At 43.5% G+C, this 72,089-nt stretch overlaps 1 protein-coding gene across 1 annotated transcript; it reads left to right on the top strand.

Annotated features, from left to right (window-relative positions):
- Positions 1 to 24,865: 24,865 nt before the first annotated feature.
- On the top strand, positions 24,866 to 65,026 carry LOC308470117 (uncharacterized protein C14orf132). Its single transcript, XM_080993404.1, has 2 exons — positions 24,866 to 25,330; positions 58,344 to 65,026. The coding sequence occupies exons 1-2, from the start codon at positions 25,304 to 25,306 to the stop codon at positions 58,566 to 58,568; spliced, it is 252 nt and encodes an 83-aa protein (XP_080849530.1). The 5' UTR covers positions 24,866 to 25,303; the 3' UTR covers positions 58,569 to 65,026.
- Positions 65,027 to 72,089: the final 7,063 nt, after the last annotated feature.

The following is a 72,089-nucleotide window of genomic DNA, read 5'->3' as shown; positions in this document are numbered from 1 at the left end:
TGCTGTGTATTTTATTCATTTCTCCTGTTTAACCCTTTTGCTTGTAATATAGTTGTACCTTCTTGTGATTTCAAATGTAAGCCACCCTTGCATTGTACACGGGCACTAGAAGGATGCGGCAGGAATAAATACAGTTCACAGCACCATCTCCCGCTAAGAAATAAATCTATCTCTGGAACAGAGGAAATGCCTTTATAAACTGTGTACAGTCACATGGGGGCAGAAGAGGCTTAGCAAAAATGAACGGCTCCTAGCAACGAAGACTCTAAATATATGCAGCCTTCCCTGCTTGAAGAAAACAGACTTCCCTTTTCAGACTACAAATCTAGAGATACAGAATGCACTGGTGGGCATTATGCATTATGTTCAGTATACCTGTGCATGTAGAGCATCCTTCTGTAGAAAGGCAGTGGCTTCTCTGCACAATCCAGAGTTCTGCTTTTTGCAGGCTGGTTATGCAAACAGAGCCTGGCCTTGCACAGTTTGTACATGTATAGACTTTATTCCCACAATTGGCTGAAAAGGAGCAGGCTGCACTGTGCGTGGTCATCTCAATCCAATTCCTCTCCCCTACACACATGGGTTGAACTCTAGGTATGACATTAATCATGGGAGTATGCTCAGCAGGTCTTGTTTTTATGGTTTAACTAGCAGTGGAAGTTTAACTAGCAGAGCTGGACCATAAAGAAGGTTGATCGCGGAAGAATTGATGCTTTTGAATTATGGTGCTGGAGGAGACTCTTGAGAGTCCCATGGACTGCAAGAAGATCTAACCTATCCATTCTTAAGGAAATCAGCCCTGAGTGCTCGCTGGAAGGACAGATCCTGAAGCTGAGGCTCCAATATTTTGGCCACCTCATGAGAAGAGAAGACTCCCTGGAAAAGACCCTGATGTTGGGAAAGATTGAGGGCACAAGGAGAAGGGGACGACAGAGGACGAGATGGTTGGACAGTGTTCTCAAAGCTACCAGCATGAGTTTGACCAGCATGAGGCAATGGAAGACAGGAGTGCCTGGCGTGCTCTGGTCCATGGGGTCACAAAGAGTCAGACACGACTAAACAACAACAACAAAGCAGTGATTCACAGGGATGAGGATTAACCCTTTCCCTCCCTGCCACTGCGATCCAAATGAAAATTGCCTATCCTTCAAGCTGCTATTAGGGTAGGAGGTCACCATCAACGCTGTTTGTCAGCTAAGAGGGTCTGGAAGCGTGTTTATATCCAAATGTTATTGAAAATACCATGGATCCATTCTCCAGAAAAATCTAATATCTCAGGAAAACTGAGGACAGAATATTCAAGAGCAGGGACTATTTTTCAAAGGAGATAAATAAATGAGGATATAAACTTTTTTTGGATTATGTTTTAAAATGTTGGTTAGAGGGCTGCCTCCATCCCTAGGCAATGTTTAAAAACACAATTATGAAATCAAAGAAGATGGAGGTAGTGGGCAAGTGGTCAGTAAACCTGAAAATGAATTATTTCACTTTGGTTTTCTTTTCGCAACAAAAGTAATCTGTTGTATAGTGAGCAAAATACACTTAAGAAAATGCACACTTGCCAAATTGAATGCATCACCCCAATGAATCATTTAACATCCTGATGTTTATTAATGCATTTAATCCATTTTGTTCGGAACTCTCCTTAAATAAATATGACCAATTGTTCTGTTTTTATTTAATGCATTAGCCTTAGGTCATAAAGCAATCCAATAAATTTAAAAGCCGCAACAACCGCAAACATATACAAGACGATAGTTGACCAATAAAAGGGAAACTCATAGAATGAATGGATCCAAAAGCGTATGAGAAGGTCGCATCTAGAAAGGAAATAAGCCACATTTATGTGGAAGCAGCTAACAATAATAACAACAACATTGTAGCTGGCAGTCATTATTGTTTTCCAAAAACAGTCTCATACAATGCAAGCCTATCACTGTCTGCTCAGACATCAGCCCCATTGAGTTCAATAGGCTTTACTTTACATATAAATGTTTATATGACTGCACATTGGGAGGATTTGTTCATTTCGAGCACTTCCAGGCATTGATTTATAAAAGCTTTTATCACAGCTGCTGAGCAATATGTCTCATATCCAATCATAATTTGCACTTAAGATCAACAGATTTTAAAACAGTCACCGTGCAAGTGGGACCTGTAACAAAAAGGTGCAGCGTGCAGGGACCCCTGTTCATAGCGTGGCGATATCTCCAGTATTTGAAGGTCTGTCTAGTCTATAGGGACCCTGAGAAAGGAGAGTGGGTGTGGTCTTCAGCCCACTATACTTGCCCAAGAATAGTGAGCACCTGGATAGCAGACAGAGCAGGCACACAGGTGACCCCGTCACCTGGTCACAGTCTTTACCACCATGTCAGAGCATAAGACGCCACCTTACCTGTTCAGTGTCTCAGTCACTGCCTCCCATTCCCCCTCCCAGAAGTTTTCCATTCCCGTCCCCCTGAAATCAGTCAGCATCAGGTGGCCACTGAGCTATTTTGGATATGTCCCCCCGCCTCCATAACAGTTTTATTCCCAAAGATTTTTGCAAACCTGGTGGTTCCCTGAAATCTGCTTCTTGTGTAGCGTGCCATTTTATCTATGCAGGTGACAGCAGCCACTTCTGTATGTATGGCATGAAAAGCTGCCCATTGAATGGCCCCTTTGTGTCCATGTGTATGCATGTCCTGTCACAGAATCACGGAGTTGGAAGGGACCTCAATGGTTATTTAGCCCTGCCGTTGATTTGATTGATTTGTTAATTATATCAAATCAAACACAACTCTGTATACAGTGGTACCTTGGGATGTGAACGGAGCCCCGTTCGCATCCTGAAGCAAATGCAACCCACGTCTGCACGTCTGTGTGCGCGCGGGTTGCGTTTCACCACTTCCGCGCATGCGCGTGACGTCATTTTGAGCATCTGTTTCCTGCTTGGCAGGGGGTTGGACTTGATGGCCCTTGTGGTCTCTTCCAACTCTATGATTCTATCTGCGCATGCGCACGCGGCGAAACCCGGAAGTAACGCACTCCGTTACTTCCGGGTTGCCGCGGAGCGCAACCCAAAAATACTTAACTTGAAGCACATTTATCCCGAGGTATGACTGTATAATGTACACTGAATATCCCAATGCAATCCGTATTATGACTCAAAATGATATCAACACAAAGCATATATGTACAGTCGCAAGGAAAAAATATATATGTTCTTGCAAATTACTATACAATATAACTGAGATTGAGAGTTCAATAGTTCAACGGTGTAGTAAATCTTGTCGATAAGACTGTGTACACAAAGGACTCCAGCTGACAACAAGACGTCGAGGTAAGGTCTTTGTTTCGTATGCCTTTTTCAGGTCAGTCCAGATATATTGGTAAACGTCAAGTTCATGCTCATAATTAGGTCAGCTCCCAACTTCCATGGGCTCTCAATTCCTAGTATAATGCAGTTTAAATTATAAACTTAAGGCTGTGTACACACAACATTTTATTCTGGGAGGCCAAGTAGTTGTTTTTTTCTACATAGTCCTCATGCAATCTAGATCTACTGCATAAAAAAAAAAAATGCTCCTGAAAACCAGTGGCATTCATGGTCATGCACCGGGGGCGAAGAGCAAATGGGAGCATGGCTGGCGCGTGTCCCAGGGGCATCGCATGCCACCCGCAGGAGTGTGGCACATGTCCTGGGGGCATGGTGCACCGCCCACAGGGGCGTGGTGCCCAGCACCGGGGGGGGGGGCAGCTGCGATGGCACCCCACCGGGATCATGGTGCCAGGGGTGGTGCGCTCCCCCTGCCCTCCTCTTCCTCCCCCAGTGCTGAAAACTGGATTGATTCCGGAAATAAAAGCTCGCCGCAGATTGATTCTGCATTACCCTGCAGTGTGTCTGTTTGAAAACAGATGTAGGCAGTTCCAGCAATTGTGGGTGATAGTGTAACCATTTCCTTCTTCATTCACCTGGGACATGTGCAGGAAGGAAGAGGTATGGACAGCCTGATCAAGTAATGGCATGTCAAATTACCACAATAATAACCAGGATCTAGATGGATGGCAGGATCTAGAATTCTTTTTGTAAAAACAAGAGGCTGTCCTTGTTGTGTCCAGTTTGACTTTCAGAAGAAAGAGCTGCCCAGGTTGCATTTTCAACAAATATGTTTGCATTTAAAGTGTAGTTTGATTCAAAGATCATCAGCAAGAAAATTTGACCGTTGACTTTCGGTTCAATGACTTTCAGTGGGATGATGAGTCAACAAGCAGATTGTATCGTAAGTGCAAGTTAAGTTAGCTAACGGAGCCTATAGATTTTATTTACATCACCTCCCCACAGAGGTTCTTTTATTTTTAAGAGTACCACAACTATAGTTGGCAAAGGGGCAATTTCACAGGATGACAACCACAAATACAGGATTTGACAGCCACAAATACAGGGTATATAGCGGTCCATGATTTTCCACATAGCGGACAGGCGCACTTCACGGCTGAACACGTGAACCCTGAAAGCAAGATTGGAGCGAAATTTGACAGGCGTCTCATGGTGAAGTAGATTAGTAGATGAAGCTTGCTTGAAGTAGGGGTAGGGGTGGGGCTCCGTTTTTTGAACTTTTCTCCCCAAAGCTAGACTTGGACTACTTCTGTGAAAAGTATTACTTTAGAAAATTTGATTTGTAACAAAGGTTGTCAAAACGATTTGGGTGCCTCTTGTTTTGGAAACCAGTTTCTGAAAGAAGATTGATTTTTAAAGCAAACCTACAATGTCCCCCAACCCAACTAGAAGCTGTCTTTAATTGGGTCAGATGTTTGGTCCACGAAAAACAGCTATCCTGATGTTGTGTGGCCCCCACGATCCCCAAATAAACAGGCAGGGCAACATTGCTTCAGGTCACATCAGAGCACGACTTTATTGATTACAGATGTATACGCTCGGCATAGGTATTGAGTATAACTATCAAACCGCAAGCCCGCCTGCTGGAATATACATATTGGGTCAACCCAAGACAAAAGAGGTACAATGACACACAACAAGAAGGGACCCCTTGTGGGGCTGCCACCTCGAGGAGTGCTATGGTCCTAGCCCCCACCTGGGCATTTGGACAGAAGCAATTCTTTTTTTAAAAAATAATAATAATATTTATTAGTAGTTTCAGAATTATAAGAAGAAGAAAAAATAAAAAACAACACTATAATACATGAAAAGGAAAAAAAACACAAAACACAAAAACCAATACAACAATACAGCAATACAGCAAAAAAAAGAAAAAGAAAAAAGAAAACAACACAAATCCCAGATTACATATCTATAACTTCCATTTGCTTGTTTCATTGACCTCCTCACACCTCCCTTTTCGTATTCTAGTTTAATTAGTTGTTTCAGCAAATTCTTTCCATCTTTCTCAATTTTTGTTAAAAAAATTATCCTAACAATTTAATCTAATAATTAGCTCAACAAATCCTTTCCATCTTTCCCCATATTCTATTATTCAAATTACCGTATTTTATTTAACCTTATCTTACCCTAAAATACCTTAAAGCTTGAATCTTAGTTTTCAAATATACATAACTCCTGGTATCATTTCTGCTGGAGTCATATAGTTACGTTCCAACATTTTCCCTGATATTCATAAATTTTTAGCCAATTCCCTAAATAGAAAGTTTTCTTTATAAATTTTCTTCCAATCTTCATCCAACGTCTCTTCTTCCTGGTCTCGGATCATGTCAGTCCTTACTGTCCGTTGCATCTAGTCCATCAACCTGGAAGCCTTATGTCCGAGGCCCTTAAGTCTCTTCCATGTCCCTTCTGCAGTTCTTCTTCTTGTTGTTTATACTTGCCCTTTTCCTTGTCTTTTGTTGGTCTCTTTCTTAATTTCTTTCTTTTCTCATTGAGGAGTAGGCCTCTGGGGGATTCCAAGCCAAAATTATCTCCATCTCCCTTCATCAAACCCGCCCATTCCCCACAGACCCACTCCCCACAGTCCTCGATATAATCCAAAAAATATTTAAAAGCGTATTCCAAGGTCTCTCCAAAGTTAGGAACCTCCTCAGCTCCAGACTCCCCCTGGCCCACTCCAACTTCAATCTTCAATGACAGCGGCTCATGCTCCTGTAGGGCCTCGGGTCTCTCCATTTGTATTATTTGGGGTGCAACCGCATCCTCCTCCATTATCTTCTGCACTTGCCCAGTCAGTGCAGATTCATGAGTTGGTCCCTGAATAATTTCTGTATCAATGTTCCCTGTTTGTCCACAGTTATTAACCACAACAGTCAAATCCATTTTCTCATTCATCAAGTCCATCTTCTCATGCATCTGTTCCAGCAAGGCACTTGTCTTGCATAAGGCAAGCACCCAATCTTCCTCCCAGCTCATCTTTAATCAAGGTCAGAAAAGACTGTTCCCACGGTCTTAATCTCACAGCTGTTGAGTCCTCAAGTATACTGCAGCAACAATTTAACAAGCTCCCTCTAGAGGAGGCAATTTCTATTTGTATCCCTTTTTTTTTTTTTTTTAGGCAAGTCCAACAATGGAAAATTACTTTCATTTTTCAGGTATTTTCCAGATATTTTGTTTCTTTAGGATGCAAAAGGCAACATTGGAAACAACTTGTTTCTCTTCTTTAGCTATCTGTCAAAATATTCCATTCACAGTCAATGAACCTCTCTAACGATTTCTGTCTCTGACACCCCATTCCCAGGTTAGAGACGGTGGAAACTTATCCTTCTTCACTCCCTCTCCTGCTAGGGTTGAACAAAGTCCCCCCCCCCCCCTTTTCTCCTGCTTCCAAGGGGGTTTCAGTAATTCTGAATGAAGGAAGTTTAGACTTTTTTGACAGCTTTCCAGGCTTTAGCTTACAAAGTTTTTGCTTTAGTCTATATACAAAAAGCGGAAGGCGGACTTCCTGTTTTGAACCTTCCCGCTTCGATGCCAAATTAAGATATTTCTTAATCCAATTTTCCGTTTCTACTCACGGGTACTTGTTTTAAATCCAATTGTCCACAGGAAAAAGTCAGCGCTCTCCGGCAATGGCTGTGCGGCTTCACTCCTTGAAAATAGCAATCAGTTCACAGCACCGCGCCACTCACCCCACTTCACTCCGGCACCCCGAAATGGAGTTCCCAGTGAGTGGGGGGGCGCTCCTGGTGCCCTGCCGAATCCCACGTTCCCAGGCTTCCTCCGCCTGGGATTTCTAGCGGGTCCCCAACTTCGCCACAGCGGGAAGACCCAGTTTCCACGGAGCCCGTTCCTCCGAACGGAGGAACTCCGCCATTCACCGATGGCGCTGACCCGGAAGTCCCTGGACAGAAGCAATTCCTTCCAGGAACACGGGTGGCGCTGTGGGTTAAACCACAGAGCCTAGGACTTGCCAATCAGCAAGTCGGCAGTTTGAATCCCTGCAACGGGGTGAGCTCCCGTTGCTAGGGCCCTGCTTCTGCCAACCTAACAGTTCGAAAGCATGTCAAAGTGCAAGTAGATAAATACTTCTGGCGGTAAGATAAATGGCATTTCCATGCGCTGCTCTGGTTCGCCAGAAGCAGCTTAATCATGCTGGCCACATGACCCAGAAGCTGTACACCGGCTCCCTCGGCCAATAAAGTGAGATGAGCACCCCAACCCCAGAGTTGGTCATGACTGGACCTAATGGCCAGGGGTCCCTTTACCTTTACCTTTAATTCCTTCCAGGTCCCTTTAACGCAGTTTTTCCCAAACTTGGTTCTCCAGCTGTTTTTGGACGACAACTGCCATTATCCCTAGCTAGCAGGACCAGTGGTCAGGGATGATGGGAAATGTAGTCCAAAAACACCTGGAGACCCAAGTTTGGGAAACACTGCTTTAATGGGATACTCCTAAAAACTGGAGGGGCAGGCAGAGGTTACAACCACCCCTCTGCCAAAGACTACAGCTTACCCAATGCCTAAACCACAAAAGTTGTGACAATTGCGATTAGGCAGGCGGAACCCAAGAACCGGGCCAATTAGTCCAATGAACAAAATCCTACCCTGCCCCGAATATGGCGACCAGCAATAGTCCTTAGCAAGGTTAAGCACAGACAAAAGCCAAGAAAAAAAGAAGGAAGGTGGGAGATCTGATGAGGAGGTGGAGGCTGGTGGGTTTTATATACTCAAGGTGGACTGAAGTGAAGTCTGCCAGCCTAGTCTGATCCACTGCTGGGGCTCAGCCACTACTGCAGCTTGCAGATTGGCCAAATTGGGGGCAGGCTATGATTCACTTCTCAGGCTGGTGTAAGGACCATTTTGGGTCATGCTGACCTGGGAAAACTGCCCGAGACATGCTCCCCATCGGATGAAAAGGTGTGGGGAGCCTCTGTCCTGCAATGCCACCTGACCAGGAAAGGTAAGCAGACTTGTTTGACTCCAACACCTATAAGCCTGGGCAGTATAGTTAGTGGTCGGGGATGAGGGGAGCTGGAGTCCAGCAACATCTAGAGGGCAGGAGGTTAGGGAAGAAAGGCCTAATCCAATCTATTGTATATTCTCACTGGCAGAAGCTCTGCAGAGTCTCAAGCAGAGCTATTCCAAATAATCTGCTAACCAATTCTTGTAATTGGAAACAGTGGAAATTGAACTAGAAGCAATCAAGTGTGCTCTGCCACTGAGTTATGGCCTCTTCCAATGACCTTCTAAGTCATTAACTATCTATTAAATAAAATATCAAAAGACCTACATGTCCAGGGTATGTTTTCAGAATGTGTTTTTTATTTCAATTTGTGTGTGTGTGTGTGTGTGAGAGAGAGAGAGAGAGAGAGAGAGAGAGAGAGAGAGAGAGAGAGACAGAGAGAGAGAGAGAGAGAGAGAGAGAGAGAGAGAGAGAGAGAGAGAGAAGTAATTTTAAAATTGTTGGACTACCATCAGCCTCAACCAGCATGCTCAGTGGTCAGAGTAATGTAGTCCAACAATATATGGAGCCCCATATGCTGTAAAATACTGATTGCTGCTGCATGTCCAATGTGTTGTTGTTTAGTCGTTTAGTCATGTCCGACTCTTCGTGACCCCATGGACCAGAGCACGCCAGGCACTTCTGTCTTCCACTGCCTCTTGCAGTTTGGTCAAACTCATGCTGGTAGCTTCAAGAACACTGTCCAACCATCTCATCCTCTGTCGTCCCCTTCTCCTTGTGCCCTCCATCTTTCCCAACATCAGGGTCTTTTCCGGGGAGTCTTCTCTTCTCATGAGGTGGCCAAAGTATTGGAGCCTCAGCTTCAGGATCTGTCCTTCCAGTGAGCACTCAGGGCTGATTTCCTTAAGAATGGAGAGGTTTGATCTTCTTGCAGTCCATGGGACTCTCAAGAGTCTCCTCCAGCACCAGAATTCAAAAGCATCAATTCTTCGGCGATCAGCTTTCTTTATGGTCCAATGTAAATATTGCCAAAACGTGGCTGCTGCATGTTAGGTCCCTTCAACTGTTAACTGCTACCAGCTGTCGGTGTCAAACTGCTGTCCAAATTAAATCTGTGTTAACCATGAACATATGAGTGCAGGTTGTTAAATACTGTCAGAATCTGCTGTCAGGTGTTTTGTTTTCTTGTTCCAATATCGATGGCTACTGCTTGCCATCTATCAAACACTGCAAAACATTGAGCTATATAGTTGTCAATTGACAGTGCTGGATACTACATTTTCAATTGCTGCTAACAATGCGAGCATATCTGCCACCAAAACTGGCAAAGCATCTTGCAAACAACTTTTTTCAGGAAAATGAATTGCAATTCCGCATTAAGTGTACATTAAGAATGGCCACCCAAAAAGGTATTGCTAAGTTGGAAAACATTCAGAAAACCCTATGATGAAAGGTTACAACATTTCAGGATGTTTTCTATGGGGCTGGTGAACGAGGGTGTGTGACAGAGGTGTATAAGCTTATGCATGGTTTGCAGAAAATGGATAACGACACTTTTTCTCACTCTCTCACAATATTAGAACTCAGGGCTATCCAACAGTGGTGTAGTGTGGTGGGTCACAGAGGTGGCTGCCCCAGGCAGAAAATTGTTAGGCGGAGCAAAATTTCAACACCTGGTGCTGCCTCAATATAGCTGCACACTTCCATCGGTGGGCTCCATTGAAAACAGCTTCTCCATACAAACCATGGAGTGACCTTGTTAACCTCCAGTTAACAACATTTTGGGATCTTTCCAGACAACGGAACAACTGTTCTTATCTCTGTAGCCAAGATCTCCTGGGCGACGTGGATGCCGTTAGGCAGTTGAATGTGCATGCATATTCTTTCCGTTTCCCACCCACCCACTCCTTCTATGTGGCCCTGGGCACTGGCAACTCATGCTACACCACTGCTATCCAATGAAGGTGGCTGTTGGAAGATTCAGGGCAGACAAAAGAAAGTACTTCTTCATGCAGCGCACAACTGAACTAGGGAATTTGATCCCGCAGCTGGTAGTGATGACCACCAACTTGCATGGCTTTAAAAACGAATTAGACAAATTCATGGATCTATTGATGGCTGCTGGCCACAATGACTATATTCTGCCTTTCCTGTCAGAGGCAGTATGCCTCTGAATGTCAGTTGCTGGCAATCACAAGTTTTCAGTTCAGATCCTGTTTGTAGGCTGCTCATAGACGTCTAGCTGGCCACTCTGAGAACAGGACACTGGACTCCATGGCTTTTGGCTTGGTCCAACAAGACTCTTCTTATGCAAGACAGCCTCTATATGGTGCCCTGTACATACATTACTAGCTGAGGTGAACATGGCTTGTAGCAGTACTGATGTGGCTCATCCTGCCAAAGGCTCTTGTCATCTGTCAAAGCGAATCCATCATCTCCTATAAAATATAAAGCACCTGTCAAACCAAACATGCCATGAACTAATCAATTCGGAGACATTGTTGTCGTAATGAAACAAATTGCCTATCAAGTCAAGCGCTGGGGAGAATTCAAGGCGCATGCAGCAAGGTCAGAATTCATTGATATGATAGATGTATTTATAAAAGCTTATCTGCATCGTGGCTTTTAACAAGGCTTAAACTTAGCATGTCCCAAAGCTGGAAAAGGTACCTAACGTGGCTCTGGCATTGGAAGAAAAGTTCTTATTTTTCCCAAGTAAGCAACGGATCTTAATACAGAAGTTGGTTATACACGGGTGGATTTCTTTTATTTTTTAATCCACCAAAGTTGTTTGCAGGCTACTGTGCCTCACTCACTCTCCCTGCTGTACACTCCTGATATGGCCAGGAACTGGTGTTCCTGTGATAAGAACATAAGGAAAACCTGTTGGATCAGGCAAACAGTCCTCACACTGGTTCGGGAAGTGGATCATAGCCTGCCTGCAAATTGGCCAATGGCGGTCAGGCTGCAGTACTGGCTTTGCCCCAGGGTGGATCAGACTAGGTTGGCTCTGGGGTATATAAGCCTGGCCATCCTCCACCTCCTCTTTCAGCGGTCAGTCATCGTGCTTGATTGCAATCCAAATTCTCTTTGCACAGGACCGGGAGTCGGCAGTGATTGGATAGGACGGAGATGTCCCTCCTCCCAGCCCTGCCAGCCTGCTCTCCCTTCTTTCAGTTCCCTATCTTATCCAGTTTTTAACAAGAGTTGGACAGGGCAGACCTTGAAATAGGGGGCAGCATTAGGCAGAGTGATTTAAGCCGCAAAATGCTACGTATTTAATCTTGCCTTTTAATTTTACTAGCAGGGAAGAAGTTGGTGTAGAAGGGAATGTGGTCTGCCCATCTCTGGTCTAGACTACTGTGTGCCACACAACTGACAAAACCACCACTCATTAATAAAGCGACCCCAAGCTGTCATTCTGGAGGAAGAAGCGAATGAGGTGGGGAGGCCATTTGCAACACTCTTCCCTCGTAAACTCACCCAGAGTCCCAATAAATCCACTCTTCCAACCTCCTCCTGCTGTTTTATGTTTGCTTGGCAGAACTCATCCAGGAGGCAGGAATGCAATCCTCTTGTTCAACTGTAAATCAGTGGTGCCCTACTCATTGGAGACTCTGTGAACAGGCATCTATCTTCTCGCTGCAAAACTAAACATTGCAGTACAACCGTGTGCCATGTAAGATTGTCGCCTGCTTCTCTGGGTTGCAAAGCATCCTCGGGAGAGAGGGATTTGCATTAAGAAATGGGCAGAAGGGGATCTGGTGTCCATTGCCATTCCTGTTTCTCTCTGAAACATCCTCTGCTAGCTGCTTTTTCCTTCCAGAGGTTTCGTAGCTATGTGTATTTTGCAGTGTGGGTCTGGCATACCATGGGATGAAAAACGGCTTGGCGTTAAGGAGTTTCAGAGAGAAACTTCCTCCTCCCTCCCCATCTCTCTCTCCCTCCTCCACCTCCTCCCTTCCTCATTGAAAATCACTCCAAGGGTGCTTTCCAAGGGAAAAACAGCCAGTGGGCTTACATTACATGAAGCTCTTGCTGCACATGACTTGTCAAAGAGGCAAATGATACTAGGATTTTTTTAATCAGCATCACTGCAATATGCTTCCTTATGTCATCTTTCACTTCAAGGCTAGGAAAGGCATCTCAACCAATCTGCAGGGCACCATAATAACAGCTGATTCTGAGAAAAGAGGGAATCAGCTACCGTTGGGGAGAGAAATGAAACAAAATTGGTCTCGCAAGGTGGTAGATGCACATGAGAAAGTTGTTGTGATAATAATGGCTGGTGTTGGGGTTGTGGAGTGATTCAGATCCCTTCTGCTGCCTTACCTTTTGCCTGTTGCTTATGCTTTCAGTAGTCACCATGATGGCTATCCAAGTTGTAGTTCAGTGGTACAACATCTGCTTTGCACCCAGAAGGTCCCAGCGTCTCCAGGTTGGAAAGTCTGGAAAGTCACTGCCAGTAGATGTTGACAGTACTGAGCAAGGTGGGCCAATGGTCAGACTGTATATGGCATTTATTGACCTGACTAAGGCTTTCGACACTGTAAATCGTAATGCCCTGTGGACTGTCCTTCTGAAAATTGGCTGCCCAGATAAATTTATAAACATCATTCGGCTCCTCCATGATAATATGACAGCAACAAGCGCAGATAACAATGGTTCTCAAAGTGAACTATTCACAGTGGGATCAGGTGTTAAACAGGGTTGTGTTATCGCCCCAACTCTATTCATTATCTTCATTGCCATGATCCTACACTTGAAGGGATCCTACAGTTGAAGGGAAACTCCCCACTGGAGTAGAAATCATATATCAAACAGATGGAAAGCTCTTCAATCTGAGCAGGCTGAAAGCAAAGAGTAAGGTTACCGTAACTTCCATTATAGAGCTTCAGTACGCTGATGACAATGTAGTGTGCGCACACTCAGAGGAAGACCTCCAAACCATCCTAAATATTTTTGTAGAAGCTTATGAAAAGCTTGGCCTATCACTCAACATCCAAAAAACCAAAGTGCTGCACCAACAAGTACAAAAATAACCCCTCTGCAGCACCACAAATCCAACTCAATGGTGTATTGTTGGAAAATGTCGATCACTTCTCCTACCTAGGCAGTTATCTTTCCACAAGGGCCAACACTGATGCCGAAATCCAGCATTGCCTGAGCTCTGTGAGTGCGGCTTTCTCCCGATTGAAGTGCAGAGTGTTTGAGGACCGGGACACTCACAGGGAAACCAAAATGCTTGTTTACAAAGCTATTGTACTACCAACCTTACTATATGCTTGTGAAACATGGACCACTTATAAATGCCATCTCCAACTCCTCGAAAGATTGCATCAACGGTATCTCCAAAAAAATTTACACATCACTTGGGAAGACAGGCAAACTAATATCAGTGTACTGGAAGAAGCAAAGATCACCAGTGTTGAAGCAATGATTCTTCAACATCAACTTTGTTGGACTGGTCATGTTGTGCGGATGCCTGATTATCGTCTTCCAAAGCAACTACGCTATTCCGAACTTAAAAATGGAAAGCGTAATGCTGGTGGTCAACAAAAGAGGTTTAAAGACTGCCTCAAGGCAAATCTTAAAAAAATGTAGTATAAACACTGACAACTGGGGAACACTGGCCTGTGAGTGCTCCAGTTGGAAAATAGCCTTTACCAAAGGTGTCATGGGCTTTGAAGACACTCAAACTCGGGACACAAGGGAGAAACATGCTAAAAGGAAGGCACGCTTGGCAAATCCACACCGTGATCAACTCCCGCCCGGAAACCAATGTCCCCACTGTGGAAGGACATGTGGATCCAGAATTGGCCTCCACAGTCACTTATGTACTAATTGTTAAAACCGTGTTTATGGAAGACAATCTTACTCAGCTACAAGTGATCGCCAAAGAAGAAGACTTCTGTTAGGAGGCCTGTCATTTGCAGAAGGTGGTATCAAGAAAACATCAGGAGCAATGGACCCTGATCCAGGCTCTGGACCGCAATACCTCAAGGACCGCCTCTTTCCATATCAACCTACCTGGACCCTGAAATCATCTTCTGAGGCCCTTCTTCGTGTGCCTCCTCCTTGAGAGGTCTGGAATGTGGCTATGCAAGAACAGGCCTTCTCTGCAGTGGCTCCCCGTCTATGGAATGCTCTCCCCAAGGAAGTTCACCAGGCGCCTTCATTATACACCTTTAGGTATCAGGCAAAAACGTTCCTTTTTAACCAGGCCTTTGGTTGACCTGATCAACATCCTATGCCCTTTTAAAATGTGGCTTTTGGGGGGGAGGTATTATTGGGTTATTGTTTTTATTTTAATTTTATTTATTGTGATTTTTTTGTGAACTGCCCTGAGACCTCCGGGTATAGGGTGGTATATAAATTCAATTAATAAATAATAATCCAGAGTCCTAAAAATGCCAGTGTTCTGGATGGCGGTTTACAGTGCACATCCTTAAGTCTGAATTGCCCACAGACCTAGGACAAGGATTAAATATCCTTTTGATGGTGCTGTATTGGGAAATAGTCCTTGCTGATCTACTGTAATTCACCCAGAGAGTCATCTGTAGATCCCCATTGACCTTCTACTTATCTCTGGTCTAGGTGAGGCTATAAAACTGGGCCACGCTATGCAAAGAGTTTCATTAACTCCAGGGTTCCAATTAAGCTAATTTATTTAGGAACAAATGAGAAAATCGATTCCGAAATGGGGGGAAAATAAAACAAAACACAAGAGTTAACTAGCTAATCTTTATATGTGAGCTAAAAATAGAACAGTGTGCATTTCAAAAGAGCTTACAGGCAGGGTCTGGGTGTCTACGGGCAAAGTCAGGCCTCTTGACCAATCCCAAGAAGAGCCAGGAGACGTGGGCACTGGAATTCCAATGGTCCAATCAAATAGCTCCAAATGGCCATGGTCTTTGGTATGTCCTGCGCATTCCTTTAGACAACAATTTGCTGAGTCATGGCAAGGCCTTGCGCTGATTCAGATTGTGGTGCCTACAGATGCCTGGGAAGGCCTATGCATAGTTTTAGCTCAGAGGCTTGCTATAGGAAAGAGGGAGAGACCACTGGTTCATTACAAAGGCCAGATGTCGAGATGAGTCGGGGCCTTTCTTGTAGGTCAAGGCTGGAGAATCTTTTCCAGCCTGAGTGAAGCATTCCCTTCAAGGGGAACCTCCCAGTGGGGCTCTGTATTCCAGTATGGAGGGGTAACAGATACAAAGCCATCAACGTTTCCCTTTTTTAGAGGGAAATTCCCTTATTCCGAATAGGATGCCTCGCAAGAAAAGGGAAAAGGTAACAGCTATGAACAGATATGCGTCTTACCTCTGTAAAAAAAAGTAAAGGGCCCCTGACCATTAAGTCCAGTTTCAAACGACTCTGGGGTTGCGGCAATCATCTCGCTTTAGACAGTTTGGATTTGATAACACTCTGTGAGGTGATTGAGGCTGAGAGACTTCACAGAAGTGTGACTAACCCAAGGTCACCCAGCAGCTGCATGTGGAGGAGCGGGGAATCGAACCCGGTTCACCAGATTACGAGTCTATTGCTCTTAACCACTACACCACACTGGCTTTTTAGTGACCGAGGGAGCCGGCGTTTGCCCACAGACAGTTTTTCCGGGTCATGTGGCCAACATGACTAAGCCACTTCTGGAAAAACCATAGCAACGCACGGAAATGTCGTTTACCTTCCGGCTGGAGTGGTACCTATTGATCTACTTGCACTTTGACGTGCTTTTGAACTGCTAGGTAGGCAGGAGCAGGGACCGAGGAACGGGAGCTCACCCCGTCACGGAGATTCTTACTTCTGTACAGTAGACTAAATTCCAGCTGTGCAAAAGCCAGAGGTTTGCACAAATACACACACCCTTCCACCCCGGCACTATTGCAGTTCAAGGACACATAACAGCCAGCCAAAAATATTTTGAAGGGGCTGCAGAGCAGGACCAGTGAGAGGTGAGGACTGGGATAGGGAGTGTTGCCTGGTCAGAGCCCAAAGGGCAGACAGGGAACCCGGGGGGAGGGCTGCATTTGGCCCCCAGGCCTGAGGTTCCCAACCTTTGGCCTAGTGGACCCTACTGCACTTTCCTTACCCCACCAAGATTCAGGTGGACCTTGCCTTACAGGAGCTCTGCCATTCTGAAAATACTAATTTCCTTTGTTAGGCTTTTAAGCAGGAATATACATACAGTGGTACCTCAGGTTAAGTACTTAATTCGTTCTGGAGGTCTGTTCTTAACCTGAAACTGTTCTTAACCTGAAGCACCACTTTAGCTAATGGGGCCTCCTGCTGCTGCCGCCGCACCACCAGAGCACGATTTCTGTTCTCATCCTGAAGCAAAGTTCTTAACCCGAGGTACTGGTTCTGTTCTCATCCTGAAGCAAAGTTCTTAACCCGAGGTACCGGTACTATTTCTGGGTTAGCGGAGTCTATAACCTGAAGCGTATGTAACCTGAAGCATATGTAACCTGAGGTACCACTGTATTTCATCTTCCCGGGGTCCTTTTTTGCTGTTTGAGGCAAGATCTCTGCCGTGTTCTCCTTTTTTATTCTTATATGATTTTTCCCCCGGCTTAAATTTTGTGTTTACTGTTCTCTTATCTTGCAATCCCCCTGGAAGGCCCTTTCGATGGAAAAGGTGGGACTGAAAGCAGATGAACAAAAGAGAAGGGGCAAAGAACACCAGCTTCTTCTCTCTGCATTTTCACTCAACAGATCCTGCAACAATGTTCTGGTGCCTTTCCCCCCATTGTTCCCCTAAAATACCTGTGCAGGCACATTTCTGTCACATTATGTGGGTGGGCGGCTGGGAATTCCATCAAATTACCGATTATTTATTCAGTTCCCTAAGTGGTGCTGAAGGATGAATGAAAAATGTAAAGAGTTCCTTAAGTGCATTTTCTTCTGGCAATTCAATCCAATCAGGCTCTGGCATTAAAAATTCAGCATCTCTCGTCTGCTTTCTGTTGTAAGGAAACAACAGGGGGGTGGAGTGGGGGGGCGTTTGGCAGACGTTCTGTACTCTGTCTCCAGGCAGGGCTCCTCAGATCCATTTGGATGGGGCTCACCAAAGACAGCAAACCTCCAGATGCTCCGCTTGGGTGAATCCCATGGGGCTCACTAGTGCAAAGCACAGAACACAATAAAAAGGGGGTGGTGTTCATGTGGGGACAGTGTTTAATTGACAACACCGTACATGCATTCAAAGGTTACCACTCAGGATACAGATTTATTTTGTTTTAAGTGTGATGGGTATTCAGCTAGGTTTTACTCAGAGAATAGGCCCACTGAAATTAATGAACATGGCAAAGTTGGGGCCATTCATTTTGTTAAAAGAATCCTAAGGTCTCAAATATAAATTAAATGTTCATAAATGTACAAGACGAACACATGTGTATAAACCACATGTCTGAAATAGTATAGGAGAGCAATCCTGACTCTCCCAAATTGACCTCAAATATTTCTCTGCAAGGAGAAAGGAAATGGGAAAGCCCCCCCCCCCCATGTCTTTGCTTATAAATCCTGTTTAAAGGACGTATTTGTGTATGAATAGGGTGAGCTTGTGACCTGGATTCAGGAACTAAACTATTAACCATCACAAAAGAAAGGCCAGGCTGCCCAGGTAAAGCAATCAGTGACTATTATCAAGTATCCTGGCAAGCAGGATTTCTGTTGTAGACCACCTCCTTCAGTAATGTATGTATGATGTTTCAGGGGGGTGGTCTTGGGCTACAGGGTGTTGTTGTTGTTTAGTCATTTAGTCGTGTCTGACTCTTCGTGACCCCATGGACCAGAGCACGCCAGGTACTCCTGTCTTCCACTGCCTCCCACAGTTTAGTCAAACTCATGTTGGTAGCTTCAAGAACATTGTCCAACCATCTCGTCCCCTGTCGTCCCCTTCTCCTTGTCAGAAGAAATATCAACAATCTCCGATATGCAGATGACACAACCTTGGTGGCAGAAAGTGAGGAGGAATTAAAGAACCTTTTAATGAGGGTGAAAGAGGAGAGTGCAAAATATGGTCTGAAGCTCAACATCAAAAAAACAAAGATCATGGCCACTGGGCCCATCACATCCTGGCAAATAGAAGGGGAAGAAATGGAGGCAGTGAGAGATTTTACTTTCTTGGGCTCCATGATCACTGCAGATGGTGACAGCAGTCACGAAATTAAAAGACGCCTGCTTCTTGGGAGAAAAGCAATGACAAACCTAGACAGCATCCTTAAAAGCAGAGACATCACCTTGCCAACAAAGGCCCGTATAGTTAAAGCTATGGTTTTCCCAGTAGTGACATATGGAAGTGAGAGCTGGACCATAAAGAAGGCTGATTGCCGAAGAATTGATGCTTTTGAATTATGGTGCTGGAGGAGATTCTTGAGAGTCCCATGGACGGCAAGAAGATCAAACCTATCCATTCTTCAGGAAATCAGCCCTGAGTGCTCACTGGAAGGACAGATCCTGAAGCTGAGGCTCCAATACTTTGGCCACCTCATGACTCCCCGGAAAAGACCCTGATGTTGGAAAGATGGAGGGCACAAGGAGAAGGGGATGACAGAGGACGAGATGGTTGGATGGTGTTCTCGAGGCTACCAGCATGAGTTTGACCAAGCTGCGGGAGGCGGTGGAGGACAGGGGTCCCTGGTGTGCTCTGGTCCATGGGGTCACGAAGAGTCGGACACGACTAAATGACTAAACAACAACATTTTCATCAGAGAAATGTTGGAGGGTCTGCTCACAACTGCCGCTGCCACTCCTTCCTGTCACTCCTGTCACAAAGGAGCCACTACTGAGGCAAGATGGACACAGAAAAGCCTCTCTGTGGAGAAGGACATGCAGATGCCAGCAGTGGCCTGAACAAACCTCGCTGACCCTGCCCACTCGCAGAAGCACTCATTTACTTGCCCAGAGCAGGAATGCTTGCCATTTGCTATGTTATGTCTTGTGTCTGCCCCGCTCTTCAAAAGGAAGAGGCAGTGGGATGTGGAGTTTGTTGGATCAACATCTCAGCTTGCAATTGGCCATGCGATTCACCCGCTGCACCTCTAAACCTTGTCTTGCCTATATATATATATACCACCCAGATCTATACATTTATTAAACACTGGCAGAAATAGAAACCCGAGTTTGAGTTCTTCTGGCAGCAAGGGCCAGGACACACTCTGTATAGCCTACCTTTCCACCAACAAGTATTGACAGGATAATAATAATAATGATAATAATAATAATAATAATAATAATAATAATAATAATAATAATTTTATTATTTGTATGCTGCCCATCTGACTGGGTTGCCCCAGCTACTCTGGGCAGCTCCCAACAGAATATTAAAAACATGATAAAACATCAAACATTAAAAACTTCCCTAAACAGAGCTGCCTTCAGATGTCTTCTAAAAGTCTAACAGTTGTTTATTTCCTTGACAACTGATGCAAGGGCATTCCATGGGGTGGTTGTGACTACTGAGAAGGCCCTCTGCCTTTGCCCTACTGAAATATTAAAGAGTGATACAGACAAAAATGGTCCTAGCTATGATGGGGACTAAGGCACTAGCAGAAGAGACTTGAAAAGAAGTTAGACAAATACATGAAGAATGTGAAGATGTGAGGGAGGAAACTGAGGACTGGTGGATCCCCTGTTTTCTGGGTACACCCCCCCCCCCCCCGCCGCCAGACCTTAACGTCTCTAGTCCAGAGGCAGAATACAATTGTGGGTGGATGGTTCTCTCCATCTTGTGAGATTAAAAACAGGGAACTTTGCTAACTGGGCCATGAGTCCCATCCAGCAAGCTAATCCTTGCATTCCAAATGTTTATATTGTTTAAAAGAGGTCTAAGAAAGGAGAACTTTGAATTGCTTTGGAGACTAGAACACGACATACAGTAAATGCAAACACGCATAAATACGAGCACATTTTTTAAAAAATCCTCTTTGGAAGCCAGATTCAATTGTCAAAATTCGTTAGATCTGCTTTATGAAGCAAAAGCAGAGCTTATGCACACATTCAGTGCAACAAAGGATTTCCTACTATGCCGCAGGAAATCTGACAAACCCAACGATTCACTAATTGACGTATGTTCCAGTGCTCTGAGCGGGGAAGGGGGGACGACAAAACCCTGTCCTCCCCCTTTTGAAGTAAACAGCTTTAAAGCAAATCTTCACGAAGCACTCTAATGACCCATGGTCTATCTTTGAGTGAGTGATGCATAGATGTCTATGAGAAGGTTCAGTTACTCCCCGGTAAGCATGTATAAGATAGCATGTATAAGATAGTGCAGCCTGCATTTGGCTTCCCAGGTGATGTCGAGTTACGTATTGCATAATTTGTCCAAGGAACTAAGTCAACCTTTGTCAACCTGGTGCCCCCTGTTGTCTGGTGGTGATGGGAGTTGTAATCTAAGCTGCCCAGAGGTCACCTGGTTGATGAAGGCTCTTCTAAGGCATGGGGGTATTTTATTTGTTTGTTTATTTATTTAGGATAATTAATTAGAGAATCCCTTATGAAGAAAGTGTTAAGTTGTGGGTGAACATACCAGACGACACAGCAATTCTTCAGACAGCTCTTGTTTATTCACAGGCCAGAACAGAACTGAACTGAAGGGTTCAGCCAGCCTGCTTATATAGAGCTCCACTACAACGCAATGGTAACAACTTTCTGTAACTATCCAATCACTGAATGTCACTTTCAGTTCCTTATTTGCATATGTGGACCTGAATGAAAACTATCTACAGTATCCTCCTGCTGGCCCAGGGTGAGAACTTCAGTACATAACAGAAAGTTTGCAGCACAAGGGGACAAGATTGAAGTTTTATAAAATTATTCACGGCCTGGAAAAAGTGGGTAGAGAAAAAGATTTCTGCACTGCTACAACACCTGAGCCTCTAGTGACAAAACTGTATCTAGGAGCACTACTAAATCATGTACCTGCTCCTTCCGAGATAGGGCACCCAAATCCAGACAGGCAACTGACCTATTTCTCAGGCATGAGAGCCACTCACTCACAGAGCCCTCCCCCTTCCTGGGCTTCAGACTGAATTTTCCCCCTCGTCCAGCTCACTGCAGCAACGAGGCAGTGCACTGGTCCAGGGCCACAAAACTACAAACAATAGGAGTCCCCACATATGGTAACACAAACAACAACATGGCCTGGAACTTTGTGAAAACTTAATAAAAATGTACATATATTGAAGTCTCATGGTTGCAATGCACTTTATGGACAATGAATAAACCTACCAATACTGTGGAGTGCTGGTAAGTGGTAAGGGTTGGTTTTGACATTATTATTATTATTATTATTGGAATGTATATACTGCCCTATACCCGCAGGTCTCAGGGCGGTTTACCGAATAAAATCAAAATATAAAACCACAAAATCCATAATCAAAATAAGAACAACAACCTAATAACACCTCCCCCCAACCCACATTTTAAAAAGGCATAGGATGTCAATCAAATCAACCAAAGCCTTGGTTTATTAGAGTGTGCATGTGCACAGGCACATATATAGATGAGAGATGCTTCATGAGTCATAATGTCCTTTTTGCCCATGGCCCCATACTCCAAGTTACCTTGCTGCTACAAATGCCATAGAGTGAACCCTATATCCACGTTCTCAATGCTGAGTAATAAACAAACCATAAATCTGGAAGAAGTGATGTTGGGGAGAGTCAGCTAAGTTACTTTCATTAGTGCAATTTTTCTCAAAGGGCATTTTACCTATTTTGGACTGCAAGAAGATCAAACCTCTCCATTCTTAAGGAAATCAGCCCTGAGTGCTCACTGGAATGACAGATCCTGAAGCTGAGGCTCCAATACTTTGGCCACCTCATGAGAAGAGAAGACTCCCTGGAAAAGACCCTGATGTTGGGAAAGAGTGAGGGTACAAGGAGAAGAAGAAGAAGAGTTTGGATTTGATATCCCGCCTTTCACTCCCCTTCAGGAGTCTCAAAGCGGCTAACAATCTCCTTTCCCTTCCTCCCCCACAACAAACACTCTGTGAGGTGAGTGGGGCTGAGAGACTTCAAAGAAGTGTGACTGGCCCAAGGTCACCCAGCAGCTGCATGTGGAGGAGCGGAGACGCGAACCCGGTTCCCCAGATTACGTGACTACCGCTCTTAACCACTACACCACACTGGCTCTCAGAAGGGGACGACAGAGGACGAGATGGTTGGACAGTGTTCTCGAAGCTACGAACATGAGTTTGACCAAACTGCGGGAGGCAGAGGAAGACAGGAGTGCCTGGCGTACTCTGGTCCATGGAGTCACGAAGAGTCGGACACGACTAAACGACTAAACAACAACAATTTTACCTATTTATGAAGCGCACAGAATGCTTCTCACCACAGTGTGGTCCACACCTCACAGCTTCCAATCAAACACAATAAAACCAGGACAATTGAAACTGAGGACAACAAAGATTGGCAGGCAGCAGTTAACGTTAACAAGATAGCAGCACAGACTTGGCCTGAGAGAACAGATATGCTTTAACTAGGCAGCAGAAGCAGCAGCAGCTTATCAAAGATGTAGCCATCAATATTTTCCTGGGCAGGGAGGGGGGAAATTCTAAAGTTAGGGTTCTCGTAGTGATTGCATTCCGCCTTGCATCTTCCCGGACAGCAACATTTGCCAGTGGGATGAGAAGGGCTCACTCTGCCAATCACAAGAGTCCAGGTTAGCTGTAATTCAGATGCAAACCTCCGTATCTTCACCGAGGTGTCCATACAAGTAGGTCTGCTTGGTTAATGTAATCGTTGTCAAGTTTGTGTAAGTCCCAATTCCCTGGTGAAAATTCTTCTCATTCTGAGCTGCAATTAGAGATTCTGTGTAGTTGTAATAGAATTCCTCCTGCTGTGAAGCAAACCACAGACAATACGGTTTTCATAAAAAGCCGGTCTTCAGAAGCCCAATGTGTTCAACCATGGAGGCAGAGTGTAGTCAGAATGGCTAGTAGCTGTTGAAATTCCCATCCTCTGTGCACCCACTTTTAATTCTCTTTTAAAGCCATCCAAGTTGGTGGCATATCACTGCCTCCTGCAGGAGTGAGTTCCATAGTTTAACGATGTGCCATGTGAGTAAATATTTTATCTGTCCTGATTCCTCCAGCCTCCAGCTTCATTGGATGCCCATTCTAGAGTTATAGGAGAGGGAGACCCACTGAGCATATACAAGAAATTAAGGTTTCACCCCAACATATACAACTTTACACTTTTCTTTTACGCTGGACTGCATTTGCCAATTTACCACCCATTCACTCTGCCATCCTTTTGGTGCTCTCCAGGGACGTGGGTGGCGCTGTGGGTTAAACCACAGAGCCTAGGACTTGCTGATCAGAAGGTCAGCGGTTCGAATCCCCACAATGGGGTGAGCTTCCATTGCTCAGTCCCTGCTCCTGCCCACCGTGCAGTTCAAAAGCATGTCAAAGTGCAAGTAGATAAATACCTCCGGCGGGAAGGCGTTTCCGTGCGCTGCTCTGGTTCACCAGAAGCGGCTTAGTCATGCTGGCCACATGACCCGGAAGCTGTACGCTGGCTCCCTCAGCCAGTAAAGCGAGGGAGAGTCGGTCCCTCGCAACCCCAGAGTCAGTCACGACTGGACCTAATGGTCAGGGGTCCCTTTACCTTTACCTTTACCTTGTTTTCACCACCCTGAACCATTTAGTACAGGCCCACTCCTGATCCTTGTGGGGTGAGGGGTGGGGACACTCCACTTTCTACATCTACAGAGAACAGTTCCTTTATCCTTACTCTCTGCTCCCTGCTACATAACCAAGTCCTGATACAGGAAGTCCTCTCCTCTTGAATCATAGGATTGTAGAGTTGGAAGGGAGTTGGAGGATCATCTAATCCAGGTATGTCCAACAGGTAGATCTTGATCTACCGGTAGATCACTGGACATCTGTGATAGATCACCGGTTTCCCCAAAGAAGCCTGCACCCCTAAAAAATGAGGTTTTCCTCCTCCCAAATAAAGCTCAACAACTTTGACCTGAACCCCCCAAAAGGGGGTAGATTACTGCCAGTTTTTAACTCTGTGAGTAGATCACAGTGTCTTGGGAGCTGGCCACCCACCCCGATTCCATTGCAGGAATACGGGGATCGAACCTGCAACCTTGTCATCCATCAGCACCACGCTCTAACCAACGGAGCTATTTCTTATTCCATAACTGCGCAGTTTGCTCAGGAGTCATAGAATCATAGAATAGAATCATAGAGTTGGAAGAGACCACAAGGGCCATCGAGTCCAACCCCCTGTCAAGCTTTGGTGAGGCGCCTTGTAAAAAAGAAAGAAAGCCTTTTGAAAATCTAATGAGTGCTTACGAACAACGGAGATGCTGTACGGCTGGGAAAACAGAAGCGACCTGTTGAACGTCTGCCTGCCTCTCATATCATCCGGTCATTTTTTTTAAGGCACAGGAGACCTGCCAAGGGGGAACACACACACTCCATCTGCGTGTGCGTAATGTGTGTGCATTTGGCATAGTAGCTGGGGACTCAGGTGGTTGGCTGGCTTAGCAATTTCCTTTGCACGAGGCAGAAGCGGGAGCAGGAGGCGGAGAGAGGAGAGCCTGTCCCCCTTTGTCTGCTGCTACTGCTGCTGCGGCTGAGCTGCCCGGGAAAGGGGGCGTGGCCAGGCAGCAGCGAAGGCGGCTCCTCGCGCGGACTAGTTGCTTGTGGAGACTCCAGCTGGCGCCGCCGCCGCCACAGCCAGCATCGGGGCGGACCATGTTCCGAGGAAGCTGGGGACAGCCAGGCAGCCGCGTGGGCTCCGCCACCCCAGGGAGCTGGAACTGGTAACGCGCCCCAAGCTGCTGCTGGGGGAGGCCCCTCCCCAGCCCCCCAGAGACGAAGCCACGCCGGGGGGCAGCAGCAACCTCAGCACCAGCTTCACCGCCAGCTCGGCGAGGAGCACCAACAACAACAGCGCCAGCAGCAGCACCAGCAGCACCTCGGGGTCCAGCAGCACCATGGATCTCTCCTTTATGGCCGCGCAGGTAAATGGCGAGAGGCAGCCTCCAGACCCCACCCCGTCGAGGGTCCGCTGAGCCTTCGAACCGCCCCTCTCCGCGCCCCCGAATATTGGGAGGGGGTGGTTTGCAACAGCGGAGCCCTCCCCCCCCCCCCCAAGATGCGTGGGTCATCCATCTCTGACATCCGTAGCCGTCGTGATGAATGAAAGGGGATTTTGCGTAAAGCGCTTAGGATTCCAGCGGAACCGCTTTGAGGTTCTGGGCGACTAAGCGGGATACAAGTCCCGTCGAATGAATACAGTGAAATGAATGGAGGAGGCTTTGGATAGAGGGGCGACCTCGAAGCCGCCCCTCACTAGGAAAGGGTGTCGCGGTTGCACAGGTTTCTGGGTGGATGCTTTGAGATGCACTGACCCCCCCCTTCCTTTTCTATTTTTAGGCGAGGAACAGGAGGAGGGGAGTGGGGAAGCCTCTCTCTCTCCCTCTCCCTCTCGCCCTTTGTTACTTTCCAGTAACAAGAGGTTTTAGGGCTTAGTGACATAACCCCGAGAAGAACTTGGGGATGGAGGGATAAAGAGGTTTGTGCAAGATTTTTGTTTTCCCCTTTATTTTGAATGCAACAAGCCGATTTCCCCCTGAAGGAGATGAAGGGCTGCGTCTGCCTTGCAGCAGCAAATAATAGAATTCTCCAACTGCACTGATTTCTTTCATTTGCTTAAGACGTTTCTGTCCCACTTAATAATTTGCATTTCTAATAATAATAATGTATTACCCGTCCGTCACCCTAAGGTCCCAGGGTGTATGCAAAATTCAGTATGCTTGGAAACCTGTTCTGTGGGATAATTAGATTTGGTGGTGTGTAGCATGAGGAAGTACACTTCCCTGTGGGGATAGAGCAGATGGGTAGGAATAATTTTCACCCCCCCCCCAATACTTCCATGTATATATAATGTAACAGCACTATCCTCTATGTTTACTCAGAGTAAGCCCCACTAAGTTCAATGGGATTTACTCCCCATTATATAGATATAAGACTGGAGCTTTACCTGTGCTTGTCTACTGAGAAATAAGCCCCACTGTGCTGCTCTGTTCCTGATCCATCCATCTTTCCATCCTCTGTGTCTTGACCTACCCATCCAGTACAGCCATGCTGACTATGGCTGATGGGATTTGTAGTCCAAAACATCTGGGAAGTATCAGGTTAGCAAAGTTCGATCTACTGTTAGATTTCTGGCTTGCAGTAGATAACCAAGGATTTCCAACACATGGTTGTTTAACAATAGCAGCAGCAGCAGCAGCAACAAAAAAAACAACAACAATAACACACACACACGAGTTAGCTGCTGATATGAGTGGGGGACAAGGACTTAAGGGAAAATGACGAGTGCAGTTTTATATGCGAATACTGAGAACTGAGTTCCTAGACATGCATACCACAGGTGCTCTGTTCCTTAATTCTAAGGGTGTATCCACCCCTTTCCTAAACCACTATTTTCACAGAATCATAGATATGTATTCTGGACTGGACTGGACTAGGCTCCAGCTGGCAGACTTCAGTATTCTAGGGTAAAAAAACAGTCGATTCTTCAAGCTTGATGTCTGCCCACCCCTGCCTTATGGCAAAAGGTTTAGTAGAGCCTCAATGAAGGATTAAAGTTTAATTTCCTATATGGAAGAGTTGAAAGGAGGAAGCTCCTGCTGATTCTTATCTCCCCAGCTGGTTTCTTGACTGACCTCATATAGTGTCAGTGAAGTCGGTCATAGGATAATCAGTGTTAGGAACTGAGATATAAAAGCTAGGAGCTAAATGGCACCTTAAACCTAGGTTATGGGCACAACAACGGAATGTCTCGGCACACTTTTTTAATAACAAGAATACAAAGCTGAAAATGAATGAAATGCAGCTAAAATATTATGTTCATTTTTCACATGGTTTAGTCCTTCCCCTGCCCACCCCACTAATATTCTTAAGAGGGTCTCTTCTCCAGTCTTCAGAGAGTATCTGGACGTGGGGAGGCAGAAAAAGGTCCTCTTTTCCTTCCACTCTGCAGTTTTAAATCTGAAATCTTAGGCACAGAGCTCAGAAACCGCTCGCGCTAATGAAATTCCTTGTCGCAAAATGCTCCCAGAACATTGGGAGTTTCGAACACTGAGGACAATAGATCTGGTGTAATTCTACTGTTCTCTTGTAAAAAAAGAAAGAAAGAAGAAAAGCAATCTTTGGGCATGGCCAGCCAAGAAATCCTCCTGCACAGTCCTAGTGAAATGAACAAGAGGTGCATGAGAACATGGGTGCCTTTTTGCGTGGTTCCCATAAATTGAAATGGACTGTGTGTAGGTGTATATATTAGACTGCTCATTCTTTGGAAAGGTGGGTTGTGGTGGTGGAACCCCACTCACCAAAGTAGATTTAATCAAATTTCCCACCTCCTGGATAAGTAGGTACCCAGAGTATGTTTTGAAAAGTTTTCTGTCTCTGCCATAAGGGCAGCTGAAGTTAGAAATCTCAGTAATAAACAGCACCTCCAGTTGTCATTGATCATTACTGGCACGCTTTCTCTCCCTTTTTCTCAAACATGGCATCTTAACAGTAGCTTTAGGAGCACAGCCAATATATTCTTGCCTGCTGGTTACTATCTAGCTGTCTGGCCCATTCATACTTACTGCAAAGCTTTGAGCTTATGTCAGGTGATTTCACGTTAAATTGAATTAGGCTGCATTAAGGAGAGATGAAATATTTGTCTGCTGGTAATTCTGACAGGCTTCCCCGCCCCCCGCCTGACATAAATGCCTGCCTCTTCTCTTAGGAAGGGATGAAGACCAGTTGCGAAATGGCTCTCCAGTTACTCAGTTACATTTTGCATGATGTATTTTGGTTTTAGGGAGAGCCAAAAGAACGTGGTTGTTTTACACCATAGCTCAGTAGCTTTGCATTCAGAAGGTCCCAAGTTCTGCCCTTGGCATTTGTAGGTAGGGCTGAGAGAGAACCTTGCCTAAAACCTGACTTAGTAAAGTGGTACCTCGGGTTACAGACACTTCAGGTTACGGACGCTTCAGGTTACAGACTCTGCTAACCCAGAAATAGTACCTCGGGTTAAGAACTTTGCTTCAGGATGAGAACAGAAATTGTGCGGTGGCAGCAGCAGGAGGCCCCATTAGGTAAAGTGGTACCTCAGGTTAAGAACAGTTTCAGGTTAAGAACGGACCTCCAGAATGAATTAAGTTCTTAACCTGAGGTACCACTGTATATAAGACATCTTAGAATCGCAGAATTGTAGAGTTGGAAGGGACCATGAAGATCATCTAATCCAACCTCCTACAGTGCAAGAATAATAATTTTATTATTTTTATACTGCCCATCTGACTGGTTTTGCCCCAGCCACTCTGGGTGGCTACCAACAAAAGCATAATAAAACATCAACTATTAAAAACTTCCCTATACAGGGCTGCCTTCAGATGTCTTCTAAAAGTCAGATAGTTGTTTATTTCCTTGACATCTGATGGAAGGGCATTCCACAGCGCGGGCGCCACTGCCAAGAAGGCCCGCTGCCTGGTTTCCTGTAACCTCACTTCTCACATTGAGGAAACCAGTTTCTATGTATCTTACATTGTATTTAGTTTATGTATTGGATTGCATGTTTATCATACCCTCTCTTTGTTCTTCATGTGCACTGCTCTGATACAAACATGAAATGGTTTCCTACTATAAGAACTGCTTGCAATATTTATGAAAATGTGTGGAATTTTTGCCCGACAGGTGGCCTATATTTATGATTTTAAAAAATCGGTTAAAAAAAAATCTATAGAGGGAAGGATGCAAACTGCAACGTTTGGGGGCAAGAATGAACTTCCCTCAGTCCTGAGTTGCTTGCATTTTGCAGAGCAAGATTCAAACCTTGCTTCCCATTCACAATTCACAAGCCTACTGAATTGATGTAACTGAAGCAGAGGTCAATATAGCTTGCTCTCATAAGGTCTACCATCTCCTTGAATTGCTTTTGCAGGAACACAGGTGGGACCTGCAACAAAAGGTTGCAGCGTGAAGTGTTCCTCCTATAGATTTCTCAATTCCATTACAACCCCTGTCCTGGTATACACATAACACTAACCCATAGTTTGGTTAACAAACTTTGAGTTAACCATGAATTTCCCCACAGTTGATCAAACAAACCATGGCATGCTTCTCTAAAGTTTAGTTTGTTTCCCAGCTATTCTTGTCTTGTGCCTTTGTTGCTTGGTGAGAGAATAGGAAGGGGAGCCACTGGAATAATTTCCTATTTCCAGGGAGCTGTTTTGCTTCCATAATCATAGAACCATAGAATTGTAGTGTTGGAAGTGTGGGAATGTTGAGGAAGGTAGGAGAGGATATATTGATTAAATATTATCCCTCCTCACTCGCGCTAGTGAGCAAGCAGCAGAGAACATTCCCTTGCAGATTGCTGGAAGCAATTTGATGGATTCATTACAATCATTTAAATTAAGCAATCCAGTCTGGATTGTTCCTGGTAAGTTTCCCCTTTATTTCCCTCTTAAAATGATAATAACACGACAGTCTTCTTTAAAAGTAAGAGTAAAGTTTACTTACCTTCAGTTCACAGCAGTAATTTGAAGTCAGGCTTTATCTTGTGGTTACAGTTACATTGTAGAGAAAAGAAGTCTGAGCTAGGCCTTATGGCTTCCATCCTCTGTAAGGATGAGCCATGTGCTGGCTAAGAACCAGGAAAGGAGTCCGAAAGGAGAAAATGGAAGAATGGAAGATGGCTGCATGGCTTGTCCTTTTACAAGGTCTGCTAGGGTCACGCCCATCTACCTGGTCACACACAGAGGGAGGAGGCTCCAGAACAGGTATGTTAGGAAGTCCTCCCTGTCTGGAACTACATTCCACTGTGTGTCCACTCCAGGCAACAGGAAAATGTTGTCTTTGACTGCTTCAGTGAAGATACATCCCACAGGAAGAGACCACAAGGGTCATCTAGTCCAAATCCCTACAATGCAGGAATCTTTTTGCCCAGCGTGGGGCTCAAACACAAGATCCTGAGATTAGGAGTCTCATGCTCTGCTGACGGAGCTATCCCTTCAGCATTCCCTTACTCTAGGCCAAGAGTTTTCCCACTTCATGCCTTTGAGTGTCTCTTTCTACAGGAACTTGTGTGTTGCAGAGAGCCAGGGTGGTATAGTGGTTAGAGTGTCAGACTAGGACCTGGGAGACCAGGGTTCCAGTCCCCACTCGGCCGTGAAGCTCACTGGGTGACCTTGGGCCAGTGACTCTTGCTTTGCCTAGCCTACTTCACAGGATTGGTGTGAGGATAAAAATGGAAGGGGGAAGAAATATGGACACCACCTCGAGTTCTTTCGAGAAAAGGTGGGATATAAATGTAATGGTAAATTTTAAAAAAAGAAAAGAACACATTTTCAGTAGGCATGGAATGGTGGCTAGGTGTATTGAGCCTTATTGTTGACTCTCGGGAGCTAGGAACGATCATTTCTGAACGAGCTTTGCAAGGGAAAGTTGGTAGCTGGAGGCAATTTAAGCTCTCTATCTTTCTCTGTCTTTTTCTGAGGCACAGCATCTGAAGATCTGTGCTCTTCAAATGTTACTGAAGGGGGAACAAGGCAGAATTACTGAGCTCCTGTTAGTGGAGCTCATGCTGATTGCATGGTCCTTTTGTGTTTCTGGATCTTAGAAACAGAGGAGGAGCAAACAATGAATCCCGTCTGTTATCTGCTTGCACATGTAGGCCTTCCAAGTTTCGCTCGTGGCCTGTGTATAAGTATCCATGACAGTAATGAATGTACCATTCCCGTTTGGCAATGTATTCTTTTCTGGAACAAATCCAAGGAAACGAGCTTTAAAAAGAGAAAGAGGTTATATTTTTTCCAGGGGTTGGGGGAAAGAGAACCTGGTGGAGATGCCACATGTTAAAAATGCATGAATACCTGCCTAGATGTGGCACACAGACATCGACTGCTCAGAGATGAAAAACACACAGCTTCTTTGATGCTTGGCAACAAACCTTCATAGTGTGAGTATTTGGGTTTCTCTCATGGGAAGCTGTTGACCTGGTTCCTAAGATATGTTAAGGAAGTTCATGGAAGGTACCTTAAGATGTAGATTTGAATTTGTGCAATGCAGGTTATGTCAGTACAGTGGTACCTCAGGTGAAGTACTTAATTTGTTCCGGAGGTCCGTTATTAACCTGAAACTGTTCTTAACCTGAAGCACCATTTTAGCTAATAGGGCCTCCCGCTGCCGCTGCGCCGCCGGAGCACGATTTTTCTTCTCATCCTGAAGCAAAGTTCTTAACCCAAGGTACTATTTCTGGGTTAGCGGAGTCTGTAACCTGAAGCGTCTGTAACCTGAAGTGTACGTAACCCAAGGTACCACTGTATATGGCTAACAGGAAACAGTAAGTAATTGGTCCCGTCGCTTGGCTCTGGGGTGCCATTTTGCACCGGTTTCACCTGCCTCCCAAAGCCCCAATTTTGCACTTGGTTTCATTTGGGGGACCTCAGGCTTCCGATGGGTAGGGTGGAAGCAAAGTCAATTCAGCAAACCTGATTTGTCAGTGCCATTCCAATGGGCTTCGCCAGATGCCTATCCACATAGCTTGCTCTGTGTTAGAAATGATGGTCTTTGGAACATACTGCATGACTATGTTGTTGTTTCATGCAAGAGATGACCAGACAGTCACCCCCACTAAATTGTTTTAGTTCTTTAATTCTTAACAGGAATGTGTCTGTGGCTTTCAGTTGCATTAATTCTCTCCTATATGTACCGTATTTTTCCATGTATAAGACTATACTTTTTCGTAAATTTTTAAAGTTTAAAATAAGGGGTCGTTTTATAAATGGATAGTGCATGGTGCGTTTTCTTAATTTTGGGTTAAAAAAATAGGGGTCGTCTTATACATGGGGGTGTCTTATACACAGAAAAATACAGTAGCCTGGTGGGGAGGGGAGAGGGGTGCAGCTACAGTCATGCATGCTGGCCCCTTGGAAGGTGGGGTGGAATCTAGAAATAACTGTAATGCAATGTCTTCTATTAGGACCAACTAAATATCACAAGGCAGTGAGAAATCGTTTGCCACCTGCTGCATATGCCTACCTGAACCTCAAGGCTTGGGGCTGCAAGAAGAACTGAAAATATGATTCTTCTTAGAATCCAAGCTGTGATCAAGGCTGCATGGCTCGGGGTAGCTGGTAGGGGTGGCAGATCTGGCCTTTGTGGAGCACAGCCAGTGGGCAGATGCGGGTAGATGCGGGCACAAAGCAGAGGAGGAGGCAATAAACATCCCCATCCCCTTGAGAAAACACCCTGGGAGATTTTCTGGGAATGTTTTTCCCACATTGGTGGTGACAGACGAGTAGTTTGATCCAAATTGCATTAAATGGTGAACCTACGTAATTCGCTCTTTCCGAAACAATGCACAAACCGAAACAGCCCTCCTTTGAAATGTGCACTTCTCTGAATTTTGCCACACATTTCTCCAGCCAAGTAATGTGCACAAAAATGCAGATACTAGGGTAAAGTGTGGGTGAAGGTGTATATATTAGTGAAAATAACATGCAGAAATGCATGATATGAAGGGAAAGCGTATTGCAAAAAGAAAAAGTGCATGTTGGGCAAAATTGCATGTGTATATCAGGAGAAAATTGCACTAAAATGCTGATGAATTCTCATTAAAACTCTCATTAAAACTTTTTTAAAAAATGCAAAGTGAGGTGGAAATGTAGAGAACTGGATTTAAAAATTGACAGATTTGCCAATCCTTGGTCCAGAATCTATAAAACTACCTAATTGCACCACTGTAGGACAGCACAGATTTCTATAACACAGCAGAAGACTCCATTCTGGCTGCCATACAGACATTCAACTAGAGCCAGGGCTTTTTCGGCTGCGGCTCCAACCTGGTGGAACGCTCTGTCACAAGAGACAAGGGCCCTGCAGGACTTGACATCTTTCTGCAGGGCCTGCAAGACAGAGCTATTCCACCAGGCCTTTGGTCAGGGCGCAGCCTGACCCCCTCCTCTGGCAATCTTTACAAAACTTTAGTTTATGGTTGCCATCAATTTTGATTTTAATTAATTTTTATAATGTTTTTATAATGTTGCACTATTTTAGTGTTGTTAGCCGCCCTGAGCCCGGCTTCGGCTGGGGAGGGCGGGATATAAATAAAATTTATTATTATTATTATTATTATTATTATTATTATTATTATTATTTTGAGGTGGGAAGCCTCTGCATAGCCCTAACGTCCCCAGTGGGGCTTTAGAATGCTTTGGCTGAATCATGCCTGTAGGGGCTCCCATAAGACCATTGTGTCCAGTATCTAAAATTGCCTAATTGCTCCATTGGACATTGGCCTGCTTGCTTAAACATCATTATCTATGGCAGTGCAAGCAGGCAGTGTTACGTCTTCTTAATGGACCCCTGCTTTTCTTTTCTTTTGGGGGGGGGGGTAAAAAGCCCTGTCCACCCTGGATAGTGCTGTATTAACTCTTTGGCAGGGAAGTCTGTGCCATTTTGCAGTCTGCCAAATTGAAAAAGCATGCACACATCATTCACATCCCCTGATGTAACTGAAGGGGTGATCATCATTTTGTAGTCTCGACCCCATTGCAAAGAGCTAAACTTTCTAAACAAGCACACCTACTGTGGCATGCTAAGGTTTCTTTTCTCTATATCCAGCAGGGTTCAGTTCTTGACAATTGATTAGTTTCAACGATTGGGTTAAAGGGGGGGGGGGGAATCTCATCCCAATCATAATTTTGCAAGCCAAGCATTTGGTCTAAAGTGGGAATATTATTCTACCTGGCTCTTGTTAGGATGTCATGTGTAACGGTCTCATTTGACAACCCCCATTTAGATCCTTGAAGTGAAATGCGGCGATGTGGAAAATTAGAACAATGTCGCCAGGAAGTTCAGCAGTGACCAAATGTGTTAGCGCAGGCAGCGCTTCCACGTGAAATGCTTCGTGGCACGAAATCCCTTCAAGGAGTGTGGAATGTTAATCCTTCGACACTCGGTTGATCCATCAAAACCTCCAGCTGTCAAATCTGCTAGGTCCTCGGTGAATGTGATGCACCGTAGCACAAAAGTGGGGCATCGCTGGTGGCAAAGCACTAACCAACCTGTGCTTTGGAGACAAGATTAGGATTGTCCAAGGTGGAAGTATCCTTTTAGGTAATTCACTGTCCAGCCAGAAGGCCTTGGATAAATAGCATCAGTTGTGTCTTCTCCTACATACGCTCAAAACAAAAATGTGGTTGCTTTGGCAGTAACTTTAATTGTATCATCATAATGTAGTGATGCAGAATGGGAAAGGGCCATAGCCTGGTGGTAGATCACATGTTCAGTCCCTGGCATCTCCAGATAGGGCTGGGGAAGACTCTTTTTTTTTAAAAAAAAAAAAAAAAGATATTTATTAAGGTTTCCAAAAAGAAAAGTTACATATATTTAAAAAAAAGAAAAATAGAAAAAAGAAAAAATACAAAATACAGAAAAAATAAAAAAAGACTTAAAAAAACAAATCAATCTTTCCATGCCTTACATTTCATTTACTTGTTTCCCTGACCTCCTCACGCCTCCCTTTTTTGTATTCCAGTTCAGTTAATTAATTCAGCAATTCCTTTCCCTCTTTGTTCTTATCTTAATCCTTTAACTTAATATATTATAGCTTTAGGTTCTCACCTGTTAACAATCCATTTTTACATACACCTTATAACATTACTGCTAAAACCACTTAACTTCATTCTGACATCATCACAACATTCATTAATTTTACAATATTTCTGTAATAAATGTTGTAAATGTAAAGAAACCGAAGGTACATTCTTTCACCTTTGGTGGATTAAGGCTTTCTGGGAGATGATTTATAATGAAATGAAAAGGGTATTTAAATATACCTTTCTGAAGAAACCAGAGGCCTTTCTCCTGGGCATGGTCGGCCAAATGGTGCCAAAGAAGGACAGAACTTTCTTTATGTATGCCACAACAGCAGCAAGAATACTTATTGCAAAGTATTGGAGGACACAAGATTTACCCACTCTGGAAGAATGGCAGATGAAGGTGATGGACTACATGGAATTGGCGGAAATGACTGGCAGAATCCGAGACCAGGGAGAAGAGTCGGTGGAAGAAGATTGGAAGAAATTTAAAGACTATTTATCGGGCAAATGATAGATTTTTGCAAGCTTGACTGGTGTCATGTACCACCTGTATATCATTTTCATAATATTCTCTCTTAAGGCATTACATGCCGTAAACTTCATACCTGTGGTCCATAACTGTTCCCAGTCAGCCATCATTATGTTATGTCCAACATCTTGTGCCCATTTAATCATAGCAGATTTCACCATTTCATCCTGTGTATTCCATTTCAACAGCAAGTCTTTTGTCTTTGACAAAATCTTGGTTTTGGGTTCTAACAGTTCTGTTTCCAATTTTGATTTTTCCACCTGGAAGCCAATTTTCTTGTCCAAATTATATGCCTCCATTATCTGATAATAATGAAGCCAATCTCGCACTTTATTTTTTAGTTTTTCAAAACTCTGCAATTTCAATCTGTCTCCCTCTTGTTCCAAAATTTCCCAATATTTCGGCCATTTGGCCTCCATATTGAGCTTTTTCTGAGCCTTCGCTTCCATCGGTGATAACCACCTTGGGGTTTTATTTTCAAGTAAGTCCTTGTATCTTATCCAGATATTAAACAATGCTTTCCTGACAATATGATTTTTAAATGCTTTATGTGCTTTGACCTTATCATACCACAAATATGCATGCCATCCAAATACATTATTAAAACCTTCTAAATCCAAAATGTCTGTGTTTTCAAGAAGTAGCCACTATTTCAGCCAGCAAAAAGCTGCTGATTCATAATAAAGTTTGAGGTCTGGCAGGGCAAATCCACCTCTTTCCTTTGCATCCGTTAGTATTTTAAATTTTATTCTAGGCTTCTTGCCCTGCCAGACAAATCTAGAAATATCTCTCTGCCACTTCTTGAAGCAATCCATTTTATCCAAAATTTGCAATGTTTGAAACAAAAACAACATTCTAGGCAATACATTCATTTTTATCGCAGCAATACGGCCTAGCAGTGAAAGCTTCAAATTTGACCACATTTCTAAATCTTTTTTCACTTCAGTCCAGCATTTTTCATAATTGTCTTTAAATAGATTCCCATTTTTTGCTGTCATATTAATCCCCAGGTATTTCACTTTCTTAACCACTGTTAAGCCTGTCTCATTCTGAAACCTCTCTCTCTCAATCTCTGTTAAATTTTTCTCTAAAACCTTGGTTTTTGACTTATTCAGTTTAAATCCTGCAACCTGACAAAATTCTTGAATCAGTTCCAAAACTCTTTTGGTACTAGATTCTGGCTCCTGTAATGTCAATACTAAGTCATCTGCAAATGCTCTCAATTTGTACTGTTTAGCTCCGACTTGTATACCTTTAACCAATTGGTCCCTTCTAATCATGTTCAGCAGGACCTCCAGGACCGATATAAAAAGCAATGGGGAGATTGGGCAACCTTGTCGTGTCCCTTTTTCTATCTTAAATTCCTCCGTCACCAAGTTATTAACAATTAATTTAGCCTTTTGTTCTGAATAAATTGCACTTATACCGTTTCCAAAGCCTTGGCCTACCCCCATCCCCTGTAGATTCTTCTTCATGAAACTCCAAGAAATGTTGTCAAAAGCTTTCTCCGCGTCCACAAATATCAAAACTGCCTTGGTGTTAATATTCACTTGTAATTTTTCTAAAATATTAATTACGTTTCTCATATTATCCGACAAGTGTCTACCCGAGAGAAAGCCTGCTTGATCTTTATGAATCTCTTCCACTAACACTTTTTTTAGTCTTTTAGCCAAAATGTCTGCAAAGATTTTATAATCCACATTAAGCAGTGATATGGGGCGGTAGTTCTTAAGCTGCGTCTTTTCAGTCTCTGTTTTTGGTACAAGTGTAATATACGCTTCTTTCCATGACTCTGGTGCCCTTTTCAGGGCTGGGGAAGACTCTTGCCTCAAACCCTGGAAAGCCATTCATCACAAGGAAGCTTCCTGTGTCCAAGATATATGGAGTAGTGGTCGGTGTGTTGGTCACTCAGATTCCTACTCAGTCGTGAAGCTCACTGGGTGTCCTTGGGCCAGTCACTTTCTCTTAGCCTAACGTTCTTCATAGGATTGTTTAGAGGAGAAAATGGGGAGGAGAGCACTGTATGCCACCTTGAACTTCCTGGAGGAAAGATGGGATATAAATGAAAAAATAAAATAAATATAAATCTTTCTTAAATGAGATTGGTAGGATCAGCAGTAGTGTTTGTTTTTGGGTTTTTGGTAAATAAATTTATATTAGTTTTTCACAGTTACATTTTCACAAATAAAAACAAATACCTTTTCACAAACCTTCTCTGAGATTCTTTAAATCTCTGGACTTCCCTCGTTACCCTCTTCTGGTTACTTATATTAACCAATTTCTTCTGCATATCCATTCTTAAACCTTTTCCATTATTATTTCCCTTAATTTTATCTAATTTCCTACTAGTTGCAAGCATTTACTTAAAATCCTGCCAATGTTTCTGCTTGTTTACAGTATTTTTGCACATAAACAACAAACAATTCCCACTCTTTGTTAAATTTCACGTTATCGTAGTCTCTGAGCTTTGCCGTTAATTTTGCCCTTTCGACGTAGTCCATTAGCTTGATCTGCCATTCTTCTTTCGTCGGTGTCTTCCCTCCATCTTTGGGCTAACAGTATTCAGGCAACTATTGTAGCATACATAAATATTTTCTTCTGTTCTTTAGGTAGTTCCGTTCCTATCCTAATAAGAAAGCTTCTGGTTTTTTAACAAAAGTCATTATAGATAATTTCCCAGAAGCTTTTAATAACCTTACATTCCCATCACATATGATAGAACGTACCCTCCTTTTCTCTACATTTCCAACACTTATTAGAAGTAATTTTTAAGTTTCTCCTGGATATTTCTCTCTCTCTCTCTCTCTCTCTCTCTCTCTCTCTCTCGTGTGTGCTCACTTGCTATTCACAACGCATTTCTGAGAAGAGTAATACACATAGGGCTGCAGTTGGCTTTTTAGCAAAAAAGGTTAAACTGTTTCTCAAATCCCGATTAACCCCTATTTGTAGGTTTAAACAGATTTTGCATGTCTTCAAAGTACAAGTGAATTTTTCAGAAGTGGATAGTGTGCATAGGTTTATATGAATGAACACACATGTATACCTGCTTCAATTGTTCATCTTTCGATAGTTGTGTTTTGTTTGTGGTGATAATGTTCCCTTTCTGCTGTTAGCCCAATTACCACTCATTCCCATTTGAGAGTGAATTTTGTACTCACAAGCCCTAAAGGTTCCAGCAGTCAGTGAGTTGGAAAAATGCTTTAAAAATTCTGTTCACATCCCTTATTGGCTACAAGCGTGTTTGAAATCATAAGTTGATAAGAAAGGCTGTCCTGGCTGCAAGAGGCCAAATCCCTTGTGGTGTCTGAAAATTCAGCGCTGTACATTTTTAGTCATAACTGGAATTTCTCTTTCTGAGTTTCCTAATGCCCAGCAGGCTCTGAATCTAGAAAATGAAGAATACATTACAGCTGAATTGCCTGACCTGCTTGCAAAATTATGCAAGGTGCCACCCGAAATACTGATACAAGCCTTCTGCAGCCTACATTTCAGATATCTTGGACCATTATCTGTGCTGGCTGAGGCTGATGCGAGTTTCAGTCCACAACATTGGACTGGGGGAGGTTGGGCAGTGTCATTGTCTGGGGTCCAAGTTTGATTTGCAACCACAAAGCAATGAGTGCCAAAGCAAATGAATACAGTGCAGTCTAATGAGCTTACGGAGCAATCCAATACATGGCTACTGAGAAGTAAGCCCCACTGAATTTAATAGGGCTTATTCCCAAGTATAAGGTTGCAGCCATACTTGAACTGACATTAAAATAAATGAGTTAATGTCCCAGTAAGGCTGTTGGGGTTGACAATGTCCGTTGCACAGATCAGGAAACACTCCAGCACCCCAAAAAGCAGGTACGATTCCTAGATTTTGTAAGCTTTGGTTTCTGCTTGCACAGGGAGCTCCTCTTTAGGAATTTGCCAGGGTGATGGAGACTGGAGAAAAAGAATACCCCACACTAGGTGTGACACAACCTAGCTTGTTTGTTGGGGTCATAACCAACCAATCAGGAAGTGGCATGGGGAAACAGGGCCGGGTGTGACCTGAGTGGAGGAACTCCTTTCCTCTGCTCTGCTCCCTTGGGACTTAAAAGCTAGACTTCCTCAAACCTAGTTATAACATTTCCAAAACGTACAAAGCATTTTGCCCTGGGTAATAGAATGGAAAGCATTGTTGTTGTTGTTGTTGTTGTTGTCATGCCAATCTGGCTGGGCTGAGCTGCCCCAGCCACTCTGGGTGACTTCCAACACACATAATAATAAAAATAATGGACACCAAACATTAATAATAACAACCAGATCCTATATAAAAGGTCACAATAACTTTAAAATAAACAACTTATATCAAATAAAGCAACATTCAATAATCCATTAGAATCCAATAGTAAACAGTAAAATTAAACATCAGCAAATTATAATTAAACAGTTAACACTTATCAGTTGCTTACTTTCTCTCCCTCGATGCTTAAAAAAGGGGTGACACAGCAAATTTAAATTCCTAACATTTCTAAGCTGTCCTCTCTTAGGAAACAAATTGCAATCGCATAAATTGTTTTTCTTGGGATGTTGGTGTAATAGACTTGCCTCTTGAATAATCACAGGGGTAGAGAGCTCATCTGTGTAATGCCAAACTATAGTTTGTTGTTACGTCTGAACTGAGTGACAAAGAAGTGCTCAGCTGCCTGAACAAGTCCATTCTTTCTCATTGAGTTTGTTGATTCAGTCTTCCACAACCTGGTGCCCTCTGGAGATGATTGGGCTTCAGCTCTTATCATCCCAGGTCATAGGTCATGCTGGCTGGGGCTGATGGGAAATTGGGAGTCACACAACCTCTGGAAAGCACCAGGTAGGCAAAGGCTGATTTAGTTTTTAGACCTACTTAATATGTCTCTGCACATGGTTTTGGGCACACTTCAATCATGGCAACACAAACCATTATCTAAGAGTTGTGATGCCATGATTCACCCACATGGCTCAGCACACAGAGCTGTTCCATGTAACACGGTTCTACTTTGCGTTTAGTTTGTGCAGTCTTCTAGCCCATCGCTTTTAGTTAGCCCTCCTCTCCCGGTTTAAATCCCAGTTCACTATAATGGTAAGACGCAATGAAAGGGCATGTGAGGACGCAACTGAAACAGATGTCTTAGGCATTGCTAGCACCTGTGAAATGACCTATTAGTGGAATAGCCTTTGCCAAAACAACGAGGTGGGGGGGGGGAAGCTGCCATTTTTGCAACTCTTAAATTTCACACTGCTAGCTTGAACATACCATGGAAATGACAGATGGCTAGGAGACTGAAATCAGACATTTTAATGACAGATTTCGTGCTGAAGGTGAGGCAGATGGCATGCTTTCCTGGCAAGTGTGCTCAGAGATGGAAAAAACAGGAATCGGCCAATAGAAACTTTTGCTGCGAAACACCTTGCCTTCCTCTGTAGAACATCAGCCTTGCACACAGAATGCCCTGTGTGCAGCAAAGTGTGTGTGTGTGTGTGTGTGCGTGCGTGCGTGCATGCACACACTTTCTTGGAAGTCTCCACACAATACTGAGGCACCCTTGAATATTTTTACAGAGAGGCTCAGGATAGAATTCATAACAAATTGGAAATACTTGCAACAAATATTTGCAAACTTTCTAATGGAAGGGCAGCCTGCCGTATGGTTTAAGACGTTTGCTCTTAAAAACAGATTTAAGAGATGTTTCACAGGCCCATGGCACAAATTTGCATAGATTTGTATAGAGTGCCTCTGGGCAAATTAAGGTGGCAGGTGGATGGGTGCTCTGTTGCAGTGGCCCATCGATATATTGAATTTTAAGTGCAGGACTAAGGGTCATGAGGTCTGATCCTAACGTAGAAGTTCTGGTGCTCAGACCCTCTGGGAAAACCCATTAACAATGTCCTCTGTCCAGCAATATCAGCGGAACATAGAAAAATGTCATAAACTTGATGATTGGTCTATCTAGCTCAGTATTATCTGTACTGGCTAGACCCCGCTCTCCAGGGTTTCAGGCGATGGATTGAATGTGAGACTTTTTCATGCAGACGAATTTTCATGCTTTATTACTGAGCCAAGGGCCTGCTAGGCTCTCAGTGTGATGGCTCTGTATCAAGTGTGGGGGACATTTGGCCTTCTAGAAGTTGCTGAACCAAAGCTCCACGCAGCCCCGGAAAGCATGGCCAATGGCCAGGGGTTTGTTGGGGGGTTGCCATTGTTGTTGGCATCATGGAGTGCACCTCCAGGAGTGAAGTTGAACCACTGCATTAGCAGCACCAAAGTGGTGTAGTGGTTAAGAGCGGTAGACTCATAATCTGGTGAATCGGGTTTGCGTCTCTGCTCCTCCACATGCAGCTGCTGGGTGACCTTGGGCTAGTCACACTTCTTGAAGTCTCTCAGCTCCACTCACCTCACAGAGTGTTTGTTGTGGGGGAGGAAGGGAAAGGAGAATGTTAGCCGCTTTAAGACTCTTTCGGGTAGTGATAAAGCGGGATATCAAATCCAGACTCTTCTTCTTCTTCCTCCTCCTCCTCCTCTCCAGATTTGTGTGGGGTTTACTGCTTAGCCTTTTCTTCTCTCAAAGATATCCTGCAAGGCAGTAGAGGTTTAGGATCAGAGTTTTCCTTCTCCTAGATGGGCTACTTTCCCATGTTGACAAGCCCCATCTGCCCCTCACTACAGCATGTGCAAAAACTGCCTTCTTGACTGTTTGGTCTTGTCCGCTTAATCTGCCGGAGCCCATCTTCACATGCAGGTTTCGTCTAGGCCAGCGTTATCCATACAGGCTGGCAGCTTTGCAATGGTAATGTTGTGTGCTTTAGAGTCTCATAAGTCACTTTGTGAAAGCAGGGCACCCTGAAAATAAAAACAAACAAACTTCCATTGCATCTCTGTTAATTTTTGCTTGGTGTGATCTCTGTACAGGTGGTTGGCTGATGGGGAGTGAGAGATACCTGGCATGTGTGAGCTCCTTCCTTGGAGACATTGGACTGCGGAGAAACTTGAGAGTCAGAGTTTTCCTTCTGTTCCTCACTTCCCTCTACAGCACGTGCAGAAGCCGCCTTCTTGACTGTTGGACCCACTATTAGTCTCATCCGCTCAATCTGCCAGGGCCTGTCTTATACCCACTATTTTAAAAGTTCTTAAAAGTGGGGTAACAATGCCTCTTGACAGGAAACGCTGAGAATTGTAGCTATGTGAGAGAAACAACAACTCGCAGCACCATTAGCAAACTACAGCTCCCATAATTTTTGGGAGAGGAAACCGTGACTGTTAAAAGTGGTATTTAAATGTACAGCAAATGTGGCCTACCTCTCTGGTGAATGGAAGCTGATGTAGGAAGCAAACAGAACCCATTCGTAACGATAAAGACTTCTGTAATGCTTGTCTCAAAGGTTGCTATTTGAATTCTACAGACTAATATTTTTACCACTTCAGATCATTCACTCCGTTGTATCTGTGCTGTGTTGGTGTTTGCTGACTGCGTCTCTATTGGAGGACGCAACTTGGGACGCGAGCCAAGTTCTTGTGTTAAAATAGCATATGTGGTGGCCACTTGGAAATAGAACCGACAGGGCCTTGCTTTTGTGTGGGAAGCAGCTACCCAACTTGCAGTCGCTGTGTTAGCTATGGATCACAGCAGCCACTCCTTCAGATGAAAAGCTTTGTAGCGTGGAATGGAGCAAAAGCAGATGTACTGGCAATAGCAGCTTGGAGAAAAACCAATCAGGTCACATAGATGCATCTTAGAGTTCTAAGCAGGTACATTTTTGTGTAAGGCAACAAGTTTTGTTTCCTTGCTGAAAGCTATACATTGGTATATTTATCCATACTTTTCATTAGTGGGAAAGGCCATTGTATGAACAAGTAAAGAAGAAGATTTTTTTTTAGCTTATAAATATGGGAGCATCGCTCTTTGTTTTTCTTTCATCTGATTCTTTCATCTGCCACCATCTCTTCCTTGCTTTCGAGCCATTCTATTTACTCTTAAATGATCTCATTCTTTCATCCATAACAGCACAGTAGTGCTTTAAGAGAAATAATGATAGCACCATCAATAGCTTGTTGGACTGGGTAACTCTTTTGATAAGTGTCCGGGAACTGCCATTGGCTCAGGGGCGAGAGAGGGAAAGGCGGATGGATTACAGAGAGCCCCCCAAAATTGTGGGAAGCAGCACTTCCTCAGTGGAGGAAGGAAGCCACGCCTCTAGTGGGGAGGAGATGCAGGGCTCGGAGGAGGCAAGGCGGTGCCAGGACACCTTGCCTGAGCAAAGCAGGGAGGAGAGAGGTCCCCCTTTACCCAAGCCTTCCTTGCGCAGTAGGCTTTTGCGCAGAGGGGGGAGGCGTCAGCTGGGGGTCAAGAAACTACTCTGCTGGCGAAGATTCAAGGACCACCCACTCTCAGATTCTGCTAGTGAATGAGCAAGACATGGAATAGAGGCACTCTGCATTGTAAAGGTTTTTAGCACCAATAATGAAGCTTTAGAACAGGCCAGTGAGGCATCTTGCCTGATTGCTCTCGAGCAACCACCCGATAGCCTTAACAATAAGCTTCTCAATCTGAGCATTTTTCCTTTTCATTCGAGTACATCAGTAGCTTCTCCTGAGCATGCTAAGGCTTTGTTCAGAGAGCAGTGAGATCTTAGTAGTTTTGCACACGTCACTTAAACTGTGCACTGGGAGCCAAATGGATGTTTTCCCAAGATCAACAACTGATCTCTTCACTTACCTTTTTCAATAAAAACTAAATGCAGCTGGGTTTTTTGGGGGGAGGGGTGTGTGCTTCTAACTGTGATAGGTGACAGAGTGAGCAAAAAGGTGCAAGACTGCAGTCCAAGACAGTTCTTCAAGTTGCAGCTGTAGAAATTAGAATCATAGAATAGTGGAGTTGAGGGACTCCAAGGGTCCTCTAGTCCAACCTCCCTGCAATGCAGGAATCTCAGCTAAAGCATCCATGACAGATGGCCATCTAACCTCTGCTTAAGAACCTTCAAGCAAGGAGAGTCCACAACCTCCTGAGGGAGAGACCATTCCTATTAACTCTTCAACCATAGTTTAGAGGTCCCGGGTCCTAAGGAAGTCAGACTGTCCTCCACCAGGGCCAGGGCCTTTTCAGTGATGGCTCCAACCTGGTGGAATGCGCTGTCTGGATGAGACGTAGATATAACTGGTGGCTGAAGACTTGCTTTCCTTGTCTCTTCTCCTGCCCCCCTCAGCAGTATACCACAGCTTCTATAGCCTACATATAGTAGGGATATTGAAACGAGAGTCGTCATAGCATCCTCTTTTTTGCTCTTCAAAATATGGCAATCCTACAATAGTGTCTCTAAGTAGTCGTCCATAGCCCAATAGTCACACAGCACATAATTAATCTATGAATTTGCTCCCAGTAGAGGTCGTGATGGCCACCAAGTTGGATGGCTTCAAGAGGATTATACCAGTTCATGGAGACTAACACTATCAGTGGCTACTTCTTCTGTCTTTACTGGTGGCCAGCATTCTAGGTTACCGCAATTGAATCTCTTTATGTTCTTCCTTAAATTATTCTATCATGAATTGGTGTTTTTATCTCAATGGAAATACTATACCCAAAAACCTATCGTTTATGCTCATTAGGGTACTGGGTTTCGAGTACACTTTCCCCACCCCTTTTCATTATACACTGCAAACATTTTCCTGCTAGGAAGGTAAACCCCATAACCCTCTGAAATCAGTGACCTAATTATGTATGACAGTCATTAGCCCAGTGGAACAGCAGCCTGCCTGAGAGCATCTGTTTGAGAAAGCCCTGTGTTGCCGTTTTACTCTGATGCATTTGAAATGCAAATCGCAGCGCTAATTAGACAGCCTTTCTGCATCGAACCACATAGCTCTTTTCTCTTGAAGCTTGTATGCAACTGTCAGGCAGGCTTCAGAAGAGTTGGGGGGGTTTCGCCTGTCGCTGTCCGCAGCATTCTCGTTTTCCCAAATGTGCAAGAGCGTTTCTTATGAGGGAAGTGATCTGAGGATGCATCTCCGTAACCTTGCATGCTCACAGAGCCACTCCCATTTCTTGGGGCCCTAATCTCCAAATCCTTCCATGCAGCTGTGGGGTGTGGCTCTCCATGAAGCCACAGTCAACTGAGCCTGTGTGCATAAATATTGTTAAAATAGCCGCTCTCTTAGAACAGCCTCCTGGCTACAATAGTCACCATATGCCTCCATGAATAAAAGACATCTTTCATTGCCTGTAGGGAAAGTGCTCTCTCTGCTGGGCTTCAGGGGACATCTGTCAACAATGGAGGTAGAGGATCTCTTCAAGTAAAGACTCCTAAACCAACCTAGTTGCATCATTTAAGCTCTACCGAATGTTTGGGGAAGGGGTCAGCAAACTTTTTCAGCTGGGGGCCAGTCCACTGTCCCTCAGACCTTGTTGGGGGTCGGGCTATGTTTTTTTTGGGGGGGGAGAACGAATTCCTATGCCCCACAAATAACCCAGAGATGCATTTTAAATAAAAGCACACATTCTGCTCATATAAAAACACCAGGCAGGCCCCACAAATAACCCAGAGATGCATTTAAAACAAAATGACACATTCTACTCATGTAAAAAACACGCTGATTCCCAGACCGTCCATGGGCTGGATTTAGAAGGTGATTGGGCTGCATCTTGCCCCCAGGCCTTAGTTTGCGTACCCATGGTTTGGGAGAACGGGAGCTCTGAGGCAAGGGGGCAGCCTTGTGGGGAGGAAAACTTATCAATGGCTCACATAAGGGCAGTCTTTTATGTATTGGCAAAATGAACTACATCAGCAAAAAGAGGTCAAAAGAGGTTTCAGATTCAGTGTAGTGGTGAGAGTGTTGAACTAGGACTTGGGAGACTAGGGTTCAAATTCCAACTCAGACATGATACTCTCACTGGCTGATCTTGGTCCAGTCACTGCCTCTCAGCCTAACTTACTTACAGGGTTGTTGTGGGGAACAAATGAGGGAGAGAACCACCTTGAGCTCAATGAAGAAAAAAGTGGAATGTACCGTATTTTTCGCTCTATAAGACACACTTTTCCCCTCCTAAAAATTAAGGGGAAATGTGTGTGCGTCTTATAGAGCAAATGCAGGTGGGAGGCTCCGCTCAGCGCTCCCTTTAAAGAGCCATACACACACTCCACGCACTCTTTAAAGGGAGTGCGACTCTTGGGGGAGCCTTAGCCGTGCACAGCCTCTCCTGGGCAGGGGATGAAGGCTCCCCTTGCCCAGGAGAGGCTGACGCAGCTATCCCATAAGCCAGGACAGCCAGCGGGATCACTGCGCAGCAATCCCGCTAGCTGTCCTGGCTTCTGGGATTCAGAATATATTTTTTCTTGTTTTCCTCTTCCAAAAACTAGGTGCGTCTTATGGTCTGGTGCATCTTATAGAGCGAAAAATATGGTAAATGCAATACATAAGTAATAAATAATCTTGTGTATCAGTCAAAAATTTATTTTTGCCTGTACTCAAACCATTGATATATCCCATCCAATCAGGCTATCAGAGCTGCTTGTTTGTCTGTTTTAAGCATTTTATTTTACATGTACTCATCCATCAATAAGGCTCTCGGAGAAGCTTGCATAAGATCAATAAAAACCAGACAGCCTTTGCCCACTGGCTTGCACCATAAAAGACACCATACAAAGGGGGAAATGGACAGGGAAAGTAAACAAGGAAAGTCAGGTACTAGTTCTCAAAAGTCTTAAAATAACCAGCTGGAATAGAAAGGCCTAATGGAGCTCATCTCTCAGTAGAAAGTACAGAAAAGTCAAGATACGGTGCTAATGTGTGGCCCTGATCCAATTCAAAGGTGTTATTGGCATCAAGCTTCAACTCATGAGGTGAGGGGAAGACCCCATCTGCCGAATCACCCCGATTTACCTTGTTATCCAGTCACCACAAAGAGTCAATTCATACCTTGAATCAATTACTGCTTCAAGTTATTTCAAGGAAGAATGCACAGCAGCCATTTTGGGAAGCCATGAGTAGCATTCAACTAAGTCTTGCTCAGAGAAGGCCCTTTGAAATTAATGAACATGGCTAAGTTAGGTTTGTTCGTTTCAGCGGGTCTATTCAAGAGTAAAAGGTACTTGAATAGCACCAAGGAGTGCTGCCAAGGAGTGTGGTGGAGTCTCCTTCTTTGGAGGTCTTTAAGCAGAGGCTTGACAACCATATGTCAGGAGTGCTCTGATGGTGTTTCCTGCTTGGCAGGGGGTTGGACTCGATGGCCCTTGTGGTCTCTTCCAACTCTATGATTCTATGATTCTATGATTCTACCTCATGGAATCACATTTTCTCTCTCTCTTAAAACTGAGATCATGAAGAAACATGCATATGTTGTGAGGCCCTAGAATTAATTGGCTCACCAATGCACAGCAGCAGTAATTCGATTAATAGCAAATGCTCTCAGAAAAGATTACTGAAAGGCACAGATTGAGTCATAGGTTGGGCTGGTTATTTTTCAGGCTGAATTTTCAGCACTGTGAATAAAATAACCAACAATGTAAACTTAATGTGCCCCATGCATTTTTGTTTTTAAAAAGAAATATTTACATTAACCGCACAAAATGTTAATTGCACACGCATAAACAGTGCAAGGGCGAGTTTACTTAGCCTCCTTTCCAGGCAAATGTTACAAAACTAAACAGATCTCTTATGATTTTTCTCTGAGGCTCTGGTTGAAGGGAAAAGCTTCCCATATGGTTCCTGTATTACATCTCAGAGCTGGCTTTTAATTCTTCTTCTTTACAGCAGAGCTTAACACTTTATCAGTTTATTTGCAAAGATTTCAGGATGCAGTGTTCACCAGAGGAGTACTTTGCTTATGTGTGGTGATGGTAACGGAACAGAACTTGGTTTCTTGGTTCCCTGGCTTTTGTTTAACAAAAAAATCATGCTTCTGCTTCTGAAGCAGAAGGCAGGGATTAACACATGTGACCAGCTTCTGCTTTTGGTCTAAAATGGAAGGGATTAAGAACATCAGGCCAATGGCCCACCTAGTCCAGCATCCTGTTCTCACAGTGGCAAAATGGGCAAGCAGGGTCTGTGTGCCGCAACACTCTTCCCATTTGTGCTTCCCAGAAAGTGGAATTCAGAAGCGTTCTGCCTTCCAAAGAAGAGGAAAAACATGGCAAACATGGCTAGTAGCCGTTGATGGCCTAGCTATGATGACTTTGTGTCTGAGGCAGTGCCAGTTGCTGGAAATCACAAGTAGGAAAAGCGCTGTTGCACTGATGTCCTGATGCTTGCAGGCCTTCTGTCTCATAGGCCTCTGCAGGATGTGAAGAAATACTAACTTTTGCCTGTCCCGAATCTTCCAAAATTCAGCTCCATTAGATGACCTCTAGTTCCTATAATATGAGAGAGGGAGGAAAAGACTTTTCCCTTTTCTAAAGTTAACGATTCAGAACACCATAGCTTTTCCCTGTCAAGGACAAAAGGAACGTTTGTGATATGGAGTGCATCAATGCCTGGGAAAGGGAAGGGGAGGGATAAACAGTCCTTACCTGTCACACAGGTAAGTTCAGAAGTGATGCTAAATGTGGGTTGTCAGTTTGGGGGGAAGCAGTTTTATCTATTTTATCTGTAAGCCACCTTGAGTCCCTGTCAGGGGAAAAGGCTGGGTGTAAATAAATAAATAAGAATAAGAATAATTTGGAATGTATGTGTATCAGTTATATCTGTTATATCTCTATGCAGCACTGTGGTTCTTGGCTAGTGGGTCTGACAACAGCCTGGAAGGAATCAACCCCAAATAGGAAACAGGATGTTTGACTGAATGGATCTTTAATGTCACCTGTACATTCATCTGCTTATTGTGTTGCGGCAGTGATATAAACCTCATAGTACTGTTAAATCTCAAATCACAGTCCAACATCTAAAACTTGAATGAACATCCAGTTATCTCACATTAAGGCACTTCACCAAGTTTCACTGCAGAAGGCATGTTGATATTCTTAGGGGGATATACAAGCCATGGGCTGGTTCATTCTGTCTGGGGCTGCCATTCTGTAGAGGCACGTTGAGATGTATTTACTAAACTGAGTAGAGTCATTGCTGCAGGTAATGGCAGAAAATGCTTCATTCTCAACACCTGACAGTCAGCCACCTTGGGGATGCAATCGTAAATATACCTATTTAGAGACAGGTCACTGCCCACATCAAACTGTAAGCCCAGTGGCAATACTAGAATGTGAATTGTCCATGACAGCAGGACTCTCAAAGGAGGTGTGGGTTTTTTTGCTTTCTGTTTAAGATAAACAAAATGGAAAAAAAGAAAATGCCCACCTCCATTTCATAGTTTTTAAGGGTTCTCGGATATATAAAGTGAAGAGGGACACAGGAATATATTTACCTTCTGCAAAGTACTTTTAAATAATGTGTGTGTTTTTATTTAGCATTCTGCTCTCATCACGTATTCATTTCACAATGCTATGGGAGGTAATTACAAGAGATATGTAAGGTAATTAATTTTGTATATTTCAAAAATGGATATTCCATTTCTGTTTCCAAGGTCTGCTATTCCAAGGTCTGTTATTTTGATTTAATTCGACAATTAACCAGCAATGCAAGGTCATGGATGGAAGCGTGCAAACTGAGTTTGCCATCAACCTGTCTGTATCACTCTTGTTATGCGTTTGGACTGCTAAATTAAGATAGACCAGAATTGCTCCAGGGATGAAGCCTTAAGGCTGTCTTGGAAGGGACCATGTGAAAATATCCTTCTGGAGTCCAGAGGCAGGGTGTGGAGAGACGAAACTCTGTTTTGCAGATGCTCTCCCCCAATTAGATAGCTGGGTACTCTTCACCATTACACAGCATGTTGTCCAAACAAATGTTCTGTGTCTAAGTAGAATCACTGCTGATTCATTTGTACAGAAAATTTAATTGATTGACAAGCTGGAACGTGTGCAGAGGAGGACGACCCAAATGATTAAGGGTCTGGGGAATGATTGAGGGAACAGGGTATGCTTAGCTTGGATAAGAGGAGACTGAGAGACGATATGATAGCCATCTTCAAATATCTCAAGGGCTGTCACATGGAAGATGGAGCAAGCTTGTTTTCTCCTCTTCTGGAGGACAGGATAGGCTTCAAGTTACAAGAAAGGAGATTCCAGCTAAAAACCAGGGAGAACTTCCTGACAGGAAGAGCTGTTTGACAGTGGAACGGACTCCCTTGGGAGGTTGTGGACTCTCCTTCCTTTGAGGTTTTTAAGCCGAGCTTGGCTGGCACTCTGTCCTGGATGCAACCGCCTCAGGCGGTAGAATCCACGGGGGCAGCAGGTCCTGATGTCAATCTTTCTTCCTCTCTTGCTCCTGATGTAGAATTTTCCCCCTCACTCCTTCTTTCCAGGCAGGGAGTGGGGTTCTGCTTTGGGGTCTGCCTCGGGTGCCGAAATGTCTTGTGTCGGCTCTGCCCCATACATTGCGGGAATCACAGCTGATCAGGGTAGATATGTAAGAGTCTGATACCAGGGAATGTGGGCAGTACTGACTTAGATGGACAAATCGAACTGATTTATTGTGAAACAACTTCCTAGGTTCTGAAAGGGTGGCTGGGGCGGGTGGAGGAGGTACATTTTTTTTTATGTATGTTGCTGTAGATTCCCCCTCCCCCTGGTTTTAGGTATGATATTCCATTAGTTATGGAACAAGGCTTCTTCTTTATTGGCCCTGATGCAGGAAGCCCCTTTAAACACATGCAAGAGACTGTACACAAGCAGTGCAGCTTACAACACATTCATGAACAGCAGCTCCTTATATAGTAGCACAAACTGCCCCCCCCCAAGGAATATTAAAAATATTTGCACTGCAGCATGCAGTGAGGGAGGGGGCACTGTTGTCTGGCGGAAAAAAAATGTCATGCATGCAGCACTGATTTTTAATCTGCTAACAGATTACACCCACATTTTCTGGAATTGTCCCCTTTTTTTAGGAATTCTGTTTCTGAAATAATTTCAGAAATGTTAGGCTCCATTTGGACATGTGTTCCTAAGATATTTCTGCTTGGATACTTAAAAGGTGTTATCATAGACAGCGATCAAGGAGTGGTAATCAATTTGATTACTGCAGCAAAAATAATAATTGCTAAGAATTCGGGGGGGGGGGGGAGCTTTTTCCCTCTCGCTACCTTTGAGTGGGTCGAGAAGATTTGGAATATGGCAAAAATGAATGAGGGAGCTCATTTTAGGAGAATACAAGCAGAATTAACCAAATAAATATATTTGGGGAGCTCAGGGAGGGCAGAAACTTCCCATAGAACAGAAGGGCAAAAGCTGCTTGGTATTGCTTTTCAGTAAATGGGGAAATTGTATTTTTTTGATATACTGGAATAGCAAGTACAATGATAATATACAGCCTTATGATGCTCTCCATTCATCATAATGTGGGGGTTTTCTAGTTGGAAATTTTATTACTGTATTTTAAACTTTCTGGTTCTGGCTGTTTTTTTTTGCAAACTGTAACAATTGCACCACAGCATTTACAAATGTAAGTAACTTATTATTATTAATAATAAGGGACATATCCTCCACAACTCTTTCAACATTTTATTTTATTTTTATTTTAGGTACAAGATTCCCACCCCCACCCCCAAAAAAAATTCCAGCTCCACTATATATGGGATTAAAAAGCAAATGATTTTATAAGTTGCGTGTCGAGGTCCCCAGGGCCACCCCAATAACTCAAACATCACACAGAATTTTTTGTTTAAGATTTTTGGCATAATCTGGGCCACAACTTTATTAAAATACAAATTTGTGAGTGGTTGCTTAGGCATTGGTTGTGACTATCTGCCCCCACCATGGGGGACAGACTGACATTCCGCACGATGTGAAAGTCAGAATAGGGGAATATACTTGGGGGTAACGACGGAGCAGGGAACCTGCCCTCACCCCAAATGCAACCAGGAGCTCATTGCTATGGCCCGAGCCCCCTTGACAGAGTGGACAAGCAATAGTTAGCCCCCAATTCCTTTAACGGAATCCCTTGCAGCAGCAGCATTAGAGGGGCAGGCACTCAACCTACCAAGGGCAGGCACTCAACCACTGCCCCTCAACCAACCAAACCATAAACCTATGCCTAACCGCAACCTTATAAGTTGTGACGATTTGCTACGCAGTAGGCAAAAACCAAATGACCCCAGCCAATCAGCCAGATGGACAAAATTCCTACTGGGCCCCTGCCCCAAAGCAGATGACCCCATGACAGGCATAGCAAGGTCAAAGCGAACAACCCTAATTCTAGGGAGGGGGGGACGGGCAATCCGATGCACAGTCGAAAAGAGGAAGCTCTACGCCTCGTGCAAGGAGTTTTAGCATTTCTGGCTGTCAATCAACAAATGACAACATTAACCTCTTCCCAACAACAAGGGAAGCCCAATCGCATCAGTGGCCAACGATCACTTAGCCCACCCCCAACTTTGGAGTGTCCTGGCGGCCCCCACTGCAACATGTGCTCTCCATGAACACGCTTTATCAAAACCAACAAATTTATGATTAGTGGCCTAGTTCTTTAACTAATTTAGCACACAATTATAAGCATTTTAAAGCATGAAACATTACACATCTATCTGTTTTTTGCATCCTATTGTTATTTAGAACAAAGACTATGAGCAAAAGGGGAAATTGCTGCAGATAAATATTTATTTTATGATGAATTAAAATTCAAACTTGAACCTACTTAGTGTGTTGGTAGTCTTGTTTGTTTCACTTTATATAATTTCATTATTATATTTCTCTTTCAGTCTTTTTTCTCTTTCTTATATTTTGAATGGCAAGCTGTATAATGTGTGGAGTTGTATCAGGCTGAATTTATTGACAGCATCCTGCTATTTAGGGCTCTTATTTTTATTTTCACTAAATAAAACATTTTTGTGCTTGACTTTTAACACTGATTTTTATCCATAGCAAAGAGATTTCCTTTGTGAGCAAGCTCACTTTCACATCAGTACTTTAACATATACATTTCAAGGCATAAATGTGAAGGTTGCTGAGGCAAAGGGGGCCAGGAGGGGCAATATAAAATTTTTATCACTTAGCAGAACATGGAACCAGTGGGAACTGCACACTCATTCTGAATCTCGATTGAGGAAAATCTACATTATTTCATGTAAGAATTATTAGTTACATAGGTGTCAAATGTGCTAGCTTTTTTGGGGGGGGGGATTGCAGCATACTTTTTTTTCATTATTGCATACTAATGATAAGTATTTATGATGTTGGGCCTTTCTCATTTAAACAATGGTGCGAAGAGATGCTGAGCCACAAGGTCAGAATACATGGCATGTGTGCAATCGTGTGCTTTCTGAATTCAATAATTGCTTCCATAGCAGTAAGTGCTTCATTAGAAAGAATTTATTCTTTGATGTATCATAGTATTTTATGATGTATCATAGTATTTTAATATTCTTTTGGAAGCCGCCCAGAGTGGCTGGGGAAACCCAGCCAGATGGGCGGGGTATAAATAATAAATTATTATTATTATTATTATTATTTCCTCGAGAAGCCTTCCTTTCCTTAATATGAGCAACTGCCATACCTTAAACCTTCTTTTCCTTTACATCTCTTCTGCAAAGTATTGATGTCTTGCAAGAAATGCATCTTCTCCTGGCTCCTAAAACAACAATCCTTTGCAGGGCCGGCCCTCCCATTGGGCAGAATAAAGTGGCTGCCTCAGGCAGCAGTTGCAGGGGGGCAGGGAGTGATGCAAGGTCTTGGAGGACAGAGAACTGTGTTTCAGGCAACTTGCCCAGTGCCCCCTCAACTGAACTACCGGCCTCCATTGTGGTATAGGAAACCACCAGTGTTCAAGTTCGATTCAGGGAGCATCATCTGAGAACCTTTTCCACTTTGATCCATGTTTATTTTGAATTTCTTAATTAAAAGATGTTGGGTGGAGAGACCTGGAACTGACCTCCCTCCCCCCCCCCAAAAAAGGTCTGGGTTGTTAGCAATCTGAATTTTTAGAGTTTCTTCCCTTTTTTAGTCTTTCTTTTTTATTTCCCGATAATATGTTGCTGAAAACAGATGTGGTCTGTTTGTACAACTTAGTCCTGGGCCAAGATCAGTTGGAATGGATTCTAGCATCCTTTTAAGCATACGAGGTACTTAATCTTCCCCTGGAGTTCACAATTCAAGACCTTGAGAGAATCTTGAAATGTACAAGATGGTGAGTAGAAAGATGGAAATGTAGGGAACTGCCTTATAAAGCAGGTTCGACTATTTTCCGTATAGCCCTGTATTGGTAACTTTGAGTTGCAGTGGCTGTCCACTACCTGAAGCAGAGGTCTTTCACATTGCCTGCCACCTGACCCAGTTTTTAACCTGTGACCTTCTGAATGCAAAGCCAAGCTCTACTGCGGAGCTGTGGTACCCCCCACCCCCATGCTTTGGTTCCCCTCTTACTGAAAGACATTAATGAGAGATTTTCCTGTTGAGTCCGGCTGCTTCTAGACCATCACACTATAATTCATTCATACAAAGTGGAGTTGATGGTCTTGCGCAACAAAGCCACTTCCAAAAGAAGTGGGGTTTTTGTGGCAAGGAAAGTGCCAGGAAAATGCATTGGATAATGGCAGTGTTGGGCGACATCCTAAAACCACCATCCAAACAAGATGAATGCTCAATAAACAAGACAATCTGGCAGAGCCCTCTGTTGGATACTGGGATCGGAAACCTAAAGATTGCTTTAAACCACATTGTTCAGTTTTCCCGCAGCTAGTATATGTTTGTGCCAAACAAAATCAGTTTCCACAAGCATCATTTCATTTGTTTCCTGAGCTTTTTCTAGGGATCTTTTTTGTGAATACAGAAAACATAGACTAAAACACCCCTTTTCAAGCTCTTTTCCTAAATGTCTTGTAAAGGGCTTGACACTGATCTCTTAAGATTTTCTGCCAACCCTGGGGAAAGTAAGGCACCGAGGGTACAATTTAAATGGAAAGATGATGTATTGTGGGGCTTTGCTACAAATAGCACATTGCCCAATTATAAGAATAATCTTCTCCAAAGCTTGCCTAGTAGAGACATGTTAGAAACCCAATCGGTCCCCTTAGCTATTTGGCTATCTGAGCTTAGGGCCAGCTCTGATGTGTCTTTCTTCACTGATAAAGGCTCTCAAACCACTAGACTTTGAGAAGTTTCTGTAACAATGATTCACATGGACAATGAAGAAGAAGAATTCCCCCAGCTTCCCCCAAAGGAAGAGAACTCTGGGTTTTCCCAGTTGCTCATTTGAAAAGATCTGCTTCTCTTACACATTTTCCTTTTGTGCTCACTTCTTCAAATCACACAGTAATACAGAAGATTTTTAAGTATACAGTGGTACCTCAGGTTACAAACACCTCAGGTTACAATTCGGGTTACAGACTCTGCTAACCCGGAAGTAGTACCTCGGGTTAAGAACTTTACCTCATGATGAGAACAGATATTGTGCGGCAGTGAGAGGCCCCATTAGTTAAAGTGGTACCTCAGGTTAAGAACGGTTTCAGGTTAAGAACGGACCTCCGGAACGAATTAAGTTCCTAACCAGAGGTACCACTGTACTGGTATTAGACACCTAGGGTAGTGTTCAACTAAATAACTGTGCAAGTGGAACATTTATTGCAGTGGGACTTTGTCCCCATCCCTCAGTCTCTGTGTGTCCTGAATCTGTTCCAGAGAATTGGGGTAACCCCTACAACAGATTTAGGGGGTGCACAGGGGAGAAGATGAGGGAGGGACTTTCCATTGCAGTTATCTTTATGCTGTGATTAATCCCATCCCTATTAAAATTCTTTAGGTGTGACATTTTAGGTTTAAAAACACAATAATATGCAGTGGAAGTCCACAGTAAGTCATAACATCCAAGTGAACATACAGCCATGTATTACAAAACCACACTAAGAAAACACAATAAAATCTCAAGAGCTGAGAATGTACTAACATGACTAGCAAAATACAGAAGTTAACACTACCATGAAAGCTGGGAGAACAGAAAAGGCTTCGCTTGATGCCTAAATGACAACAATGTAGGTACTCCCAAGCCAGTTTCCCTTGGGTGAGCATTTCATAACCAGGGCACTACCCAGCAAGAATGAATGTAAGACGAGCCTACTGGATTAGGGCCAGTGGCTCATCTAGTCAAGCATCATGCTATTGCTGTGGTCAGCCAGATGCATATGTGAAGTCTTCAAGTAGCACCTGAGCACAGCAGCACTCCTCCTGACTCTTTGGTTTCCAGTAACTGGTATTCTCAAGCTTACAGAACACCACTGAGAAATGTTCTCTTTCTCAAAGCCACCCTCAACTTCTGATGAAGAAGACACTCAGATGAGGGGCTCCATTGCCAAGGGTATCATCATATGGGAGGAGACATTCCCTTGGGTACTGAGGTGCCAAGAAATGTGGTATCCCATCCTTCTTCAAACAGCTCAGGGTGGCAAAGATGGAGGGTACTGTTCTTGTTTTATCCATGCAGCAATCCTCTCTGAGGTAGATTCTGTTAACTCAGTGAGTTTTATGGCTTAGCAGCCCTTCAAGTTGAAGACTCGTCTCTTTAAAATAGGACATGAGGACATCCCTGCGCAATCTCTTAAAGTTTCTTAAAATTCTCTTAAATGATGGGTCTTGTCATATCAGATGGTTAACTTTGTCTTAATTGACTGCAGAATTTGTGGGGAATGGTGATGGCAGAGGCTGCCTGTCATAGGAACTTCAAGCCCAGCTGTTAGCTTTCATGGCAGAATTTGTCCCGGGCTCCAGACAAGCTCTGAATTAGAATTTAAATTCATCTGAAGGAAAAGACTCTTAATTCCCACCCCCCTAAAGTACTGGTTTCTTGCCTGGGATCAAGAAGGCATTTGGACATGCTGAATTGTGTGTCCACTTGAATACATTTTCCATATGGGTGTTTTCCCCTCCCACCAATAAACTGTGTAAGATACTATGTTAGAAGCTTGAAATCCCATAACAAATATTTATCTTGGACAAGGTCTGTTTACTGAAATGGTCATTCTGGAAGAATGACTCTTGAACTGATGCCATACAGAGTAGGTCTATCCTTTAGTGAGGATAGAATCACCAGCCTGGGACATCAGGCCTTCAGAAACCAGGACTAATGGGCTAAATTAGCCACTTGCTAGCCCTCTCTCCTTCACTTCCTTCCACTAAATACTGTTACCTCACCATACTGTCCAACTTTTTCTGACACAAAACTGGGAAGTGCAGTTTCCGGGATGTGCTCATAGCAAGTTACGTGACCCATGCTTCACTTTCACCACAAAGGAAACACTTTTTCGGGGCAAAAGCACATGAGACCACAGCACCCAAAATGGCCGCCAAGATCTTGTGTGAAAAAATGAGATGCCCTGTTTTTTCCCAGGGCTCTTGGAAGGTATTCCTCACTTCATGCCCCTCTACTATAACACATTTGAAACCCATCATCTGCATGTTAGGAGTCCTTTTGGAACACCATGTGACACAGTCCATAAAGAGGCAGGCCCTGCTAAACTCTGTGCACTGTGGTCTTCAAGTTATAAAGTATTCGCTTTAAGGCACAGAACCAGAAGCACATGCAGTTTTCTTACCCTCCCACAAGAAATGCTAGTGTAAAGTCACTGCAAAACAGAAACACCCGTAGCATTTATTTTTCATGAAAACATGTGCGAATCGTCTTGCACCTCTCTTAAAAGTATACTTTTGCAATCCTCACCAGTATATCACCAGATATTGCTGGACTCCACCACAAACAGCAGATGATGGAAGTTGTAGTCCAACGGCACCTGGAGGACAGCAAACAAGTATCTATTTATGGACCTCTTCCTCCAATTCTTGACCCTAATGTTCTAAATTCTTCTTCCACAGCTTCCAGTTATGGGAGGAGCCTTCATGGATTCGCCCAACGAGGACTTTAGTACGGAATACTCCTTGTTTAATTCCTCCGCCAATGTCCACGCAGCTGCTTCGATGCCGAACCAGCCTGAAGACGCCTCCCGTTCTTCAAACGACGCCATTTTGTTATGGATTGCAATTATAGCCACAATTGGAAACATAGTTGTTGTCGGAGTTGTGTATGCCTTCACGTTCTGAGAAGAAAGGACAACAGCTCGGGGAGGTGGACAGTTGCTGTTTCATCAGCGCAGAGTGTGTGTATGTATGTAGATATATATATGCGCACAAATGTAAATCTTTTTAAATATTTGTAGGTAGACCCTTGTTAGCTAAGAACAAGCTTAGCCAATAGGTGACCAAAAGATAAATGAGGGGGGGAGCCACCCTTGAAGTCCTTTGTAAGTGATGTGGGGAGGAAGCATCTCATTAACAGCATAATCAATTAAATGTAAAGTTTAACATGAAAAGCCAGTGAATTTATACTCTGTCAGATCATTGGTCCATCTAGCTCGCTATTGTCTTACTGACTCAGCAGATCTCCAGGACTTCAGACAGAGGGACTTTTCCCCGTCTCCTGTCTGGAGATGCCAGGGATTGATCCTGAGACCTGAATGCAAAGCAGAGGCTTCATGACTGAGCTATGGCCTTTCCCCATAATGCAAACTGCAACGCACACAAAAGAAAAGGCAGGTTTGCTCACCAAGGGCTCTGATGCTTGCTGGCTAGTGAATTTGTTGCTTATCTCATTTCTCTATGGTTTTAAGTCTCTAATTACTCCTGAATTGGAGCTTTGTACATGAATACCTGCCTCCTCAGGTTCTGCAGCAATATCTTTCCTTGCCCTCCGTAGGCACTGGACAAGTAGACATGCAGAACTGGTTTGAATTTTTTTATTTTAAAATGGCAGGAAGGTTCTGGCAAGGCAGCATGTGGAGAGTACTCCTTTTTTGTTGTCCATTACAAAGGCACATTGACATATTTCAATTGGTTTTGTAGATATGGTTACTTTCCTAGCAGTTTGTCCTGTCGGTGAAAGAAAACGACTCAGGTGTCTAGAAAGTTGTACAATCCTGTTGCATAAATCTGAAAACCCTGGGTCTGGAAGGATAACATGGTGGGTGTTAAGGATCTGATAATGAAATAGAGGCTTGCAACAATATTGACAGAGCCTTGTATTGATCTTGGTTACGTGGGGAAACATAATGGTGACAGCCCCAAAGCCACTCTCTCATGCACAGAGAGAGATTCTGATGTCTTCTTCTAACCCAGCTGCATTGACCAAAGTCTGTGATGGTCTAGAACAGAATGAGATGTTATTGTGTGTCTGTGGCTCAGAAACCAATGCCACTCTTTCACTAGGTCCATAGAGATATTCGTATAAAAACTCATGTCAAAGGGAATTAGGAGAAGGTCTTTTTTTTCCCTTTTTTTTTTTTTTTTTTTTGCTGTTGTTCTAAACCAGGGATAGAGAACCTATTCTTGTGGCTCCAGTTTCCAGCAGACCTAGCCAGCATGGGCAATAGACAGGGATGATGGGAGTTGTAGTCCATCACCATATGGAGGGCTCCAGTTGTCCACTCACTGCTCTACACTTGCTGCCGTGGTTGCCACCTGCTACTTCTCCTCTGAGTCATCATTGCTACCACCTGCTTGGTTGTCAGACACAGTCAAAGAGAAATAAGACAGTGATGGCTGGTTATCAGCAGCACTACTGCAGCACATAGAGGTCTAAAGGGAGTGGTGTATTGGCAAATGGAGATGTCACCAATCTGTTACCATTCCTCTTGTAGGGTCCCTGTCTCCAGTGTCCTAGAGTCACCCAGTCAGCGTGAAAGGGGAGCTTTTGTAGCCTCTGTATGCTCTCAAGCTAAGCATGTAGGGACACAAAGAACACAAGGTGCTTCAGTTTCAGGAGAATGTTGTGAAATGGAACTTCATGGAGAGAAAAAACACACAACTCAAGTCACTCTGAAAGAAGATACTGGAACACTCCAAATCATTTGCCTGTGGACATGCATAGAAAATGGTAGTTCTACAAAATTAATATTTTAGAAGGTTATATAATTGTAGAAGGGATATAGCTATGGGGGGGCATGGCTAGGACTAGCAGGAAGGGACCTGCACTTCTAAATTGGTCACTACACTCCTGGCCAAAGGTTCTCTGCCCCAGTTCCAAGCCATTGTTTGTACTTCTTATATGTCTTCTACCTCTTACCATTCCCAAAGCTCACCCCATATTTCAGACCTTATGTGATTATTCCTCAAGAGCGTCTGTATTATTTTTCTGGCCAACTTTCTGATTCTGCACACTTGAGTGGCTGTTGTTATAAGCAGGTTAATGAGCGTTCTCCCTGCATTAGCAACATGGTTTCAGTTAGCATGTCATATAAAAAGATAATCATGACAAATGCTATGAAAGTGCACTTTGTGTTTTTATTTATTATCAGCACTTTGTGTTTATTATTTATTTTTTGCAGTCGAATATTTCAGTGTTTCCAAAAGTGGATGTAGAAATCTTGGTGAACATTTCCTGTATTGCATTTGGAAATGCTGTGAAGAATAAGCTATTAATAAGCAAAGGCCTGATTCTCGAGATCATTGCACTGTGGTTGTTGCACGGAAGGCAGAGTCAGAGGCTGCAATCCTGTGCACATATCTTCCTGGGAGAAAGCCCCATGGTGAGAAAAATGCTCATAGGACTGGACCGGGAAACTTCTGTCATAAATAACTGCAGAGATAAAGATGGAGGATGCAGTTAAGCCTCTAAAAATGATGGAAGAGGTATCAGTAGAAGGAAAATATCAATTCTGGCTAGTGAATATTTATAGGCATTGTCTAACACCCCCCCTCCATTTATACATCAGGCCCACCTTTCAAACAGTTGACTAGCAATACATCTTTTCTTGCCTTACCATTATTTTCCATCAAGTCATCAGTCATCATTTGTTCAAGCGGCACATTTGCAAAGCTAAGAAGGGTCTGGTCTGGTTTCAAATTGGATGGGAGACCGAGTGTTGAGATTCCTGCATTGCAGGAAATAGGACTAGATGACCCTCAGGATCCCTTCCAACTCTACGATTCTGTGAGTCTACTGCTCAAACCCAAATTTCCCCAGTTCACCCCTCCCCCGTCAGTTCCCATTCCAAACCACTAATGAAAACTAAATGACTTTAGTTTCACGCTCCTGAGCGCTTTTTTTGTTTTGTTGCAAGCCTATTGCTAGCTTCATGATTAGATTGATTAGATATTCATAGGAGTTTCAGCAGCTCTGGCACATTTTTGCAGCAAAAACAAACTTTGCACCATCAAGAAGAGAGAAAAGCATTTCACCATGGTTACACACAATTGTACTTATTTTATTTTATTTTATTTTATTTTTACCCAGTGGGCTCCCTGTGCTGCTTGATGAATTTGCTGATAACAATGCTTCGCTTGAGCTAATTTCTGGGTTTTAATCTAAGTGCAATTAACAGCGTTTGTGTTTGTTTGCCGACGGACTAGACTAAATTTTAAAAGAACATTCAGCCTTGGGGGAAAAAGAGCAGACTAAAACAAATTGTGGAGAAAAGAACCAGGCTGTCTTTTTAAAGAGCGAGAGATGTAATTGCATTGCATGAGTGTACTGTTTTCAGAAAACAAGGCAGAGAAGGAGTTCTCTCCACCCCATAGTTTCCATATTCACGGTTTGCTAATATTATTAGTAATGGTCTCACATAACTCGATTACTGATTTAAGACCAAACTGCTACTAATATTCTGTAGTATTGCTTCCCACAAGAGGCAGTGATGGCCATCAACATAAATGGCTTTACAATTAGACAAATTGAGGATAAGGCTATCAAAGGGTTATATCTGACTAAATTCTACTCAGAGGAGAATTGTTGAAATTAATGGACTTGGGAAGGGACAAATGAAATTGACCATCCTAGTTCAGTGATTTGTTGTGTGTTTTCCCCTCCTATGAATGCTTCCTCTGCGGTATCCTAGAGATATTCAAGATCTTAATAACTCCTCCACATTTTCCTGCAGGGGAGTTATTAATGTGTAAAGCAGTTCTGTTTTTCACATCATGTCCCAGATAATGTAATTTTGCTCAGTGTCCTGCAGGTAATCACAGAAGTGGAGGGCCTATGAAATGAATTCAGTTTTTTAAAAAAGGAAACAAAAAAATTAATTTTGCATTTAGAGTTCTCACAGTTTGAATCTGCATCTCTTTGCTTATATAATGAAGAGCTACCCATTTCTAGTACAGTGGTACCTTGGTTTTAGAACAGCTTAGTTTATGAACAACTTGGAAATACAGTGGTACCTCTGGATGCGAACGGGATCCGTTCCGGAGCCCCGTTCGCATCCAGAAGTGAACGCGACCTGTGTCTGTGCGTGTGCAGGTCGCGATTCGCCGCTTCTGCGCATGCGCGTGATGTCATTTTGATCGTCTGCGCATGCGCGGCGAAACCTGGAAGTAATGCACTCCGTTACTTCCGGGTCGCCGCAGCACGTAACCCGAAAAATGCTTATCCTGAAGCTACTTCAACCCGAGGTATGACTGTAGAACACTGCAAACTCACAAGTAGGTGTTTCGATTTGTGAGCTTTGCCTTGGAAGCTGAACATGTTCTGCTTCCTGTTGAGTGTATTCCATTTGTAAATTGAGTCCCCCGCTGCTAATCAGAGGATTCCTGTTGAGTCAGTCAGCTGTTGAGTCCTGAGCACCCGCACAACACAGAGGTGATATTTGGAGCTTTTGTTTTTGCTATTTTTTGTGTTTTTGTTTGTGTGACTTTTTCATTTTTTTGACTGTGACTTGTTCTTCGTTTTATGGGACTGACTTGTGACTGTTGTTTTTGGGACTTGTTTTTGGGACTGTGTGGAATTCAGTTCCGCTCCTGGTTTATTGTGTGACTGCAGAAATGGATAAAAGCCCCCCATCCAAACAATGACTATCATCGGTGCACGTAAGGGGGGAATAATTTTAATTTTTATCATCTGCAATACTGTCTTACTTATTTTATAGTACAGTACATTGATTATTGCTTTCACTTTATGGATCAGTGGTCTCATTAGATAGTAAAATTCATGTTAAATTGCTGTTTTAGGGGTTGTTTTTAAAAGTCTGGAACGGATTAATCCATTTTGCATTACTTTCTATGGGAAAGCATGCCTTGGTTTTAGAACGCAGACTTCGGGAACAGATTAAGTTTGGGAACCAAGGTACCACTGTAATGCAGTGATGAATGGCCACAGCTGTACAGTCATATCTCGGGTTACAGACGCTTCAGGTTGCGTTTTTTTGGGTTACAGACCACTGAAACCCAGAAGTACCGGAATAGGTTACTTCCGGGTTTTGGTGGTCGCACATGCGCAGAAGTGCCAAACCACAACCCATGCATGCGCAGATGTGCTGCTGCAGGTTGTGGACACTGCGGGTTGCGAATGTGCATCCCACACGGATCACGTTCGTAACCCAAGCGCCCACTGTATAAGGAACACATGTACGAAACCATGCACTGTAGCGGCTTCTTATTAGTGAGAGCATAAACTTTTAATCTTAAGTGCATGAACTTTGAATACTATGTGAGTGAGTGCGTAGCCAAACTGTGGAATTTACCAGCACAGGTAGTCGTGATGGCCATCAATTTGAGTGCCTTCAAAAGCAGGTTAGGCAAATTCATGGAGGTTAAGGCTGTGTTACCCTGTTGGAGGCATTATGCCTTCGGGTGCCAGTTCCTGGGAGTCACAAGTGAGGACTGTGCTGTTGCATTCAGGCCCTGCTTACAGGCTTCCAATAAACATCTGGCCAGCCATTGTGAGAACAGAATTCTGGACTAGGTGGGCCATTGTTCTTAGGATGCATTGGTGACTTAGAATCCTACCCACCTGTTCCTTGTATGTAAGGCTTTGCTGTGTTGAGAGAGGAGCAGACCAGGGCTTTTAGCCATCATCACTATTCCTTTCCTGCAGAAAATGTGTGTTAGGGTGTGAGCACCTGCCCGCAAGTAGGGAGTCTGCAGAATGGGGATGCCTGCACACCCAGGTGCCCTGATCTTGCTGAGATCAGGGTTGGCTGGAGCAGAAATGATCAGGTGCTGATCTGTGTAAGTCTCCTCCATTTCTGGGTGGGGACAATTCTGTGTGTTCCCAGAAGTGACCTCCGGTGGTGTGGAGAGACTCTCTACACAGTGGGGATGGCAAGCTTGGGCTCTTTAGCTCTCCTGAGTCTGCTCATGCAGAGAAGTTTCCAGTATTAATTTGCCCCTTTTATAAATCTGCAAATGCTCTGTTATTTTTAACCAATGTAAAATACTGGGCTGTTTTTGAAGCCATCAATATAGAAGTAGAGCCAGTTGTTTTGATAGCCTCAAACAAGTCCGGTATGGGATATAACTGGGTGTCTCTTTTGCACTCCACTTACGCTCCTTCAGAGCTTGGAAGCCCCGTTAGGGCCAAAGCATACATAAGGTTATGCACTCTTGGGATTCTGGACACGAATCAGAATTCTGATGTAAATTTCTCATGTGGATTGTTCTATGGTAAGTGGGTGGTTAATCTATTTATTTTTCACTATTTTGCAGAATTTTTTTGGTGAGTGTGTGTTCTTTCTCTCTCCCTATTCTTTTGCAATGTGCTGAAAGCTGTTAAGGTGCTTGTGAGGTTTTGCACAAAAGAAGCCATCAGTTTTGCAAAGCATGTTCTTTCCGCTTTTTAAAGTAGTCTAACGTGACAGGTGTTCTGCTACAAAGAAGAATCCTGTCATCTGTCTTGGGTACTGTAGCGTGTGCTGCCAATGAAGTCTCTGGCTGCAGCACCCTAATACAGTCGTACCTTGGATCTCAAACGCCTTGGCTCCCGAACAAATCGGCTCCCGAACGATCAAAACACGGAAATGAATGTTCCAGTTTGTGAACATTCTTTGGAACCCAAACGTCCGACGGGGCTTCCACGGCTTCTGATTGGCTGCAGGAATTTCTGTAGCCAATCCAAAGCTGTGCTTTGGTTTCTGAACATTTTGGAAGTCGAACGGACTTCCAGAATGGATTCTGTTCAACTTCCAAGGTACAACTGTACTACTAAGGCAGGTGGAAGAGTTTCTGGATGCCATTAGCTGAGATGCTTTGAGCCTAGAGAGTGGCCAACTGCCATGGTGCCACCATGTTGGTTGCTGAGAGAGCTGCCTAGTACTCTAGGAGGGCCTACTACTCACACCTGCCCTGGCCCCCTTTACCTTTAAACATTTTTCACCCAGCATTTGATGCAGGCCAGGCAATTTGAGTATTGGAGCGGCCATTTTTGATTTCCAACAACGCCCCTTCTCAGTGCGTTGTGGGAAATTCAAATGGTCTCTCCAAGATCCAGCTACCAGTTCATCATTTCAGCACCATGCTGCTGCTGTCAAGTGATACTTCAGGAGAAGCCACATCATCAGAGGTTCCCTTCACCTGAGCTAGATCCTGCTGTCCAGAGTCTTGTGATGGAATCTTTATATTCTCTCTCTCTCTCTCTCTCTCTCTCTCCCTCTCCCTCTCTCTCTCTCTCTCTCTCTCTCTCTCTCTCTTTGATACTCTTTTTCTTTATACCGCTTGGTTTCTTTGGAAAGGTCAACAGTTGTACCATTTTTATCTTGTATGAATTGTTCTACAGAAACTTATTCTTGTAATAAAACATGTTCTTGATAATGGGGGTTTCTGAACAGAGGGCAAAACATTGAGAATGCTTCTGTGTTTTACCCGGGGTTTGCATAACATCTTGTATAAGTCTTGAACTGGTTTAAGCAAACCAAATGTATACTACTTTTTCACTACTACAGTGCTCCTTGTTGTTTATGAGCCTCACTATACATGTAATTATTGATATTATTATTATTATTATTAATTGGGTAGGGTGAAAATGCCTTTGTTAAAGTACAGTTATATTTGTGCTTTTCTAAAAACAACAACTATTAAAGTTATCAATGTTTGCAAATGGTGATATTTTGATTCTTTTCCTATAGTTACATTTTTTCTTTTATTTTACAAAAATGCAATGCATCTGCAGTCAGGTAATGTGACTTTATACTGGATTTTCTTCCCTTATCAGGTTATTTGCAAATCAGGAAAATTCAAATGGGGGATGAGGTAGGCAGTGCAGGCTGCAATGTGGATAAAGAATATATTGTGTGGATGCCACAAAACTGAAACAAACACAAGCAGCTTCAAATCCACCTTAAAACCCCAGTGTGAATGAGTCCTCTGTCTATGTCACAAGCCATGATCTAGCTCATTACAATGTGTTACGCTTTGCAGATGCCATTAGACTTCTCCCTTTTTACCTTCACAGCAACTGTCAGTTGTCTATTACAGGCACATCCTATGCACGGCACTCTTAGGTTGCCAGTACTCCCAGCTGAGGGATCCATACTGTGGTTTAGACAGGAAGCATTTTGCCCTGAGGCTCTGTTCTGACTCACTATCCTAAATCCATGTGCTGCTGCTGTAACCCTGACGCCTGATGACAGGGTTGATTCACAGCTGTGGGCTCTGGAGAAATCCTGGTTGAATTACTGCCCTGAAAGTCGGCGTGCTCAACTGTTTCTGTTGCAGCAAACATTAAATGATATGTCTCTTAAGATCTTCATGGAAGAAATAACTTCAGTTCACCGTAATACGTTGCAATAGGTTGAGAATTTACATTGCCAGCCAAAAGAATAAGTCTGGGGTGCTTCATTGGATATATTTTCACTGTGTGTTGTTCCCTCCCATCAATTTTTTCTTCTTCTTCTTCTTCGGCGATCATTCTTAGCTAAGTAAGATTGTCTTCCATGAATATGGTGTTAACAGTGTGTCCATAAGTGACTGTGGAGGCCAATTCTGGATCCTCACATCCTTCCACAGTGGGGACATAGGTTTGCGGATGGGAGCTGATCATGGTGAAGATGTGCCAAACGTGCCTTCCTCTGCAGTCTCGTGGTCAAGCCCATTCCTTGTAGGCACCTGGGTGGCCACCGTGAGAATAGATTGGCCATTGGCCGGACCCAACAGGCACTTCTTATGTTCTTAAGGCCCCATATTCATTCCCAAGCATTCAAAGAAAACCATACAAAGCTAGATGGACACAACATAAGACATATTCATATGTAATAAGAGGACAGTTGCCTTCAGGGAACTCCCAGCAGAAATGTGATCAATAGACGTCATGGACAAGACCAGGCTTAATTCTGAATGGTTAGTGCCAGGAGAATATTTAGGCACTCCCCAAAAGAGTGTCCTAGTGCACCTCTCTACTTTTGTCTGTAGCCAGAAAAGCCAACGTGGTGCTCTCTGGGTGTTGCTGGACTCCATGTCCCATCTTTTTTAAAAAAAATATATATCATATTTATTACTTTTCCAAAAAATTTAAACACTAAAAAAAAACCAATACAATACCTTAAACTAACAAAACAAAACAAAAACAATAAAATAAGTCAAACAATTTCATTATCCCATCTTTCATTCACTTATTTCCACGACCTCCTCACACCTCCCTTTTTGTATTCCACTTCTGTTAATTATTTCAGCAATTCCTTTCCATCTTCCTCTGTTTTCTATCCTATAATTATCTTAACTCATTCTAACCTTATTTTTCCCTTTAATACTCTATTAATTTATTTATATTTAATTCCTTATAACATTTCTACTAAAGCCATGTAACTTCATTCCAACATTTTTCTAACATTCATTGATTACAGTATTTCTGTAAATAATCTTTAAATTTTTTCCAATCTTCTTCCACCGACTCTTCTCCCTGGTCTCGGATTCTGCCAGTCATTTCCACCAATTCCATATAGTCCATCAACTTCATCTGCCATTCTTCCTGGGTGGGTAAATCTTGTGTCTTCTGGACTCCATGTCCCATCATCCCCAAACCAACATAGCCAATTCCACTTCTGTTAATTATTTAGGATGGGTGTTGTAGTCCATCGGCATCTGGAAGGCACATTGGCTGCCCCTGGTTTATGGGACTGAATGACAGTCTACGGGGGAAAGTGAAGCACTATATGTGGAGAGACCATTGCAGGCATGGCATCTCCAGACCTGACACAGGATACCCCAGACACAGCTAAAGGGTTCCTATATATAGTGCAAGGGATGCGGGTGGCGCTGTGGGTTAAACCACAGAGCCTAGGGCTTGCCGATCAAAAGGTCGGCTGTTTGAATCCCCGCTACGGGGAGAGCTCCTGTTGCTTGGTCCCTGCTCCTGCCCACCTAGCAGTTTGAAAGCACGTCAAAGTGCAAGTAGATAAGTAGGTACCACTCCAGTGGGAAGGTAAATGGCGTTTCCGTGGGCTGCTCTGGTTCGCCAGAAGCGGCTTAGTCATGCTGGCCACATGACCTGGAAGCTGTATGCCGGCTCCCTCGGCCAATAAAACGAGATGAGCACCGCAACCCCAGAGTTGGCCACGACTGGACCTAATGGTCAGGGGCCCCTTTACCTTTATATATAGTGCATTTTAGCTCCAGGTGTCTAGCCTACAATATACAGTTCCTTCCTCCACCCAAGCCACACTCATATTAATAATTGGTATTCTACCAGATTTGTGGATTTTAATCTTTTGCAAGAGTTCATCGTCCAAAGAACCTTGATTATGGGGCAGCTGATTCATGTAATTAATAAATGGTAGATAAATAATAATGTCATTGTATGTGAAATTTTCTTGATTTTACTGTTTTGTGAACCAGTTTGAGGTTTGTTTTGTTTTTACAATCAAGCAGTGTACGAATTTCACAAAATAAATAAATGCAGTGTTCTGTACCTGTTTTTGCCTAACCTAACAGGGTTTCTCCTCCCTGTTATTTAATTAATACACTCAAATTCTGTTGTTTGGGTTGAAAGCGTTTTGTTCCTCTGTCACATGAGAATATAAGTGACTACCCAAGGGCAATTTTCTTCTTTGGCTGTCCCAAGGATTCTCACAGAAGGACTCGACTTGGCTTTGCCAAACCACATAAATGCTAGAACGGCTTCCATCTTGCGCTGTTTTACATGTGGGTGAAGTTAAACGCTCATGTCCAGGTGTTGCTTGTCAGTAACGCTCAACTGAAAACAGCCCTGCTAGCACTTCCTCTATATGGATTCATCAGTGAGGCAAACTTTTAAGAATGAAAAGATACAGAAATGCAAATCTGTATATGACAGTTTTTATCAGCCTGGTGCCTTATACAAAATAAAAAAATCCTTCCAGTAGCACCTTTAAGACCAACTAAGACCAACACGGCTACCTATCTGTAACTGGTGCCTTATAGTTGAAGGCCTCAATTTCTCCTTTACAGAGAATATAAGAACGTCATTGCTGTGTCAGACGCAAAGTCCAAATCAAGTCCAACATCCTGGTTTCTATGCTTCCTGTTTGCCATTTGTATGTAAGGTATCACCTGTGGGCATCTGCCGAACAGTTTAATTTTTTAAGGGCACCGTCTTTTTTTTTTTTCTTTTTTTTTTTTGGATACGCTTTATTAAACTTTTTGAAGATGCAAATTAAAATAAAACAAACAGCTAAGCAGCTACACATACGGATGATCTTAATATTTTCTTCTTTCTATTTTCTTTACAGGGTTTTCTTTGCCATATTTTTTATTACAGGGTTTTGAGATGGCTCAAAAGATCCATATTCCAGAGGATCTCAAGGGTGCATTACCTTTTACCTTTGTGTTGTCAGTAAGCAGTTTCCATATTTTCTCAAAAGGGTCTTTTATCTTTTGTCCCCTATTTGCCCTTTGTTTTGTATTAATTGCTCTAAGAGGGTACATCGCCAAACATTTTGATACCACTGGTCAACATTTGCATTTTGCAGTTACCTTCCAATTCTAAGCTCTCGGTGCTCATGAAGCCAAAAGTAAGTGATTCAACAGCTCTTTTTGATCAAGATCTAGATTTCTTATCCAAGAACACATTAAGCAGCACCAAAGTTGGATTGACCATAGATCTCACTGATCTCCTGGTATAAGAGCTTCCAAAACACTTGTACAACAATCTTCTCAAAGTTTCACCTTGAGCACTTCTCACTGTTGTGGAGGTATAGAACTGTTGGTTTGAATCATTTATAGCAGTACCATATCACTTTAAACAATCATGGCTTCCTCCAGAGAATCCTGGGAAGTCTGTTCTTAGGAGAGGCTGTTTCCCCTCTCAGAACTAGAGTATTCAGTTTAACAAATCAATTCCCTCTTCCTTGGGAACTTTGAGAATTACATCTCTGTGAGGGGAACAGGGGTTTCCTATCAAGTCTCAGTACCCTTAACAAACTAAATTTCCCAGGATTCTTTTTGGGAGTAGCCATGACTATTTAAAGTGGTGCCATACTGCTTTGAATTTATAGCACAGATGGGGTCAACGTCAAGGTGACGCAAGCATATTCCAGCCTAACTGTGTTGGTAAAAGTCAAGTTAGGTTTAATTTGCTTCTTGTTCTGTATACCAAACATCTGCTCTTCACTTCTGTATTCTGGTGACAGAACCAAAACAGAATTAAAGTTTCATTGCCAGCTGCAACTTGCTGTTTATTTCAACCAGCTGTCCATCTTTTTCTAAAGGCACTCGTGCTAGTTAAGGGAGCAGCGTAGAGTTCTCTCATGGGAGATACATTTCTTGAGAGATGAAAGAGTGGCTTATTTAAATTGAAGGTGGCAGACTTGGGGCGCGTTTACATGGCAACTTCTTGTGGATTTGGTGCTGTTAAGGTTTTCTGCAGCATCTGCTTACTGTTGTCTTCATCGACATGCCGGCCTCTATTCTTTCCCCATTTAATTTGGATTTTTCTTCTCTGTGGAAAGCCCAACCATTGTTAAAACATCGGCACTGGCTGCCCGTTTACTACTGATCAAGGTTCAAAGTCATTGTGTGAATTCATAATGCCCTGAACAATTTAGGTCTGAGGCACTGCCTAAACCCTTATATCCCAGCTAGATCCCTCAGATCATCTGCAGGAGCCTTGTTGGCTGTCCCCTGAGTTGACAAGGTTCATTTGTCATGGAACGACCTCCCATCAGATGTCAAGGAGATAAAGAACAATACAATACTAGTCAAAGAACAGTGTTTTGAATACATTATAAACATGCAACACCAGAGGGTGCTGTAGAGCAGAAAACTTCTATGCAATTTTTCATAGCATTTTTTCCTTTTGTTATAACGATTTAATTTCTGAATTGTAGCGTTTTTTCCAGCATGTAGATCCACCCCAGCTTTTAGAAGACACTTGAAAACAGCCCTGTATAGGTGAGGGTTTTTTTAAAAAATGCTTGACGTTTTATTTTGTTTTTATATCTGTTGGAAGCCGCCCAGAGTGGCTGAGGCAAGCCAGCCAGATGGGCGGGGTATAAATAATAAAATGATTTATTATTGTTGTTAAAGCCAAGCCTTTAATGCCATTGGTCCAGTCTTGGGGAATCTTCTTCCAATAAAGATTCAGCAGGTGCCTTCTGTTCCAACTTGTAAACTTTTAAAGGTGAGTGCAGTACTGAATTCAGCACAGGATCACATTGTCTTGAGACCAAATCACATTGACCTGAGACTGGCCTGGTGTAACTTTTCTGGTTCCTGCTTTGTTTGTTGTTGTGTATGCTTAGCAGTCTTCTCTGGTGGTGCTGGAGATACAGTGGGTACCTCTGGTTACGTACTTAATTCGTTCCGGAGGTCCTTTCTTAACCTGAAACTGTTCTTAACCTGAAGCACCACTTTAGCTAATGGGGCCTCCCGCTGCTGCTGCACCGCTGC

Source organism: Podarcis pityusensis (assembly GCF_964106645.2).
Source record: "Podarcis pityusensis genome assembly, chromosome: 1".
Taxonomy (NCBI): Eukaryota; Metazoa; Chordata; class Lepidosauria; order Squamata; family Lacertidae; genus Podarcis; species Podarcis pityusensis.
Note: the sequence above shows the minus strand (reverse complement) of the source record. Positions and strands in the feature narration are given on the sequence as shown.

What these genes read in the sequence shown, in the direction of transcription:
- LOC308470117 (XM_080993404.1), top strand. Translation starts at nt 25,304, where the DNA reads ATGGATCTCTCCTTTATGGCCGCGCAG. An exon ending in TCTCCTTTATGGCCGCGCAG is followed by an intron (nt 25,331 to 58,343) that starts GTAAATGGCGAG and finishes CTTCTTCCACAG; the next exon opens with CTTCCAGTTATGGGAGGAGC.